General features: G+C 36.7%; 1 protein-coding gene across 2 annotated transcripts; it reads left to right on the plus strand.

The window, feature by feature from the left end:
* Positions 1-1,879: 1,879 nt before the first annotated feature.
* TDRD9 (tudor domain containing 9) lies at positions 1,880-51,360 on the plus strand. Of its 2 annotated transcripts, XM_054068854.1 has the most exons (34): positions 1,880-1,933; positions 3,015-3,112; positions 3,550-3,771; positions 4,860-4,982; positions 7,046-7,126; positions 10,747-10,911; positions 16,042-16,145; positions 17,703-17,761; positions 18,271-18,325; positions 18,479-18,563; positions 19,236-19,293; positions 19,850-19,954; positions 20,996-21,093; positions 21,834-21,965; positions 22,525-22,687; positions 22,771-22,834; positions 23,686-23,749; positions 28,104-28,148; positions 29,103-29,156; positions 31,879-31,983; positions 35,281-35,381; positions 36,073-36,246; positions 36,824-36,935; positions 38,152-38,364; positions 40,140-40,229; positions 41,547-41,807; positions 42,250-42,396; positions 43,441-43,511; positions 43,900-44,009; positions 44,166-44,268; positions 44,934-45,072; positions 46,255-46,364; positions 49,186-49,258; positions 50,556-51,360. In XM_054068854.1, exons 2-34 carry the CDS (start codon positions 3,086-3,088, stop codon positions 50,649-50,651), a joined length of 3,609 nt encoding a protein of 1,202 aa, XP_053924829.1. In that variant the 5' UTR covers positions 1,880-1,933; positions 3,015-3,085; the 3' UTR covers positions 50,652-51,360. The 2 variants fall into 2 exon arrangements, with proteins under 2 accessions (XP_053924829.1, XP_053924830.1); XM_054068855.1 differs by lacking the exons at positions 43,900-44,009; positions 44,166-44,268; positions 44,934-45,072; ... (1 more) ...; positions 49,186-49,258; positions 50,556-51,360 and adding an exon at positions 30,468-30,578 and having other exon boundaries at positions 43,441-43,847.
* Positions 51,361-51,645: the final 285 nt, after the last annotated feature.

A 51,645-nucleotide genomic window follows, 5' to 3' on the forward strand; every position in this document is an offset into this window, starting at 1 on the left:
ATAAAGTTTCTGAAATGCAAAAAACCTTAAGTTACAGAGTTCCTTGAATGTTTTGTATTCAGAACAGATGTGTGCCAGGAAAATTATTCATAGCACAGATCTGCATCTAAAAATCTTTTATATTCAAAATATGTGCAGGTTGAAAAGAATTGCGATGGGGAAGAGAAATCTCGTGAACAAAGGCTAATTATTTGTGGTATTTTGTTAGGAATTTTAATGTTTCCTGGGGTCATCCTTCAGCAAAGAGCAATTAAGACAGAAAACTATTAGCCTGTTTTCCCCACCCAGGAAAGATAATCCCCTTTGCCCAGGCTCTGGGTTTAGCTCTGCAGGGTCGGTCAGCAGTATCTCTTATGTATTTTGTGTTATAACTGAAGTAGGAAGACTTGGTGTGAAGTCCTTAAGCTTTGTGGCTTAGTGTGGGAGTCTTTCCTTTCCTGTGGCTGTTCTTTCCTGTGAGCTTGCTTGCTGAATGTAATCACTTCGTATGTTTCTAGCTCACAGGATGAATGATCAGTGACTTAGTAAGCATCTCATTTGACTCACCTATCTATTACTTTAAAGTATATATATTTTTTTATGCATCTCATTTTACTTAGTGTCAGATACCAAGATGCAGCTGTACAACTTCTTCTCCCAGAACTGGTGAATAGAAAAAATTAATATTGTGTTAAAGGATTCAGGAAACAAGTACCAGAAGAGTTCATCTGTTGTAAGGGCTACAACAACAACTGAGTTGTTGGAACATTGTTCTTTCCATGGGTAGTAGACCTGTTTAAGTCATGGCAGGCAGTCAGCGCATCTCTACAAAGCTTTCACTATAACTGAAAAGGAAGTGAACAGGCAAATTCATCTTTCCCATAACTGAGTTTTCAGTTTCCTTTTGCGCTGGCTCGAAATAGAGAAATGAATATCATTATTTATTCTGGATTGGCATTAATGCTTCTTGTACGCATAAATGGTTTGTTTGTTCTAAAACAATGTGGTAAGCAGTTGCATGCTTCTCAGTTTACTGTTCTCAGGTGGGGAGTGTCCTGCATTTCTGTATGTCAGAATCTAAGGCGTGTTTGAGCATGCTGCCTTAAAAAGGCATGCATCAGTTGGATTTGTGGTCCCAGTCTTAGTAATGTTTTCCAGAAAGTATGAACAATTGAAAAAGCGTAACTTTATGCCTTTCTTGCTGGAAAGTCTGTAGTTCTGTAGCTTCTTTAATCTTTAGATGCCTCTGTTTTTGCAGAAGCACTGTGATCTCTTTTTCTAAGGACCAGTTCTCTTTTTTGGGATTAATTACATAAATAGATGTTAAAAAAACAAAATGACAACAGTTGAAGGTGGTTACAATGTGTAATATGGAGTCTGTAGTTCAATTGCTAATTAGATGAGTAGAAAAACCTTGGAAATTCCATAGGGGTCTATATTGAAGTGTATTTATTCTGTAGTGAGTTTTCGTTGTTCAGAAAATCACCTTTCATTAAATAAATAAAAAAACAAGCATGATTTCTTAGTGCCTCCTAAGGTGATTACCCAAGTTACTAATCCCAGTTCTGTTTTTCTTCACTAATAGTCCTCTTTGGTTTGAGAAAATGGTTGTATCTTCAGTTCGTTAGAGTGAGCCTTCTGGTGGCTGCTTGGGTCATATCAGTGCTCACTTGGAGTTGCAGGTTTATTCTGCAGCCCAGGAAGGTACCATCTGTCTCAGTTGTCATGGTATTCGTTTCCCAGGCAAAGGCAGTAATGTTTCTTTCAGTTTAAGCACACAATACATGTCTTGGAAGAGAAAAAAAATCCAAACAATACAGTTTTCATTACTTGCAGCATCTACTGAATGGTTGTATGGCTTTTTGTTCTCAACTGCTTACCCATGGTGGCTGATGTTAGATGACCATTTACTGTTGGTACAGCTTTTTTTCCAGGTTTCTATGGTTAGGAGAAGGTAAGATCCTGCTGTCATAGCACTGTTATATAGAAAAAAGTGTTATAAAAAAAAAGTTAGTGAACAAAATGAGATATATAACATTCTTTAAATTGATCTGACTGTTCAGCAGGTACCTGAATACTGGTGATTGTTTATTTGTTTCTGGTTTGTTCCTTTGTATTTTTGAAATAAAACTCTTATAGTCATTAACCTAAAATTCACTTCTTATTAATACACCGAGTTTTTACTGAGTTAGAGAAGCTTATAATATGAATCCTACCATTTACACTTTTTTTTTTTTATCCCTCTCTTTTTTATGAGCACTGCTATGGAGCTGCCACTGCCCTCTTCTGTGTACGTTGAACACATTTTTCAAAATAGCAATTGTTACATGGAAAATGAGATAGAGGCGGGAAGGCCGTGTTGCTTTAGCGGGAAGGCCGTGTTGCTTTAGCAGGAATATGCTGACACTGGGATCTTTCCCCTAGCAGCTTGAGATTTCTTCTAGCATTGGTCAAATCAAGCAGAGCTACTGATGTCTTGGTAGTGACATGTTTGTGCCAGAGGGAAGCCAGTCAGCCTTCATACAGTGCTGCTGTGACAGAATGTTATATGTGACTTTTCCTGGGGAATATATTTAGAAACTTGATCACAAGTACTTTAAAGAGAACAGTTGATATTTCCCAAGGATGCTGATACTAAGTTCTGTTCTGTATGTGTAGTAGTGCTAATTAAATCACTGTGCAATGAATCACTGGTAACTACTGCATTACACAATCTAAGTTAAGAACCTTTCTGGTTGGAGTGTCGCTTCTGGAGAACTCTGGTCTTTGGTGATTCATGAAACTGTCTTAATGAACTGTCCAGCCTCTGGAGATTTGTTTTAATATGCTTGTGTTTGCTGCCAGCAGACAGTAGTTGCATAAACACAGAATCTCTTAAATCTATTAGTATTAAAAAGTATTAATTATGTTAACATTCATAAGTACGTGATTCAAATTTGGTAGAAGTTAGGTTTCCAAATACTGTGATCATATTCTCCTGCTGGTCTTTCCCTTTCCCTATGGAAATGACTTATCTTGGTTATTTTTATGGCTAGGTACTTCCTTGTCTCGCTGTGAATCGAATTATTTGACTCCTGAACCAATAACTAACCATAAATATGTTGATATGCCTGTAGCCAGACACAGGAGAGAGGTAATTTCATTGTACTTTCATATAGAATAAACGCTGAAGTTTCTATTTTGGTTTTGGTTGGTCTGTTGTGGTTTTTTGTTTTTTTTTTTTTCCTGAAGGAAGCTACTGTTGCTATTTACAGCATTGTACAAAACCTTTGTTGTACAAAACCATTGTATGAAAACCCTTAGAGGAAGAAACATTGCTGTTATACTTCTTGTTTATAGGTATTTATGTAGAATGTGTATAAGTATGTGCCCATGGGTTTTTTTTGTAATCTTCTAATGTGTTTTAGGAGTCCAGTTATCTACAGATGCCTAGGAGATGATAGAAAATATAGCACAGTGTTTTATGGAGATTTGTTATTTGCAGTGCAAGCTGTTCATATTTCATATCTTTTTTAAATCTGTTTTGAGTTGTTTTGTGGGCTTAGTAGTTTCCTTGAAAAATTGTTTCAGATAGTGCATCTGATAGAAAGCAATTCCATTGTGATTGTACAAGGAGCAACTGGCAGCGGCAAGAGTACACAAATTCCACAATACATTTTAGATGATTGCATTCAGCGATCTGTCCACTGCAACATTGCTGTTACTCATCCTCAGAGAATTGGTGCCAGCAGCCTTGCCAAGTGGATTTGCAAGGAAAGATCGTGGAAGTTAGGTGAACTTGTAGGATATCAGGTATGAGGAAATTTCAAGTTATAATTAAAAATACATCAAAAAGTACTCTATCTTCTTTATTGATTATGTTTAAGCATATCTAGTGCCCTGAAGAAATGTTAGAGAATCTGCTTTTAAAGTGGAATTGCAGATTTCTAGATGTCTCTTGTTAAACATTCAGAATTAAATGCTTAAGCTTTTAAAGTTGAATAATTGCTAGTAATTGCTAGTCAAACTCAAACAAATATTTAATTGTCTGCATTCTGATAATTGGACACATCTATACTATTAATCATTGAAGTTGTTGCAGGAGAACAGTATTCTGCCACTTTTCCTTTTCTAAACTCCATAATTAACATAATTTGCTACATTTACCTGTCGGCAATGTCAAAACTTCCATGCATTTATGGCCAGACTGTTTTGTGCATGTCCTATTGTTTCTTCTTAACATGTGAAAAACTTCAACTATTAAATTGGTGCAAAAATAATTGCCATTTTCATCATGTGGACTGTGGTGCTTATTTTGGATTAAATTTTTGCTTAACTGTGTTTATGGAGAGTTGTCTGCTTCTGGCATCCTTTGCTGGGAGGAACAAATGCATATTGGTTTCTTCTTCCACTTCATTCTTTTTCTTGTTTCTTCCTTTCTTTCTTCCACTTAGGGTCATGTTTATGTATGTTTGTTAACATGCATTTACCTCTTTCTTTGTCTTTGGTCTGCAGCTCTGGGTTGCATCCAAATGTACCGTGTATGTTAGATGCTTTCTCTTTGTTACCCATGAAATCAATTTTGTTCAGTTCAAGGCCTCAGGGGTTTTTATCTTTAACTGACTGTTACAGAATTGTTCATAGCATGGAGTCTACAGTGCCCAAGCTTCTCCCTCATCTCTTATCCCATGTCTGCTTTCCTGGGTCTGCATTTCCATTCCTTTGTTACCAGAGTTACTTTATTCTGGGTTCTAAACTCATTTTTACAGAGTCTCTTATAATTTTGAATGAATAATTCTCATGGATTTACTCTGTATTTCATTTTGGAGTTCTTTCAGATGTGTAATTCCTGTAAATACATTCAGTATCTGTTCACATTTTTGTTATTCTCATTGTGTTAGGTGAGGTTGGAGAATGTTTCCTCAAGGGCGACAAGGTTGCTGTACATAACAACTGGAGTTTTTCTTGAAAGAACAGTTCAAGCAAAAAGCCTAGCTGAATTCACGCATGTTGTGATTGATGAAGTAAGTTGGGGGAAAAAAAATTAAATTTCATATTAAGAATGCCTTCTTCTTTTGTCTCTAAGCATGCTAGAGAGAGAAAAATGCGGACATCCACTTGTAAAGATGCTTTGTATAACTTGTCCCAGCTAATACTTCTTTAAAAAGTCTTGTCTTGTTCCTTTGAGCGATGAGGTTTAGAACTGAGGCTGTGAAGGGGATGTTTGGGAGTGCTTTGCTTTTGATATGAATGCCTTAAAATGTTTACTGAAATCCACTGCCTGGATTCCAAAAACATTTGTGGCTAGGCTTGTGAGGAGGAGGTTGCTACTCTTTGCTCTTCTGGCTGTTACTGCCCTCAGAAAGAGGCTTTGCTCTTCATGGTTGTCTTGAAAAATAATATAGCCCTCTGAAAATTTTGTCTGATGGCTAGATTTACAGTCTGCTCATGTGGGTTCATTGTTACTGTCACTGCACTGAAAAGCTAAAGAAAATATACTTTAAAAATTTTTTTTGCAATTTGTATTTTTTATGTGATTTTATGCTTGTTTTCAGAGGTAAACAGTATTTGACTGTTAAATCTAGTCAGATGTGAAATTGTGCTTTCACAAACCATGACTATAAATCACATTTTAAGGTGATATTTTAAATCCTGCGATATAATGGCTCAGAAGAGGAATGTATATTTTTTAATGCTGGTTTTATTTTTATTCCGTTATGGTGTTATGTCTAAGAATGACTGTTTCTTGGATGTTTGAGGAGAAAGGAGACAGTGCTTGGTATTCCATTAGATTATTACAGTAATAATGAAAGCTGTTGTGACTGAACTTGAGATGGGACATTGCAAAACTGAAAAAGATTAAGCAAATAGCTACACTTGTATGAAGAAACTTCAGGACTTCATTCAAACAGACAAGAGAGTAAAATAAACGACCCAACAAAACCCACATCCTATAGAGAATTGGTAGCCGCGTTTTCTTCATGGGCACAAGATTGTGAGATATCACTTAATTATTCTAGAATCAGCGTGGATGTGTGGCAAAACCATAACATTGTTTAAAGTGCTTAAAAAGCTGTAGAAGCAGTTTGAATAGAAGCTGTGGTTACAATAGGAGAGGTGCTAGATTGTTCGTGTTATTAGGTTGTGGGAAAATGAATGATGTAAATTTTGTGGGCCTCTGTAGGAGAACTAGAGTTTATGTAAGAGGTTTGAAAAAGCCTTGTTTCATAAATATCAAGCAAGTATAAGTAAGGATTGGAAGGGACCTTAAAGATAATTCTAGTTCTCCAACCCCCCCTGCCCGATGGGCAGGGACATACCACTACATCAGGGTGCTGCTGTAACGACCCAAGAATAAATCCAATGGTGCGCCTTGAACATCTCCAGGGATGCGGGCAGTCCACAACCTCCCTTGGCAACCTCTTCCAGTGTCCTCACCATCTGCTTCATGGTGAAGAAATTCTTCTTAATGTACCGAGTCCTAAAATCTGCCCCTCTCCAGTTTTATAACCCATTCCCCAGGTCCTACCCCACAAGCCATTATTAATAGCCCCTCTCCAGCTTTTCTGTAGCCCCTTCAGGTACTGGAAGGTCGATGTAAGGTCTCCTCTGAGCCTTCTTTTCTCCAGGCTGAACAAGCCCAACTCTCTCAGCCTGTCCTCATAGGAGAGGTGCTCCAGCCCTCCAATCATCTTTGTAGCCCTGCTCTGGACCTATTCCAACAGCTCCATATCCTTCTGACATTGAGGATTCCAGAACTGGACACGCTTTCCCGTCTTCAGGATCACTTCAGCTGCTATGTCAGCTCCAGCAGACTAGTGGCTAGAAGCTCATGATTGGTTTTCTAGTCATTGTACAATTTTCCTGATGTATGACTTCCACAAAGGGTGCTGTAGTCATTTGAAAAGCTATGTTGGGCTTTTAAATTGTGATTAATATACATTGTCTTAAAAGATCTATTTTCTTCTATGAAAATGTATTGTTTCAAGCTACAAAACTAAAGCATGAAATTGAGTAGCAAAGGAAGAGGTTGTCAAAAAGAAGAGCATGAATTAATGAAAATGGAATTGTGGATAATGTCTTCCAGGTGCATCAGCGTACAAAAGAAATGGATTTCTTGCTTTTGATGATCCGTAAACTGTTGTGTACAAATTCACAGTTTGTAAAGGTAGGTTCAGAATCCCTTCTGCTATTTGTTTCCTGCAAGAATAAATTTTTCACATGTTCTTGATTTACAAGGGCATGTTTTAAAGAACTTACCTTAAAATATATCATTATTTTTTACTAAAATATTATTTATTTTAGGGCTTGGCATAAGCAAGCAGGCTAAAGGGCATTCTCTTCCTGGATGCTATAATGTATTCTGAGAGACTTTTTTTTCCCTCATGTTAGAATGTATTAGTTTCCAAATTTTGCTTAAGGCTAAAAAATGCAAGATGGATATTTGACTGGAATTGTGTATTTGCTGTTGAGGGCAGTGCTTATCCTTGGTTAAATGTAGTAGCATTAATTGTTGCAATTACTGAGCTTTTTTAAAGTAGGACAAGATATTTGGAAAAATAACAAAAGCCAGAAATACTGTATTGCAGTTTCTAGGCAGAACTGGTAGTAAAACATGGCTGAGCTTTTTTCTCTGACTGTTAGGTAATTGTGCTTTGTACTAAAGCAGAGTTAGCAGATATTGATCATGGTATAATCTTTGTGGCTTCAAAGTAATGAACTCTTGAGTTGCTGGAAGTTAAATACAGGTGATAGGTTTATTTCTGTGCAGCTGTTGGGGACTGCAGAAATTTTGTGAGTCTGCATGTATCCCTTAAGTGCTTCAGTTAATTCTTTAGTTATTGGAAACTGTCTCATTCAAAACGGATGGGAGATGAATTTGCATTGGCAGTTTTTTGTTGCTATTGAAAGGGAATGTTTTCTGCTGTACAATCCACTGCATACATTCAAACTCAAAACAACTTTGGTCTTCATATCTTCCAAGCATGCTCTCACTCACTGGAACTGTCCTTCCGGTTTGCATAGGGTATACCTGTGCACTTCACATCTTTTTACTTTTTATCCGTTTCCTGCCTGATAAGAAAACACAATTGCCTTTGAATTTAAAGTCACAATAGTGTGAAGCTATTCAGCCTTTATTAGCACTTGGCTCTGCCTATCGAGAATACCAAAGAGTTTGATGATACTGTTTGTGAAAGGTTTTCCCTTGATGCTGATTACCTTGTTGTTGTCAGTGGCAGAAATCCCTGCAGGTCCTTTTATCTTTTCTGTTAGAGAAGAGTTTTGTTTTGTAGGTTCCTGAAAGATTTTTTTCTCTTTGATTTTGATTATATCTATCAAAATTATCACTGGAAAACTTTTATCTTCTTTATTTCCTCAAATCTGAGACAGTCTTAGATTTGTGGGGGTGTACGTGTGTCCCTTCGAATTTTTTATGGTCGGGAGATGGGAACTCTTGATCTCAATTGCTGAGTTTTAGCAGAGTGGAACAGGTAATTATGTTGGAATTAGGAGCCCACTGCCTCCTACTATATCCCTTTCTGCCCCTTTTGAAAAACTGCAAAGGAAGGGAATGTTGATCATGTGGCAAAATAATTTAGAAAATGCAGGGTTCTCTTCCCAGCTCCCCTGGATTCACGAAGTGAAGAGGTGCAAGGAGGCCTCTGTTTAAGGGAAAAGAAATGTCTTTATGTTACACACGAGGCATTCCTCTCCTTATCTGGTCATTACAGACCACAGAAGTAGCAGATAATTCAATATTGCATCAGCTAACAGGATGGCAACAGGAGGCTTTGACGTAGAGAGGACAAGATCTGTCTGTTGTGGTCTTCCTACCAACTATGCTGAGATTTCTGGAAGGTGGCGGGTGCAGATTATTGCTTTTCTCCCACACAGCAGACATGGGTTTAACTGTTCTACGTATGATCTGGCTGGGATAGAATTGTTGCAAGAAGACCTGTGATTAGTAATGGCTCTATTGGGTGAGACCAAACAGTGCAATTTCCAGTAGTGACCAGTAACAGCTATTTGGGTAAGAAAATAAGAACAGGATAAAGATAGTGATATTTGCAGGTTCTAGTAAATTGCCATTCGGGGGAACTGAAGTGAGAGGTTGTTCTCATTATAAATATTTTTTGTATCTCGTGAGGCTCTAGACATACCTATGCTGCACGATTTGTTTTGGATAGCTTGAAGAACTGTCTACTACAATTACCCTCTGCCCCAGTGTGTTCCTCTGCCCTGCCCTCTTGGTGATACCTGCTTGTTGAATTGCTGCTTTGGGAGTAGATCAGACTCCTGGTTTAGCAATGTGATCCTTCTGGCACTCTTTTTAGAAACATATGGTTCTCCTTCTACTTTGGAAGGACTCATTGCAGATTACAGAGTGCAAATTACTAAGGTTGTCTAGAAGAAGAGGTAATTTAATATTCCTTTTCTGCAACTGCAGCTAGGATAATTTAGATTGGAATTTGTTTCGATAGCTTTCAAGCAAGCTTAGATTTAGCTTTTTTACGTCGCATAAGTGAGCCTCTGTCTATTGAGCCATAAGGCAGCTCATGCTGTAGTGGGACAGGTTTCATATGGTATTTGCAGAATTACATCCTTTCAGATTTCTCTTTGTTTCAGGATGATGTTAAATGACTTCCTGACTTAGTCTGTCTTTTGCCCTCACATATGCTTTGGAGCTCAGCACAGTGGTACAATGCCCACTTCATTATCGTGTTGCCTGTCACTTTGGTGTATGGGGATGTTGCTGTATTTAATTTGGGTTTTTTTTTTGGAGGGTCTTGATGTCTTCATTTCATTCTGTTTTTGAATTCATTCATGGTGTCAGGAAATCAAAAGAGGACTGAGTATGTTCCAGTACACAAGTACTACTTAGAATGACTCAGGAGACCCTAGGATAAAGAAGTGGAACACTACAAAGTTCATTATAACTTCTTGACTCTATGCTTTTTCAAATTGAAGCTGTCTAGTTTGTTCCAGCTGGCTGTGCTGAGCATTGGGAGCACATACCAAATAGGTGTTAAGAGGGTAAATAACTATAGCCACTGTTGTTCCTCATTCTTCTCCCTTCCGCTGCTCTGCACATATAGTGCTGTCTAAGTGGAAAGAAAAAGACAGTGTTGTAAGTTCTGAATGTCGTAGTCACTGAAAGAAAAGGCTTCACTAGGTAGCAAATGTGATTTCTGGTTTTCCAGTCAGGTGAATACTGATTAAGAATCTTGGCAGAGTCATCAAACAGAACAAGGAATTTAGTGTGATTCCTGAGAGTATTAAGTTGTGTAAATTAATTGAAACTTAGAGAAAACTACTTTGACATATTTCAGAATAATTATAGTAACATTTTTAAGCTGGGTTATAATTACAACTACTGCTCTTGTTAGAAGTAAGCCCATCTTTTGATGAGGATAGAGGCACTGGTACCTAATAGTTTAGTAAAACAGGAGCTGAAAATAGTGTACGGAAGACTATGCAGAGATCATAAGCGTGAGGAAGGGTACTGTATGTTTTCAGGTTGAACTGGTACTGCAGGAAAATGTTTTTCACGTCTGCCCTAGGCACCTGGCTTGATCTAGTCTCTTACAGGTGCTTACCTTTCTCCACATATTACCTAGGGAATCTTAGGCATTTAGCTTTAATTTAAACATGCTTAGGATACATACCTCCAGTAGCCAAAGTTAGACCATCTTCGTGTTAAGGATAGGATAAGTAGGGATTGCAATGTAGCATCGAATTTTGTGTTAAAAGTAATATTTTGCATTTACTGTGTGATTTTTTTAACAGGTAATATTAATGTCTGCTTCCATCAACTGTAAAGAATTTGCTGATTACTTTGCACTTCCAGTTCATAATGGTCTGAAACCAGCCTGTGTGTTTAAGGTGGAAGGCAGAGCTTATGCAATTGAAGATTATTATCTTGATGATTTGAAGGACACTGTTCTTTACAAGGTATTGTAAGTATAACGTTATTTCTTTAGGCAAAATGAAAAGGTTAAGGCAAAGTAGAACAAATGTACTCATGCTTTAATAGTAATGACCACGTTAACTGGGCTGTGAGAGTAATTGTTGGTCAGTTTTGATAATCCAGAACACTGTTGTCATGTTAATGCAATGAATGGAACAGGGGATGCACTTAAAAAGTAGCAGTATGCGAAGATACTGTTACTCTTTAGTTTTTATCCCTGAATTCTGCAGAAATTAAATTAGAGAAATAAAATGAACATGTAGTTATGTGAAACGTGGAAGAAAATAATTGGTGATGTTGTACACAGTACAGGTCTTGATTATGCATGAAGACAGGCAAGCTAGAATAAAAGGCTGTCAACTGTTGGAAGTTCTAATGCAAGAAAAAAACCCCAAATTAAATGCATATAGCAGTTGGTTTGTCAGTTTTCACACATTAGTATGACAGATAATATGGAAGAGATTATGTAATTCATGATTTGTGTGTGAAACTTTTGATGATGGATGACAACAAAAAGATAACCAGGAAATTCAGTAAGAAGTCTACTTCAGTCAAGCTGCGTTTGTCATGGCTCAACTTTGAGCTGAATGTCAGCTGCCACACCTTTCACCTCAGAGATCACGAACAAAAGGAAGTGCTTGCAGTGCTTATGCCTTTTTATGTTTTTTCACTGCATATATAAGCATTTGGCTTTGATTTCTGTCAAGTCTTCATCTGTTTCTCTATGTTGTGTTTTCTTAGCTGTAGCCATTTGATTGTTTAGTAGAAGAGTATGATTTGTCCAAGAAGTTATTTGTACCTTAGGGCAACAATAGAAGCACATGAGTGCTCTTGATTTTCTTTTTCCCATACATCCTTTTTTTTTTTTTCAAAAGTAGAAGAAAGCAAATTGAAAAGCACTGATGTTTGTTCTTGTGCCTTGTTCCTTATGGTGATGTGTGGAGATTTTCTCTGACTAGTAGTTTTATTTGAAAAAACCTCAAAACCTCAAAAACGTGGACTGTCCAAGATTATTTATATAATATCCTAATGAAAATGAAAGGAGAGTGTGGGTGTTAAGGCAGTTAATGAGTTAATGCTGCCATATGGAATCGGGGCCACATCTTTCATTACACTAAAATGAAAATTGGTGAGCTGCCTGAGGTACAGGCTTCAGGCTTTAGCTTTTAATGGGTTTTTTTGCCTATAAAAGCCTGTAAAATTCACATAAAAGAATACACAAGTAAAAAGAAAACAGTCTTTGCTTTTTAGATAAACCGATGTTTTCCAAGTTGCCTTTAGATTTTAAAATGAATAGCTATGAAATCAGATGACTTAAATCAGAACTCATTTCTCTTGATTTGAATCAGTTTATTCCTTTAACTGTCTCGTTTGCTCTGAGACCTGTGTCCCTTCTCAGAAAACCTAAAATCATTGAATGTTACTGTATAAATGTAGAATTCTCTTCCAAATCCTGCAGAGTTCTTGGCTTGACTATGTCACTCATTTCTGTAGGTGATAGTGTTTTAACGCTATGCTTGAAAATAAACATTTTCTTTGAGCAGTTCTGACTTGGATAACTTGGGAATTTACTGATGTCAGTTGTGATTTGGAAGATCAATAGAAATGCCAGTCATTATTTTTTCTCCTATATGCCTCTTTGCAGCAAACCGTTTGCTGTGTGACTAGATAGACATCTAGCTGAATCAAAGATAAAGCTTTCCACTTGAATCACTTCATTTGCAGGAAGGAATAAAAATGAGGGAAGGAAGGGAGAGACACTTTTCACTGTAGCCCTGGCTTACCGTTGGCCAGATATTAGATTGTTTATAGGTGGTACTGATGAATTGTTGAATATAGATTTATAAAAAGTAGTTTTTCTTTTGGCCTTTGTAAGCACATTGTTCTTGAATAATTAGTTAATCCTGTGACCCAATTTTAAAAATGTGGACAACCGTTTGTCTGGATATTAGTCTCTGGCAGATCTGTGAAATCTACTATGTCTTTACCTCTTACCCAAGGCAAAAAAGTGTGTCCCACTTTTGAGTTGCAAATGGAAAATTTTCATCATATTCTAGAACTGAAGTCGGAGTCCAGGGGAAAGGTAGTGAACTGCTGTCAAAAGCTCTTCCGATTATGTCTTATTATTTCAGTCAGCTCTGACTGGGCCTTTGGACTTACTGTGTTTGTCATATCGTTACCTTTTATTAAGAGTGATGTGGTAGACTTGTCATGTTAAAGAATACTAAAGGTACGATTGATAACAAAACTGAAAGCACAAATTTGACAGTTACTAAAGGAGGGATAATCTAGGAACATAAATCTTATTTTCAGTCAGCCCAGAAAAAATAAATTCCTTAGCTTATCACATGTGTTGGTAAAAAATTATGGCTTACCAAAACTTCTGGTTTGTTGGCTGTGTTTTCTCATGGTCTAATCAATCTTCATTGGGAAGGCTTTACTGTAGAGGATGGAAAGTGCAATTAAGAAGTTCTGGGGTTGACAGAGTTGTACACTTAAATCTTCCTGGCTGGTTGATTCACGGGGACTAGAGAAGTGGGAAGAGTATTGCCAAGTTCTTACAGATGGCTTTTTTTAATCCTCCTCTCCATCATCTACCAGAACAAAGTAGGATCGTTTTCTCAGGCTTTTCAGGAAGCAGTCTTTCTGCAGACACCAAGGCAACCCAGGTTTGATGTGGTGTTACAAGTTGGGTGTTCTGCTAAGGATACGTAAGCTGAGGACTGAGTTTGCAATAGCAAAAGCTGATTGAAATCACCTTTGCCAGATTAGTGTTAGCAGTAGTGCTTTTGTGCTTCCATCGTGGGCTGCTTCAGAAAGGGAAACTGGCGGAATAATAAATAACTTTGTTTTAATAGTTAGTTCAGATTTTTTTGTGGTTTGAGCTCTCTGAAACATCTCTACTAGGTCAGATTTGTACAGTGGCAGGCAAAGGATTTTGGATCAGGTTGTAACAGTCTTTGCACCGAACCTTGAACTTGATGTGGATATGCAGTCCCAGTGCTATAGCTGGGAAAGGAGCAACCTTCTGCTTCCAAGGACACCTTGGGAGACTGTGACGTCACTGGTAATTTTCTTTTAGCTTAAAATAACTTTTTTTTTCTTTCCCACATTCTTCTTTGTTCTTGGATAGGTTTACAAGTAGCAGTAATACCTCTTTCTGGCTTTCATTTTACTTTGTTTGATAAGAGTCTTTGCTGTTCTGCTTTTACAAGACAGTATCTGTGTTCATCTGGTCATTGAAGTAGTCATAATCTGCATCTGTTCCAAGTTTCAGCTGATCCCATTAAAGCCTTGTAAAAATTGCAGATATACTGTTGGTTCCCATCAGCTTTTGCAGCATCACATACTGAGTACCTGTTGGCTTCAAGAGTTTTTACTTCAAGGGCTGACAAGTATGCTGGCTGAAAACTTGGACAAGACTTGAGTCACTTCAAAGCGAGGGGCAGTTTTCTACAGTGTCACGAAAGCATCTCATTTTCAGAATAACCCTTCCTGGTTCATCCTAAGGTCATGTTTGACTTGCATTCAGCAGCATTACATTGGAAGATAGGTATTTTCTTTAGACCAATGTAGCTGGTCTAGGGCGCTCTTTTTTTTTTTTTCCCTTCAAAGCAATAAGCTATCTGCTTGTATCCAAAACACGTGAAGTCTTGTGCAGAGGTTTACATTGTCTTACTGAATTTTGTGTCACTTCAGACAGTTGAAGGACACATTAGATGAATTCTAGTCTTATCAGTACACGTGTGATGCATTCAAACTTCATCAGTGTATCTTTCCATTGTTTTTTTTTTGTCCATTGAAAACTTCTCCAGAATCTTCTTTTGCTTGCATGATAACTGACTTGGAATAAATGTGTAATCCTAATTCTATGCTTGATGGAAATCGAAGTCCTGTAAAATGTGGATAAAAAAAGTGGTAAAAAACTTCTGCTTCTTTTACAGGAAAACCTGGAATATCTTAGGTTTGTGTGTAGAAACTTTTAAGTATTATTCTTGGCTGTTCAGCTTCCTTTTTTAATCTCTTTCCAGGAGAGACTTTTTCCTTACCTTTTATATTCTTGTTAGGTTTCCCTGGCTACAGCTGCCTCTTATCTTTTGTTAGTATTTATCTGCATGTATTTACCAGTTCCTGCTGGCTACTGTGTTTTTATTGTTATCTTGCAGTCCAGTTCTTATGGAGTGTTATGCTTAAAGCAAAAACGCTGTTTTCACTGTCACTTCAATTACAGTACCTTAAAAGTAAAAAGGAGAAGTCCAAGCCTAAATAAAGATGTACTTGAATGCTGAAATACTACTGTAGTATATCAAACAGCAGGTGAACGCAGATGATAGGCTAGGAGAAATAACTTGGCTGAGCAAAAGTGTGGAAATTGTTAGCTAGTGAGAAAATAAGTATTTTTCTTAAAGCATGTACACACAGCCTGCAGAGCAAGAATGTACTGTATGTTTCTAGTTCATTGAGCATTTTCTTTTTAAAACTGAAGTAGTATTGTCTTTGCTCTGAAGACTTGATAGTTTGTTCTTAAAAAGTCTAGAGCTTGTGACAGAATACTTGAAAATGGTTAGACACGACTCATCATGTTTATATTGTGTATGACAGAACCACAGTTCTTTGATAGAATGTGACCTAAACCACAAAATCCATTAAATGCAAAGACAATTTAAGTGAAAGAGATACATGGTTTATTGGACAGTCAGGTAAAGACATGCATTATAGACCTGTGAGAAGGCCAGTGCATGCCATATACGAATTCCCCTCCTCCTTGTGATGCTGTTCCCATGGGTTGTACTTAGTCTTATGTGCTAAGCCCTTCTGGATAGGGAAGGACTATGTCCTCCAAATGTTAGGGGATGAAGTGTAGGCTAGCGCTTGTCTTAAGCAAGTAAATACCACAAGTATTTCTTTAGTACAGTACTAGAATGGTGGGATGCTTGAAGAAAAATAACTATTTAGAAGGTAATGACTGTTACAGATTAAGTTACTTCTTAATGCAGCTTATGAGCTGCATCAATTTTAATCAAAAAGCACTTAGCCAATTGACATGCATACATGATCTACAGTCCCTTAGCCTCTTATGTTGTATTACGCTCAGTTCTTTCTTCTTCACACAGATTCCTTCTCAAAGAATTCAGGAACCGGATATAGGAAGGGAAATGTATGAACTAGCAGTGTCTTTGATTCGGTCATTTGATGAGATGGAGATGAAGGGTAATAGGTAAGATACGTTTCAAGATCTGGGATCCGTGGTTTAGGGAAATGAGACGCTAATTGAGGAACAGCAGCAGCCCATGCATTACAGTTATTAGTGGTAATTTAATTTTCTATACATCTCTACTTGTATTTTATGTATTCATGTGATTTCAACTTGCGTTAGTTGTACTAAGACTGCTTGGAGGTCTTGCTGAATGCCCCGTATTCTTGAAATACACTTCATGCCCTGGAGCCTAAGTGACCATTTGAGCCAGCCACGCCATGGAAACTATATTCTTTGCTGCAGACCAGAACTGGACATTGTTTATATGAAGAATAAAACTAGAAAACTGTTTTGTATTGTAAACTTAAACATAATGTTAAGCCAGGAAGAAAGAATTCGAACCAGGCATTAATTTTCACTGGCTGTTTAACCAATGCCTGACTGTTTGTTGAAATAAGAAAATATTAATTTCTGTTACTGTGTTTTGTAAACTGATCTTTAATATCTGAAAATGTAGTGAGGTTGCTTCTGCATCTTTGGTCTAACACCAGCCCTATATTTACTTTAGCAATGGGGTTTGTTCTCATGTATAATAATGATTTATAAATGTCTGCTGAAGAAATAATTTTGTTTTGTAAGTTTTTCTGTTTTCAAACTTAGTGTTATATAAACACTGAAATTTTAAGAAAGCATTACTTAAGCTCACCTGAGCAGTGGTCGGGTGAACCACTGAAGTACAAGTATTGGCAGAGGTACATAAATGCAATAATTTTGACACTACCATTTTCACTATATATAGTGACTTCTAAGCTTTTGTTGTGATTATTTCTTTTGAGTTTTTCAATTAAGCTGTGTTACTATAGTTTAGCATAGCCAAATTAAACTACCTTTTACTAAGCTACCTTATATAAGCAAACATATCTTTGAAATACCAAAAAGGCTATTACAAGCATCCATTTAATTAAGCTTCCACTGAAAACTATACTTTCTATTCATTACATTGTTTGATAGTAGATACTAAGATCCATGCAAGAATATTATGTCATGAATTACTGACAAAAATGAATTCTAGGTTATAGTAAGGCGATTTTAGCTTCTTATAGCAGATAAACTTAAAGGGAGACATCTTCAATTAACGTCATGACCTGTAGTTCTTGATAATGGTTAGTTTTCTTACGCGCTAGGCTTTTGTTAAAGGTATCTAGTGCTGTTTTTACATAGGAGTAAATACAGGAGTATTACATATATTTGAATAAATTTGCATGGAGTTCTGCAGTAGTATACTACTTTTTCATTTTAAGATCTTTGGTGACCTAATATTGATTAATGTCATTGGTGAATAAGAATTTTTCTGGTTTTGACCTACTTTTGAAGACAAAGCTATGCTTCCATCATTACCAGTTCTTGTATCCCATGTCTTTCAGAATGCATAGTTGCACATAGTGTTTTGAATATGATTTCTTCAGGAGGCTTAAATAATACCAGGAAGCTTAAATAATACAAGTTACAAAAAATGTGCAGTTCTGCTTGTTGTTTCAAAATAAAGCATCTTGGAGTGATAAAGTATATTCTTACTAGGGAGAAGACACACTTGAGTGCTGCGCCTGAACGTGGAAGTGTGTTAGTGTTTTTACCAGGTGAGCATATATCTTAATTCTCTTTTTTTCGTATTTGTCATCTAACAGACTTTCTTCTAGTGCTGCTTCTAAGGACTTACTAAACATTTTTTGGTCTATTTGGGTATTTGTCTTGCAAACCTGTTTAAATAGACACTAATTGAAAGAGCATTGATTAAAAAACTGAGACTGTATATTTTGGAAATGAAGTTACAGTAATAAAAGTCTGCATTTAACTCACAGAAATTCAATTATTCAACTTTTGAAATAAGTTATTAAATACTATATAAAAGTTCCTAGGATTTTCTTATCTGCATACAGTGTAGTTTTTTCCTTGGATTTAATTTAGATTTCTCTAGTTAAAGTTAAAATTCAAATAAAAAGTTAAAATATCTTTCTTTATCATTTGGTGAAAAGGAACTGTTGCAATAATAAAAGCCAGTAAAGAATTTAAGTAGACATGAGAAATGGTTTTGGAATTGTTGCTGATTACAAAAGAACCCTCAAACTCTTGATTACTTTTTCCCTAGGTTTGAGTGAAATAAGATGCATGCACTTATATCTCTCAAGAACGTTTGGCAACAGGTATGTTAAGGCCCCATTATTTCAGTTCAATTCAACTTGAATATGAACCCTTCAGCTCTGAGTTCTAAGTACATAATATGATTTAGCACAGAGGTGTAATCAATTTTTATATTCTTGCATCACTGTAATATTTAACTAATGTATTTTCTTTAGGTGGAAAGTGTGCCTGCTTCACTCAAGCATGGTATTAGAGGAACAAAACAATGTATTTTTGTCTACACTTCCTGGCTACAGAAAAGTAAATATTGTTGAATCATTACCTTTTCATTAAGTGTGTGAAACCTTTTGCTAGAGTATTAATAGTAATTAATGTTAGCTGTGCCAACACAACCGTTGTGTGAGGGCAAAGCAGGTGGGTTTTTTTTGTGAGATGTAAACTGATGGCCTTTCTTACCAGGCTCTTGCTTTAACTGATACTTGGACCTCAAGAGAAGAGCAGTAACAGGAGGTTACCCTTAAATTATTGTGTGACACTAGTTTTACCCTTCAGAATAGTTTGTGCATGTTGATTCTTGCACCTGCATGACAGTAGTATGCTGCTTGTGGCACTTCATAGCAATGTAATCCCCCAGTATGGAAGTCTTTTGCCTGCTCTGTACCCCACTTTTCAGCTAGTGTCTTGGTTTTCTTTATCACCACTAATAGAGTGATGTTCTGTTAAGACAAAGGTGTAAGGAAATATTTTCATTTTTGTGCTATATTGCCATATACTATACTACTTTATTATGCTTTTCTGATTTTAGGAAAAGAAAATACAGGATTTCTTATGTTGCATTGCTGCAAAGTAGAAATACTATGTTGTCATTACTTTGTATTTTTTCATAGCAAGTTGGATTTTCCATATAGAAACATTGATGTGCATAAATTTCATTTTATGCATATGTTGCTAACTTTTTGCTTCAAAACTTAGGTTATCCTGTCTACAAAAATAGCTGAGAGCTCTATTACAGTTCCTGATGTTAAGTATGGTAAGTCATCTAAATATTTTCCTTACTTCTTGTAGCCTGAATCTCCATTATGTCACTTCTACAAAGCATTGCTGTTGGAGTTTAATTTCAACAGTTGTTGAACTCTTTCTTTCACAGCCGGGAAAAGTTTTGAGTCTGAATATATCTGAACGAATAGTAGAACCACTTAGTGGAGTGTTGTTTTTAATCTTTACTTGAGGGGGCAGAGAATAATTTTAAATGCAGTAACAAGCAGAATCAGACCTCATGTCACAAGTACCTTAAGCTTTCTGTTCCCACTCTGATTATATTTTGAAATAATTGCATCAGATTAATCAAATTCTTATATTAGTGCAGATGACAAGCATTCGAAGGCAATAACTTTTTGTTATATTTATGTTAAAACATTTGCAGCTGTTAATATTCAGAAATATCCTGGGTCTTGTTGTTTATAAATCTAGTATTCTCTTTATCAGTTTTCAAGTAATTGAAACTTCTCTGATAATGCAAAATCAGGGTTTTTTTACTGCCATTCATAAATTGTTCATATTAATGCTATTTTTTTTCCTAATTGCAGTGATAGATTTCTGCTTAAGTAGAACTCTGATTTGTGATGAGGAAACTAATTACCAAAGCTTGAGGCTTTGCTGGGCATCTAAAACAGACTGTGACCAAAGACGGGGTAAGATGACAATAGGTAATGGAAAGGAATTTTAGAAGCTAACCTTCCTGGAGAGTTCTGTCTCACTTGTAATTTTATTAAAAAGCACAAATTATCTTTGCCATAAATACTTTGTTCAAAAGCATAATTCCATAACTCACAATATTAAAATGTGATTGGACAACTATGCCTGAATGGTCTTTTTTTGTTCACGTGTTCTTTCAGAGCAATATTTTGTATTTTATTGAAAAATACAAAAATTCACGGATGATAAAACTTACAGGATACTTTGTTGTTTAATAGTAGTTTTTATTGTGGGCCATTTTTAAAGAGGACATAGGTGCTGCGAGGTCTTTACTAACTACTTGCAAGTTTCAGGAATGAAACAAGCTTTCCTGTCTCTGTCATGCTTAAATCAATTGAAATATCCACAGCAATATCTCTAGCGTACACCAGTGTTTGTAGCATAAGTTAAATCAACTCTCATAGCTCTTCTAGTAAATCAATACTCTTAACTAAATATCGTCACGTTTCAATCAAATATAGTACTAAATAAATTAACAGTGACACCTTCAGATATAAATATACCTTCGTTTTTAGATATTATGAGGACTTCATGATTACAGCTTTATTTCCACTGGTTCGGGGTTGTGAAGATTTGCTTATAGAAAACACACTGATTCAGAAAGCCTTAGATATAGATGTTGTGCTGTTTGTCATGATATCTGAAGTTGTTTATATAGAAGATCTTTGCTAGCGATGGAATCAAATAGGAAATGTAGGCATACTCACTGTGTAAAGAAATAAAAATACAAAGCGTGTTTAGTCTGCATATAGAATCTTCGGTTTCGGAGCATACTAAAACTTGCAATGATATATTTATCTATACTAAATTTAGATTTGGTAGCACTTGCCTTTTTCTGATTGTGAGGAAGTGTGTTTTAGCACAGAATTTATCATTTCTTTTCAACTGAGAAAGATGGATGCTAATTTGAGGGCAATTATGTGAAAGAAGTATTCGGTGGCAGTTGACAAAGTGATGATTTGTTCTTTTATGTAAAGGTCGTGCTGGACGTGTTTCCAAAGGCTATTGTTACAGGCTTGTGCACAAGGACTTCTGGATGCAATTTATTCCAGAGACATCAGTACCTCAGATAATGGTAAGACTTTTGGGGAACGTTAATTTTTTTTTTTTTTAATGTACGTGGGCGCAGCAGTGTGGAAGTGACACCAAGTATATGGAAGATTAATTGGGACTAAGGTAAAGCGTGAAGCTGGTACCAAGCATATCAGAATAAACATGATTAAAAGACCAGGTGCTCTGATCAAGAATCTTGAGTGTGTGAGAGAGCCAAGCTGGAAAAAACGGCCTGGGAATGAGAGTGTGGGTGTGAAATAGACAAAACAAAATATCTTGGTTTTCATTTTAGTTTGGGAACCAAGGAGCTGTGTAAGTCAGCTTGAAAGAGGGAAGTCTTAATTTGGCTTCTGTATGCTGTGCTGATTAAAAGAATATAGTGAGAGAAAACTCTGAAGTCTGTGTCGCCTTCATTGCCACGCAGCAGAAACAACAAAACCAAGTTTTCCTTTACTTTTTGTGAAGACAGTATATGGTTTGAATAGTTACAAATAAATATAACACTGAATAGAATTCTTGCTGATAAATAATTGGCAAAGACTGTTCCAATATTTTTCTTCATAGAAGAAAATGCGATTTAGCAGTAAAATGGATGTGGATTAGAAATAAGCAATCTTTTTTTAAAGAAAATTATCCTTAGCTATACAAAATTAGTTTCAGGGTTTACTAAACTGTAAACATAGCTTTCACTTACGTTTCATATAAAACACTTTGTCATTTTCCCTCATGGCAAGTATGACAATGTTATTGTTTTCCCTTTAGTGTTATCCATTGGGAACCATAATCTTAAAAATGAAAAGGCTTGGTATGGACGAACCAAAAGCATTGCTGGCAGCAGCTCTTTCTCCACCCAGCACAGGCAACATTGAGCGTACCATACTTCATCTGAAAGAGGTAGGTTTTCTTGCAATGTTTCTAAAATCAAGGTAATAAAAATGTAAAGTAGAAATGTTTTTCGTGGTATTAAAGGTAGTAATAGCCTTAAGTGGAACCGGAAATAGGAACTATGTCTCAAATACTTTCTCACATTTGACTGTTGTTCAGCTAACATCCTCTTCAGGGCAATTGCTGCAGTTACTACATTACAAGGGGATTATAATTTCATCAGGGGTTAGTGATGCTGTTTTTGAGCTAGCATCTGTGGTGAGAAAGAACAGGAAGAAAGTAAGATAACTTGAACTCATAAGTGATTTTCTTTTTTTCTTATTGGTAAGTGGCAAAATCACATTCTTACCCTTTATGATGTGCAGGGGTCAGTGCAAAAATTTCCTTCTGACCTGTAGAAGGCAGTTGATGATTTTGCTTTTCGATTATGAAGTTGATATGGGGTTTAATGTTCATTGCATTAATCAGTTTTCACACTAATTGCTTGTTTCTTGTCTTGTTTTCTTATGAACTGGTCTTACATTTACTTTGTGAACTTTTACAAGTGAGCAAATTTTTATTTCTCTAGCTGGGAGCACTTACAACTCATGTGCAAACAGAAGAAAATCCATACGATGGTGAGCTGACTTTCTTAGGGAAGGTATTGGCTCAGTTGCCAGTGGATCTACGTCTTGGAAAACTGATAGTCCTTGGGCATGTCTTTGGGTGCTTGGAAGAATGCCTTATTATAGGTAACTGAAAGAAGAACATGGGAGAACATTTCTGTAAAAACATATGATGTGCAGGTTTTCATTTTGATTTGTTTTTGTTGTAGCTGCAGCACTCTCTTTGCGGAATTTTTTTTCAGTACCTTTCAGAGAGTTTATTGACGGATACAGGTATTACTTTCAATGTTTTACAACGTTCTGGCTACATTTGGGGGCAGAGCACTAATTTGACTGCTAAATATAATCTTTCATGTTCAAGAGAAGGCTGCAAGGAGATCTTATAGCGACCTTGCAGTTCCTGAAGGGGGCCTACAAGAAAGCTGGGGAGGGACTGTTTACAAAGGCTTGTAGTGATAGGACAAGGGGAATGGGTATAAACTGGAGAGAGGCATATTTAGACTGGATATTAGGAATTTCTTCGCCATGAGAGTGGTGAGGCACAGGCACGGGTTGCCCAGAGAAGTTGTAGCTGCCCCATCCCTGGAGGTGTACAGGGCCAGGTTGGATGGAACCTTGGGCAGCCTGATCTAGTGGGAGGTGTCCCTGCCCATGGCAGGGGGTTGGAACTGGATGATCTTTTAAGGTCCCTTCCAACCCAAACTATTCAATGATCTTATGTTGTGAGTCTGATTTTCTGTTGAAGTGCCACACAGTGCAAAAAGAAGCTTTACCAGGGCAGCTGAGATAGTGAAATTTACATGAACTAATTAGTATCACAGAACTAACTCATCCTTTTCTGAATACAATACCTGATTGTGAGTACAATACTTACTTCTTAATCTTTGCGTTTCTAATGCGAACACCTGGCAGTATTTAATAAAATGTTTGGGTTTTTTTAATAAATAATAATAATCCTTGCTGTCCTGCTTACGCAGTTTGCTTTCAGCAAGGAGATGTGAATAAGAACAAATAATTATAATAAACGTATTGACCTTGTTTATTGATGTCCTTGAAGTGTTAGTAGTGTAGCATTCAGTATTTGAAAAAGAACGGTTGATAATTTTTTTTGTTTGTAATTCCAGGAAGAAACTGTTTTTTGCTAGCAATAGTAAGAGTGACTGTATTGCCATTGTGAATGCGTTTAAGGTAAGTCTTTTTTTTCCACCTTATCTTCCAGTGAAATCTGATAGACCAAGGCAGAGCTCCTCACCTTTGTAGGATCAGGGCAACATTTGTCCCCTGAAGTTGTTAAAAGCTGTTAAAACCTTCACATTACTCCTAGCTACTTAGTGATAGTTTTTGAAAGCTGTGTAACAATACTAGTTCTGATGAGTTGATTTTTAGCACTGTGAAGGAGCTGCACAAGTTTGCATCAAAGTAAGTTGGCCAGAAATGGGTAAAAATGTGTTACAAGACTCAGTTTCTGGGTATATTCCCTACTTTTTAGTCTCCTATGGCTTTTGACGTGTTTGTTCCGCTAAGGAGATGAAAACAGTATGAAGAGTGGAGAAAGAGTGAGAGCGTACTGGTGGAAGTAAGAGCAGATTTTGAATAAGATAGCAACTGGACGCTTGGGTTCTCTTGACCTTCTGTGATCCTTTCAGTAAAGGACCTGTTTTACATGGGGGAAGCAGCCTTTCCAGTTCAGGAGGGTTAACCTGTATCATTCCAGCTAGTATAAAATTGATGTCTTATTGCCTCCAACAGAACACGTGTTGGCAAACTGGTAAGTAAGATGTTTCTGGAACTGGAGGTGCTGAACAAGTTTCTTACATAGCATATCTGCTCTTTATGCTGCTGAGGATCCCACTGCAGCTTTTGCAAATCTTGTTATGAGATTAAAGTCTTCTGAACTGCAATACTTACTGGTACTGTGCCTTCTCTTGTTTCTGTTGAGGGTCTTCTTGCTGCTTTCTCTGTCTTAAGACTTGTCTACATTTATGTTGCTTCAACACTTCTTTCAAAATTGTCTGTGAGCCTTTTCAGAAGGGAACAATGAAGTCCTGTTATGAGCAGCAAGAAGTTTCTATTTGCTGCAGACCTACATCTTCCAAATTACTGATACCAAGAATATATAGCCTTCAGTAGGTTGAGAAAGTCTTTGATCATACTGTGTTCTGCTTCCTAATAAACTGATTTTTTTTGAAAATGTTAAAATAAAATATGATTAATTTTTTAAAAATAAATCTCTTTTATTAATTTGTCTAGACAGCTTATCTCCTGTAATTGGCACAATTAGCAGTAATCAGTATGAGATTCCAGTGAGAGTGTTTTCTAGGCTTTTCTAGAACATTCCTTATTTATTCTGCAAAAATGTCTTGTCTTTGTTGACATGACTATTATCTGATGAATGTCCCCTTTCAGCTCAATAAGAACACATTTACATTGCACCGTTTTGTTGTTGCAAATACTCATTGAGACAAATCACACTGAACTGTTGTGGTATGGACTTGCCTTGTCCTGCTAGCTATCAAGTTATGCTACAGGTGATAGCAGGTTGCCTTTCCTTCTCTACATTGTTTGGACTGGTAAATTTTAGTGCAGAATGGGTTTGATGTCCTTCCTCCGGGCTTCATATCTTTGACTTTGTAATATTTTATTATGTCCAAGGGTGATTTTTCTTACGCTTGGCTGTTAGGTGGCTCAGTACCATGGACAGAGGTCGATCCCTGCTGTTCCAAACAGAGCCTGTACGGCATGGAAAGACTTCAGCTAAAAGGATTTTACTATTCACAGAAATTTTGTTATGCATGGTCTGATATGTTCTGTAATCTTCCGGAGATTCTAAAATCTTTAGATGCAAATTTAATTTATTCCATTTTGTGTATGTTGGCTTTTTTTCACTTTGGTGAAAGGTGACTTGTTCTTCTATACTCTGGTGTCAGGATTTTATGAAGCACGCGTGGGCACAATAGGCCACACATTCCTACTGATCTTGAGACTCTAGCCTAAATTTCCTTTATCCTATTGCATACCGTATTTCCTTTGTATCTTATTGGAGGATGATGTGATTGAGAGCAGCCCTGCAGAGAAGGACTTGGAGGTACTGGTCGATGAGAAGCTCGTCATGAGCCGGCAGTGTGCGCTTGCAGCCCAGAAGGCCAAACAGTATCCTGGGGTGCATCAAAAGAAGCATGGCCAGCAGGTCAAGGGGGGTGAATCTGCCCCTTTATTCTTCTCTTGTGAGATCTCACCTGGAGTACTGTGTCCAGTTCTGGAATCCTCAACATAAGAAGGACATGGAGCTGTTGGAATAGGCCCAAAGGAGGGCTACAAGGATGATCAGAGGGCTGGAGCACTGAGAGAGTTGAGGTTGTTCATCCTGGAGAAATGAAGGCTAAGAGAAGATCTTACAGCGAACTTTCAGTATCTGAAGGGGCTATAGGAAAGCTGGGGAGGGACTGTTCACAAAGGCTTGTGGTGATAGGACAATGGGGAGTGGGTATAAACTGGAGAGGGACAGATTTAGGTTTTATATAAGGAAGAATTTCTTCACCATGGGAGTGGTGAGACACTGGCACATGTTGCCCAAGGAAGTTGTAGCTGCCCCATGAACACAAGGAAGTGTTCGAGGCCAGGTTGGATGGGGAGTTGTGCAGCCTGATGTAGTGGGATGTCCCTGCCCATGGCAGGGGTTTGGAACTAGATGATCTTTAAGGGCCCTTCAAACCCAAACTGTTCTATGATTCTATTAATCTGAAGGTGATATTTCTATAAACCAGTATATTGTCCTGGAGAATATCACAAACATTCAAGCAGCTTTTTGTATAGTATCTTTATGTGTAAATGATACGAAATCTTTGTTTTAAATGTCTGAATTTCAGAAAAGGACAGGGAAATAACTTGTTTTCAACCTCCCTGTTTCAGATTAGATTGTTCAGGATAGGCTTGAAGTTCAGTGAATCATTATCATCTATTTTTTTAGCCCTTGCTTATGAAAAGTTTTCAATAAATTAGAAAAGGACAAAACCTTTGGTAGTAGAACAAAAAGAATCCGGGGAAGGTGAAAGCTGATCAGCCTGGTTTAAGTGATATGATTTAAGAAAGAGAGAATTTTTAAAAGAAAAATCACTGTCAAATAAGTGGAGTTTTTCTTTCTGACATATTACATGGCTTGGGTATGGAAGTGGTGAATGTCAAAAGCGTTATTTAAAATCAGTACATTAGACCTTAATCAAGGTAGGGAAATGCAGTCTGGCTGTTCAACTGTTCTAGTAGCCAGGGTCCACAGTAAGCTGGAAAATTGTATTATTAGGTGGCTTGCTGTCAAACTAGAAGAAATGGATTCTGCAAACATCTGTCGTAGATTTACTGCCTTGTAATGAAATAGTTTTTATTTCTATTCCAGCGCTGTTTTCTGGGAGCTGTATCTGAATCAGCCAGTTCATTCACTTTTGTCCCAAAGCAAGGAGAAAAGAAAGGTTCTGAAATAGCCTCCTTTATTACAGTGTCAAATTAAAGCATTCGAGTTGCTATATTTACTTGAGTGTTTGCATGTGCTTTAATAGTCAGTCTGTCTCCTCTCAGAAAACCAGGAGGATCGCCCGTTGTGTGTTGCTCTGTTTGTTACCAGGTGGCTATTGTACATCTCGCAACTTAAATCAAGACTTACTCCTTTAAAATCTTGGGACATAATGTGCTCGTTCTGCTTTTGGAATGCGCCAAGACCCTGAATTTCTAAGCTGCATCCAGAAATTCAGTGACCTAAATAATATGTTTGCAATATAGTTGCAGGACCTGATGGCAAGTTTGTCATGGTATGGGCAATTGCCGTTCATCCAATAATGCTTAAAATCCTTTTCAGTCTATAGAAGTGGTATTGCATACCATAACCTCTAAGATGACTTGAATGCAGAATAGTTCTCTTCCTACAGCAATTCTTGTTCTTTAGCATCTTGTGGTACAACATTTATAACAGCGCCACACTTTAAGCCCCTCAGTGATGCATTCTTAGAATTCTGTTTTGCAACCATGCCACTTTGTGTGCTAACATCTGAGCAAAGGAGGACTTGGAATTCTTGCTCTCAACAAAATAGAGTAAGACTATTCATGAGAGTGAGAAATACTTGTATCTGGTTAGGAAGCAGTGAGGCAAGCATTGTAGTAAGCTAGAATCATTAAATACTTAAGATTGGAAAGGTCTGTAGTCTAGTCTCCTGCTCAGAGCAGGTTCAGCCGTGAGGTTAGTCAAGGTTATGCAAGGTTTTACAGCCAGGATCCTGATCTAAGGTGGCCCTGCTGTGTGGGATGTTAGAACAATTGATCTGATGCAGTCTTGTCCAACTTAAATGGCTGTGATTCAGATTTCCTTATGCTCTTTTGTGCTTAAATATTTGTAGTCTGTGTCAGTCCACGGGCACTTCAGTGTTTTAAGATTGGTGTTAAAATTTTTTTTCAGTATAGGTGTGGAAGAAACTTCATAGTTTTAAATGCCATCTTAATTGTTGTAATAATTATTAATAAAGAACTACAACTTGTACCTGAATTACTTCTTTCTTAGGCGTGGCAGGCCTGCAAACAAAACCAGAGGCAGAGAGACCCCAAGGTTAGTTAAACTTTTTCTTCTTTTCTGTTTGAGGTTAGTGATGTCATTGCTGCAGTATTTTATCTTCTTCGTAAGGAATTTGTGCTAGCAATTCTGCTTTGTCATAGTTAGTTTTTATAAGTAAATATAAGCTTAGGCTTTGAGAGAACATGAGTCTTGGAATCCAGTGCTGAGAATTTAGCAATAGGCTATGTGTAGTGCCTTTCACAGATGGGTCAACAGTAGCCAGAGGGCTTGAAATCCAAGCTGAAAAGGGAGATTGAGCTGTAGTTGAAAGAAATATTTTTCATACACGTAAGTATCTCTGTTTAATTTTTTTAAAATAGTGCACAAATCTCCCCTATCTCCAAAAAAAACCCTGAAAGATGGAAGATCTTTAAATACATCTGTGACGAAAGACAGTAGAATGCACACAATAACTGTCTCCAGTGTTTCTTTTGTATGTATAAGATAAAACCTTTTGTATTTCTCTGTTTCTTTGAGAGCATAACATACTTTATGAATAGCAGTGTGTAACATACACAGAGTTACAATGAGTAACCAAGATAACCTGAATCAGTCTGATTCATTGTGCATCTGGATAAAGGAGTTGGGTTTCTTTGGAAGGAATGTCCATCTTAGATTCTGTAAGTAGCAGTACAGAGGAGTTTGACTTGTGGATCTATTTGAAACAGTCACATGACTTGCAGCTGCTCTATTGGTAACCAGAGTATAGTTTAGTAGTCAGATGTGTGATTGTCTTACACTTTCATACATGTTGTAATACTTTTATATACTCCTGATACCATTGATATGGATGTGCAGAAAGGTGTGAAATCAGATCAAATTCTTCTATTGCTGTATATAATTATTATTTTTTGTTTACACAGAAGAATATGAGAGACAGGTTACTAGCAGTAGAAGAAACAAATTTTTAACAATTTTTACATTTACATTTTTCACTTTCTTTTCCAGGAAGAGCTTGAGTGGTGTCGAAGAAATTATATTCATAATAAGAGAATTAGAAAGGTAAGAAGAAATAGGTATTTTTTTATAAGCAGGACTTAACTTGCCTTATTTTCTACAAATGTTAAGATCCTTGGATAAGCCTACTGTATTATTATGTATCTTCCAAATTATATAGGTTTGTATTTTTTTTAAATAAACTGAATTTTTAGGTTTTTCTTTCTTTGGGGGAGGAGAGATGGTACTTCTTAAAGCTGTTGGAGAATATCAGGACTCCGTTTAAGACAGATCAGACAGAAGCTTTATTTACTATGGTCATAGAGAGCAAACATTCAGGCAGCATTTCCTCCTGTGCTCCTCCCTTTTCTGTCAAGTAGTTGCAGAAAGCTAATTTATATACAGTTTCCAAGAAAGCAAAGAGGTGGGGAAAATGGTTGTAATGTTAGCAAAGCCCATTGTGCGTTCTTGTGAGGAATGGACTGATGATAATTTATATGCTAATTTATGATAATAGGGCCAAGTACCCATGCCTGGCAGGAATGTACTCGTCTAGTAGTTAACTGCCACAATTGGCACTACAGTGAGATGGTTCTTGGTGAAGCCTGTAGGACTGGCACATTCAGTATTATCTTGGCTCACTGACTGCTAGCTTTCAGATGAAAAGAATTTTTGTTTTATTAGAATAAACTTCTTAGCCAGACTTCTCAAATATTAAATACTAATATTTTTCAACCACAAAGTGGTATTAAATGATTAACTGTTCAACATACTTCTAGCATTTTTTTTAGGAGACTTCCGGTATTTTTTCTTAATTCTGTAGGTCCCTCAGTCTGGTTATAGTGTGACTGCTGTATGTTGTTACATAATTTTTATCTTATAGTTAGAACTGTGTTTGCTTAAAATTACCCTATAATGAGGACTGGACTTGAAAGTTTAAGGGGTTTGTTGGTCTCATTACTGCAGCAGATAATAAAAACTCTGCATCAACAAAGGGTTCCAAGCTTAATGTGGTATGTTGAGAGGTGAAACTTAAGTACAACTCCTGAATAACTGTGATTGGCAGAGCAGAGCCATCTTGTAAAAGGTTATTTCACTTCTTTTTCTTATTTTCTTCTGTGCCATACATGCTTAATATGCTTTGTGACTAAAGAAATTGTACTTTATAAGATGTCAAGAAAACTGCTTCAGTTATAATACTGAAATTACTTTGTGAAGTAAACATAAAAAGTAGTATATTAGGGGAAATGCATACCAGCATCACCTAAAAAGGAAAGAGAGTTAGCCCACTTCTTTAGCCTTCTGGTAATACATTTTGTTTTAATTTGTCGATGGTTTTGATCTGTTTTAATATGTAACCTGGAGTTAAAAATTTAGGTGGAAGAGTTATTTAACAACTTGCAAATGCAAGTCAGAGAATTCAACATGTTTGTTAACCAGTCATCTGCTGTGGGTCAGGAACGTGCCTACAAATGTTTCATCTTGCAGGTAATGCTTTAATGAGTCTTCAGCGGAGAGACGTTATTTACAAAATTTGGTAACTGGATTTTTATATACTTGTACTGATGAACTACTATTACCCTTATGTTTGAAAATTCTCTGTAGAGTTTGAGATCGCAGCGGAAAAAAGTAGAATTGTTTTTGACAGCTTAGAAGGACAGTTAATATTGCTTTTACAATCGTTCAGAATTCACGCTAAATTATTCCTCTGGCTGTCCCTAGACTTCTGACATTTCATCAAAATAAAACCATATAGGTGAATTAGACTGCATTTGCAGACTAATGCTCGAAGTCATAGAAGTACTCTAAAAAAGGATTGTTTGTGTTGGAGGGCTAAGAACTAACGATTTTGGAAATGTTTTCACTTGTCTTGAGTACTCTATTTAGACCACCACTGACTTGGGTACTTATTGGGAGGAGGGGTGGAAATTAGATGTTTTTCAGTTTTTGTAACTTTGTCAAACTTCCAATTAAATTTCTTGTCTTATTTGGACTGATTCATAGTGATGTTATTTTCACAGATCTATTTATTGTTTTGGTGACAATTGATTTAACTGTGTAAGCAGTGAGCTTTTCAGAGTTGATAAATCCTGTAAGATGTAACATGAGAACAGAACAAGTTTCATGTAGCTATTTTATGTGAATTTATTTAAAATTGAGGCTCTTTTTTTTTAGTTCAGGACTCATAATTAGTTTTTGTAGAGCAAATCTGCCTACAAAATATCAAAATGTTGTAAAACTGTTCCAGAAGTTGCACTCTTTTCTTGAAAGTACGTTTTTTAATGATTTGTGTATGTTAATGTTTATTTCAAAATGACAGTAATTGCTGGAAAGACACAAAAATATCTTCATATAGCGACCTTCCAGTACTTGAAGGGGGCCTACAGGAAAGCTGGAGAGGGGTTGTTCATAAAGGCTTGTGGGGATAGGGCCAGCGGAATGGGTATAAACTGGAGAGAGGCAGATTTAGACTAGACATAAGGAAGAATTTTTTCACCATGAGAGTGGTGAGGTACTGGCCCAGGTTGCCCAGGGAAGTTGTGGCTGCCCCATCCCTGGAGGTGTTCAAGGCCAGATTGGTTGGGGCCTTGGGCAGCCTGATCTAATGGGATGTCCCTGCCCATAGTAGGAGGGTTGGAACTGGATGATCTTTAAGGTCCCTTCCAACACTAACTATTCTATGATTCATATGAAGATCTGTCAGTATCTCTTTATGTTGCTAGTGTATCTCTTGTCAAGGAAGTGAATATAATAGACTGCATTTTACAAAATACTTTATTGATTTCAGGTTGTAATAGCTGGTGCTTTCTATCCAAACTATTTTACTTTTGGAAAATGTGAGGAAGACACTGTGAGACAGTTTGCTGGCAAAGATCCGAAAACCACTGTAATGGTATGTTAAGAAGTCAGATGACAATAAAGATTGGTCAAACAAGTGATATCATGTGTATATCACTTGATCAAGTGATAATCAAGTGATAAAATCAAATGATAAAAATGTGTACTGTTTGGGCAGTATTTTCAGATTTTGTTTTGTGTTGCGCAAGGACAGAAATCATTACCTGGACTGATCATCACTTGGTAGGTTGTCTTCTTTCCCATCTCTCTCTTCTAGTAAAACAAACTTTGTGTGGGTGAGCAGTTTTAGAATTCCTACTGAGAACTGCCTCAATGCACTTGATTGTTAGACTTGCACAGGCAAACAACTTTAGTAAAACTAATAAAAAATTTGAAAAATAGAACAGGACTATCAAGGGTGCTTTTTAGTGAGTATTTATGAAATGTGGTTTTGCAACTTTAATGTTACTTTTTTGTCATCTCCTACTTGGTAATGCATAACATACATGCTTGTGGCTTTAGGGTTACTTAGGTATTGCACTCTACTTTCTTTTTATTGTCTCATTTTACTGAATACTTTTTATATGGTTGAATAAGTGCAAGTGTGAGATGACTGTTGATTTTGCAAAATGGTGCACAATCTAAACTAGGAAAATATTTGGTGTATCTGATCAAGGTATTAACACTGTAAAATAACTGTGACTTATGGTTAAAGAAAACAAACTTGGAAGCCAGCAAGCCTTAGAGAATAGACTTGTATTGACACAGGAGAAAATAGATTAAAAAGTAGGAGAGAAACTGATAAAAGCTTATTGAAGGGATTTTTTTGTGCTTTACTGCTTACCCAAGAAGAAAGGCTAGTTCTATCTTGAAGGATGGCAATGTGTGTGCACAAACGCATTTGTCTGTTTTTGAAGTTTCTAACATACAGTTTTAGGATAACTGAAACAAAAAATAAAGTCCTTTCTAACAGTCTAGACCCAATCTTCTCATAGAACAGTCTGAGTTGGAAAGAGCATTAAAGATCATCCAATTCCAACCCCTCTGCCGTAGACAAGGATGACTTCTGCTGGATCAGGTTGCTCAAACCCTTGTTCAACCAAGCCTTGAACACCTCCAGGGATAGGGCGTTCCATCTTGTGGAAGATTAAACTGTTATATTAAAAGGAAATAGCTCCTTAGATCTATGTCACTCCTGATCTGCTCATGTATCAACTGCTTGTTATATTCAAGAAGAAGTAGCTGCTGCATCTTCATCAGTGTAAATAGTCTTCCTTGTGGACAGGAGTGCTGCAAGTACCTCAAGCTCTCAGTTTCAGAAGAGAAGACTCTTCTTATAGCTGTATGACATTTCAATGATGTGGTTGCTATTCCTCCCACTCTCTGGTCTCTCTAAATTATCTTGTCTCGAGGCAGTTTCTGCAGTCTGACCTAGACGGTGTTTTTGACCAGTAGCTGATATTAGTCCTGTAATTTTCAGCATATAAAGATTTTCTAAAAATAATCTGTTCTTTTCTGCTTAAGATTGTAACAACTAAAGAGAAGACTACACAACTGTATAGCCCCTGCAAAGTAGTTCAAATTCTAGACAAACTTGCTACTTAGGAGATCTTGCTTTAATATGAAATCAAAAGAACTCTTATGATAGATGATTGACTAAGTAAAAGGTAGAGAAATAGGTATCTGGCTGCAGTGGCATATGAATAGTTGTGAAACTACAGCCTTAAACTGATGTAAATTAGTGCTGCTGAAGTCTTGCTTTGATTTTGACTCCATATGCCCTTTTCTTATGTTGGATCTTGATTGCCTCCCAAGTAAACCAGGTATTAAAAGTAGGAGAAAACTATTCTCTTGCTTTGTAGAGTTAGTTTTCAAGCTAGTTTACCTTACAGAATTTGTGAAATTCGTGACCACCTCTCTTGTTGCCTTGGTCATTCATGTGAAATTCATAATCCACTATACTTAACTATATGCAGTCTATAAAATCCACTAAACATTATGCAGTTGAATATACTAGAATGTTATTCTCAACAGAATGCCTTTGAAAAGGTATTGCAGCTCCAGTAATTTAAGCAATTTGTGGTGGTTTCAGGATTAAAACCCAAGAAGAATAATGAAATCATTTAGTAATTCAGTTTGGAAGAGACCTCATGCAGTCATCTATTCTGGTGATATAAGGTCAAAGCAGAATTAACAGTGAATTTGGACCCTGCTTGGGTTTGGAAAAGGCTCCATGGACAGAGATTTTGCAGCTTCTCATGGGATCCCACTTGCCACTTCCCTGAATAAACCAAACAGCTATCCTCTACTTCAGGATGTATATTCTGCCACTTGTCTTCTTCTTTCTCCTTAGGATCTTGAGTTCCTCTCTTTCTTGGTGCTCTGGCCTCAGCTGCTGTTGAAAATCACTTCCGTAACTAGTTCTACATTGTTTGCTAATGGCAGATACAAAAGAAAGAATCCTGTTTGGCTCATGGTTGTTGTTGAGTGGTTATTTTCAATACCCTTGAGAAATCTAGGTGCTTGTGTCCTCCTCTTCTAGCAGGTTATGAGGAAACTTACTAACTTTCCTCTAAGATGCAGAGTCTCTGATCTCAAGACCTCTGCGAGTTGCTGGAAAATTGTCTGCTTCATCCTGACTGATGTCGTGTTGATACGTGAGCAGTTGCTATGTGAGCAGATACATACAAGAGTTCCCACCTCAGTTTACCCTTACTGACCACTTCTGACCCACAAGAGCTGAGTTGTCCCATTACTTGCTCCGTGTGAAAGCACCTTATTTTTGATCTACTCCTCCACACAGGAAGGACTAGGAGGTTGTCCTTTGTCTGTTGTCCCTTAGAAGCCTGTGTCCATCCAGAAGTGCTCTCCAGTTGTGCAGGCTCTCCCACCATACCTCAGTAATTCAATACACAATATTTCTGCCAGAACATGCGAGGCTGTAGCTCCTCCTGTTTCCCAGGCTGTGTGCGCTGCCTAGGATTTCATTCCCAGTGAGAGCAAAGAAGCATAACAATCCATTACTTTTCCATTACGAGTGAAAAGAGGGACACTAGACAGCTTCTAGGAAAAATTTTCAGAGAAATATATATAATTACAAATTGAGCTGCTTCATTTATAGTTGGAAAACATCTACTGTTTTGAGGCAGGAGAGCAAATGTTAGCAACAAAACTGATTTTTATTGTCTTTCAAGATTTTTCAATGTAGTATTTAGCGCTTTTTGAATTTGTTGGAGTTTAGGTTGTGTATCACTTGCCACTCAAGTGGAAGAGGAAGCTAACTACCTAGGTGAACTTAATAATGCATTAAAGCAATTGAATATATCAAAATTTAAGTTCTTTTTCTTAACAGCTGAAGCATATTCCTCCTTATGGATTTCTATACCATAAACAGTTGCAGTCACTATTTAGACAATGTGGGCACGTAAAATCTATTGCCTATGATGGATCAAAGTAAGTATAAAATACTTCAGATATCCTACTGTTCTCATGTTCCCAGTCATGAATCTAGTAATCAGTTTCTTTTCGTCAGAGGTGTACTGACAAAATGAGTTTGTTTCTTCTCATCCTTTGGAATCAGTAATTTATTTTTAATGTGTTGGCTAGAGTAAGAAAAGTGGTTTTGAAGTTGAGTGCACATTACTTGTAATAACATTGGATAAATTAGCTTAGTTAGAGACTTTCAGTTTTGTCTCTTTTGTTGTCTGACAGTGGACCTTAAATGCAGCCGGTCTGTCTGTATTTATTTCTGACTTGTATATTGAATTTAGCTCATTTTACAGTTAAATGGCTTTGCACAAAATGTATGTGACTGGCTGTTTTAGCTAACTTTCTGGCGAACTGGACAGCTGCTGCTCAAAATTCATATAGCCCCTCTTATGCCTTTTCCAGTTTTCAATTTTTTTTTATTCATATATATTTTCACATCCCTTCTATTTGTCTTAAATAAGCTCAGTAAATTTGGTACTTCAAAATTAAAAGTTTTAAGGTGCATAAGAGCAGTAGGCAAAACTGGCGATGAACCTGCTTTTTACCGTTGGCTGGCCTGCTAAAATAGAGATAGGGAGAAGAAATGAAGGCGTTGAGTTTTGTGTTGGGTTTTGAGCCTTCATCAAAGATTTTTGAGTTTTTTTTCTTTCAACAGGGCTTTTGTGGAGTTCTGTCGTCACCCAGCAGAGGGCTTTCAGATTCTTCCTGCAGTGTACCTGTCACTCAAGATGTCACAGCTGAAAATTCCTTTTGAGCTCAATGTTCATTATTCAGATTATATTAAAAGGCAACTGCAAGATGTGAGAGTCGCACAAGTGGAATCTCTAAGGTAGTTATATTGCATACAGAAGATGGTTTTCCTTTGCACTGTAAAGTTGCTGAAATGAGATTTACAGGATTCGGTGAGAATTTTCTTGAAAGTATCACCCAAGAGGATTTGTTAGGTTCAAAAAACAGACATATAAACTTTGTATAAGTAGAATGTTTTTGCAGAACTAGAAATAACATTATTATCTTAAATATTTCTTTACATTTGAAGTGCTTTGCTGTTTAAGAGAACTCCAAGTATATACTGCCTGTTTGGTTTTTTTTTAAAGTCCTAGTCCATTTGCCTTTGGTATATGTAAATATGGATGTAAACAATTTCTATTGACACTAGAGACGATGTGGGGATTGCTAGAACCAAAATTAAAGAAGTGGCACTTGTGGACATAAAAGAAAGGAAGGGAGGAGGAGTGTAACAACAGAAATTGAAGGGAAACATAGCAGCATAAATTTGGGTAGCATAATAGAAAATACTGTCTTTAGGGTCAACCTTGGGAAGCAAATGAAAGCAAAAAAACTGAACTCTTGAGTTTTTGGTTATGAATGAAGTACTTAGAGTCTTTATTCCTTATACTTTGTAGAGTAAATGTGGACTGTGTGAAGCAGACAGTAGAGCCTGTGAAAATCTCTTCTGGTACTTCACACCAGTTAAAGATGTTCCCACGTAGTCTTCTGCCCATTTGGATAACAGAGGTAGGAATGTTCTACATATGAAGTAGGTCATATCGAATAATCAGTGTCTTTGCAGAGATCAATATATGACAAACTCAAATGGAAAGAATGGGTACTAATAATGTATTTAGCATAGAGGTATCTGCAAGAGATATGGAGAATATTCGTGGTCTGATTTTTAGTAGTTCTTCATTTGTACTCCTATGTTGCAAATAAATTTCAAACACTGAAACTCACTTGTGCTTGACAAAACTTGTGAGATTGGTTGGCAGTAAATGCTAGCTGGAAGTAGACATAAATGTAAAGAGGATTAGTGGGAGAGGTAATCTGTTATTTGTGTGTACTGTAGAATCGGTAGGTATTTGGGCCATTTACCTGGTAGTTATTAACTGGCAGTTTTCTTCAGAAACTGTAGATGTGAGAAATGAGATGAATGATTGGCACTGCATGCTCGTATATTCATAAAAACATTGCATATTCCACTGAGTTAGTGGAAGTTATAGACTGAAGTATTAAAACAGCTCTTGATGGTAGTGACCTGTTTTGCAAGTGCAGAAAAGAATATTTTCTTCACTTTACTCAGCAAACGCTCTTGGGTCAAAAACGTTCATGGATTTGATCAGACACATTGCAGTAACTTCTGTTCAGTACATTGGCTGTAATGATCACATGTGTTGTAAATAAAGATTCTTTTTTATCACAAGTATTTGATATAAAATAAGGAAAGGTGTATGAGTTCAGTAAGCCATTTGAAAAGATAACTTATTATATTCAGTTTGATTTAAATAGTGATGCGTCCTTTTCAGTTTCCTGAAGTCTGGCTAATTCTAACAGTAACAATGCCTATTTGATAGTTGAAGCTAACTGATGTTCTTTCACCAATAAGAAAAGTGCACTGTACCTGTATGTATCTGGCTGATCAACTGTGTACATTGTTTTCTGATTCTTAATTTGCTTTAGTACAACAGTCTTTTCTTAATTTTCTTTATTTTAGTGAGCTTATATCAGGTTCTATTTAGATCAAAAGCGTATTGCAGTTACACAGCAAATAAACTTATTAAAATAGAGTCTAATTTTAAGAGAGAAATGCTTCACTGCATTTCTGCAGTATGAGAACATGACTGTGTCTGTCAGGAGTAGGAGTGCTTTCATGTATTTTGCTCAGATGTGTTTTGTATCTGGTATGGAAGAATAAAAAAATACCAATTCAAATATTCTCTATTTTTTATATTTTCAGGTAGTTGAAGTTGGACACTTCTGGGGTCAAAGGACAGATGAAAAAACTGGGGCTGTCCTCCAGGCTCTAAATGATGAAATTAACAACCGGAACCTGATCAGTTTGTCAGTGACTCCACATCCAGAGTTGTTTTGTCTGGCACCGTTCACTCAACTGGGAAACAAACAATACTATAGAGCTCGTATTCTGCGTGTTTGCAGAGATGTTGCTGAGGTACAGTAACATGTTATGTCAGATTGAAGTGGTAGGATGTAATTGGGTTAACAATCTTGGAGCTCTTCTTTATTTTTTACACAACACTATGTTCATGATAATTGTAAATATTCCAGTGAAGAAGTCTGTAGAACTAGAACTAAAAACCTTAATGGGATATTGCCAGAATAGATAATTGTTTTCATTTCTGGAACACAGAAATATCTTAGTATGAAGTTGAGAGGTTCTTGCTGATACAGTAAAGTGACTGGTGTGCTGAAGCAGAGCAAAGCAAAATAAAGACTAAAACCTCCATTAACTCTGAAAATATGGCCAGGAATGCCTACATCAGAGTCCAGTGCTGCATTGCTGGCGGCAACCCTATCACTTCCTCTTCATAAATGCATTGAGATCCATCTGGAAATTAAGTTTCTTGCCCTCGCTGTATTGGCGGTTTTCAGTTATTCATGGGCCAGTTCATCTAAGCTTGTTCTTCCGATGCTGTTTTTTCCCCTGGTTTACATAAGTTTTCTTCTTTTCCTCCTCTTTCCCTTCCTCTCCAGTTTCTTGTCTATCTGTTAATTCCTGGACTGATGCTTCCTTTTGCTAATTGAAGGAAGCTACATTCTTTCTTATCTCACATACTGCACTAGCTCTGTTCACCTGGTCTCCATCTCGCTCCTCTATTTTGTTTTGACCTCAATTTTCTGAAACACAGTTATGCGTGTTCACATACCTACAGTTCTGCCTTTGCTTATTCTAGCACAATGTTTAACCTCTGCATTTAAAACTATTTCATGTGATGTATGCTGCCTTTGCATTTTCATAGCTTATTGCATGGGCTTCCTCTTGTCATCTTATATACTCAGTTCCATCTCCTTGGTAATTTCCACCTAATAAGAATTTATAACTAATAACAGAATCTCTGCAGCAGGAATTGTTAAAATTCCAAAGCATACAGTCTTTTACTTCATACCATTTGATTGTCCCTGTTCCCCTTAAGTTCTCAGGCCCAGAAAGCATGATTTTTATTTTTTTTTTGTATGTATGTTTGTTTCTGAGTTCTCTATCATCAGCCAATTCGTCAGAATGTTTTGGCTTTGTTTAACGGCATCAGTGATGGAAATTAGTGCCACAATTCGACTGGCATTTGTTTTTCAGGCCAATACTTTTCAGCTGTTAAAGGCAGGGTTTTTCTTTTAAGATAGGCCTTTGCACAGCCGATTCCTCCTTTGAATTCCTTCATTTCTTAGCATAGCTGGGTGTCACCACTACAGAGTTAATACTGGACACTGTAATCTGTTTAGAGTCATGGAAAACTAGTGAATAACAGTGCTAATGTCACTTTTTTCTGTTGTATTTATAAACAGTAACCCGATCCATGTTGGCATTTGCTTATCCAAAAGCAATTATTAGGTAGTATCACTCACTGCTAAGAAGTAAGGTTACACAGATTTAATTGTGGGGAGATAATCAGAGCCTTTCAGAGAAATTTGCCTTTTCTAGGTTTAGCACACTATTTGCATTACCAGCGGATGTTTAAGCCAAGGGATAAAATAAAAGACATGATAAAATTTGACTTACTAGTTTTATTATTATTTATTTATATTTAATTTTATATTTTAATTATTATTTTTATTATTAGTTATTATATTGGACTTCATTTGCATGTTTTCCATTTCACTTGATAAGATTGTGTGGTACTGTAATTATTAAGCTTAGGTTGTTGCTTACCACTAAAAATAGCATTTTTGATATTGTGGAATCTTTGCAGATGCTCTTGATTCTTTTTCCAGGTTTTTTTTGTGGATTATGGTAATATATCAAAAGTGCCTTTAAAGACATTGAAAGAGATGCCAAGCTGTGTTCGAGGGCTTCCTTTCCTGGTAGGCATGATGCTATTTGCTGCTGATTTAATATATATTTTCATATCTGGTCCAGCAAACAGAAGTATACTTCAAATTGTAGTGCTTTTCAGAATAATAATGAATGAACATTTATTTTGCTGATGGAATTACCTGCAAATCACCTTTACATATAGATGGATAAATGTTTTCCACAGATGTGTAGGCACAGAACAGTAATTCTGTGACTGAATTGTTTTTTGTTTAATTGTAGAGAAACGTTTTCTGGCCCTTTGTTTTTAGGGGCGCTTGCTAGAACAAAAAAAAAAAAGAAAAGAAAAAAACCTAAACTTGCTGAGTTACTGGGTGTAAAAATCATTGTATTAATTTTCTTAACCGAATAATTGAACTTTTGTGGAGACAACATAGTGGAATCTGTCTCCCACCTGTAATCACAGGAACAGCAGAAGGAGAGGAAATTGCTCTGACAGTTGTTTTGCTGCTTCTTGCTTTCAGTTTTTTTTATTCAACAGTTCTTTGAGAAGGAGAAATTTAACTTTTCAGTCCTCATTTGGGTATTTTTAAGATAGTTGAAACAGGTGTATCATACTAACTTTTTTCTCTGAAGCGTTTAATGATGAAGGTGAGAAATGAACCAGCAGAACTATGGGGGGGGTTTATCTTTTCTTAATATTAGATCTTGACAGGGTTAGTTTTGTTTGGTTTGCTTTTATAATTGATTTTAAAAATAAATTTAATTTTGGCAAGAAGAATCTTTTTTTGTGTTTTCTTCATATGTATTAAAGGGAAGTGTATTTCCACTTCAGGCCTAACCTTATTACCACTGGCTAGGAAAAAAAATAGTTTCTTTTGTAAATTCCTTTGAAAACAAAATTACGGGTAGTGATTGTGGAAATGAATTAAATGAGAACTTAACTTAGTCTCGCTTCCCAGGGACAGAATAGCGACAGTAGGCTTGCCAAGATTCTGTTACTTTAGTTGAAAAATACTATGGATTGTAAAGCTTTTTCTAGAGGAGGTACTTTTACACTCCTAAGGTTTTGATGTGGATGATGAATTAATACCAAGTTATCTTTTATTTATGATCTGTTTGCTCTCATTTATTAGCAACTATCTACAGCATTAAAGTGATATTGATATATAATGTGTTACCTGCATTGGCAATGACTGAGTAGGAATCCTGGTGTAGAGCTACAGCAGTTCTTGAGATTAACATTAGCCACTGCAGTAATTATGAAGTCGTTTATGGGTTAGTAGTTCAAGCAATCTGAGAAAATGAATTATTTTCATGCAGATTCTCTGCTCAGGCAAGCTCTGTTTTCAATGTTTGTGCTCTAGGCTTTAGAATTCAAGATGTGCAAGATGCGTCCATCTGCAAAATCTCTTGTATTTGGGGAACAGTGGAGTTACAGCGCTAATGAGAGATTTGCCTCGCTAATATATGGCCATAGTGTTCTAGTGAAGGTGTACTCATTTGTGCATAGCGTTGTGCATGTGGATGTTCTCTGTGTCTCGGCAAACAATACCCTTGTGAATGTTCGAGATGTGCTTGTTGAAGAACATTATGCTGAACTAGCAGAAGAACCATATGAATCACAAGTATGTAGTAAGCTACTTCTACTTTTCTCATTCAAATTTATTTCAGCTCGGACTGTCTGGAGTCCTGAGAAGTTGAGCTGAAATCTTGACTAGTGCCATTATATCAGGCAAGATTGAATGGAACAATATATTTGTGTGTGCATAATTCATATTGAGCTGTTGGCCAAAAGCATTGCTGCTTTGAGACAACTTTTGAAAGAGATGTTTCCTGCGAGAGAATTGCATCAATTGAACTGTTCTGCTATGTTTTGAAACCTTGACAAAACGTAAATGTTTCCTAGTTATAACTATCTTTCATTTTTGTTTTATATAATCGGAAAGATGACAAAAACATTGTACTTCGAATTCGTTTGTGAATATGCATTTTCTTTGTCTAGGATTTTTTTGTAAATTTTTTGAAAACAGCTGTTTCATGTGCTTTTTTTCCCATTATTTTCCATAGCTAAGTCATGATTTGCTTAAGGGATTATGTTTGGACCCATTAAAGACAGAGGAGAAAATGCCTGTGTCTTCAAGAAAAGAAACGAATCTCATTGAAATGTTCTTAAAATTGTTTCCTGACAATAAACCTGGTGCAGCAATCCATAAGGTAACTTGACCGGTGACTTTGGTATGAAATTACATGACTGTGCTTCTTACATTGTTAGAATGGAGATGAAGACTGAAAGCACCTTTAATAACGAAACGATACTTGATGCCTTTCATAGTGCATTCTGCTTTTGTTTGGTAGAAAGCAGTAACGTGACCACCATTTCAGACTATTCTGTTGCAACTTTTGACAAAGTTTTGAAGTATAGTCTTTAAGAGTTAAGTTAACCAACTCTCCTGACATGTTCTAAGGCAGCACTTCAAACCACTGCAGAATGAAGATAGAATTGAAAAACTGAATGCAGTGCTTCCACACGTGGTGATCTTCATTAAGTAAGCTACAGCAAAAAGATAAATCCCTATCAAATTTTCAGAAAATTTAAACGTGGTTTCCTTCTTCCTCAGCTAGCAATAGGTGATCAGCTGGGATAGGTGATTCAGCCAGCGCTCCAGTAACTGATAATAATGAAACAGTGGGTATTTCTTCCACTGCCAACTCCAAAATCGGAATTTGTTTTTACTTACATATTTTGAGATATCTAGTCACTACTAAGCTGGAATATACAACACGAGAGTGTGTGTTGTGTTCTGCCTTCTGATTATAAGTTAAACCTCATCTACATTATAGTTCTTTTCCCATTTCAGGCTTTCAAGCACCTAAGCATGTTCCGTTTACCCACAGGAGTAATCCTATTTAACTGCCCAACTTCATAAAGTGAGATATTTTGAAAATTAAAGACCTGTTCACATAATCAGAAATTACCTGATTTTGTTAGGTGTTCTCTGAAGTCTGAATTTTTGTTTTTAAGCCAGAGGAAAGTTGTGAATCCCCAGCAGCTATAAAAACATTTAATTTTTGGTTAGGTGGCTCAAGCAAAGCTTGCTTTGGATACATGAAATGAAAATGCTGTTTATCATTTTATCAGTGCAGTATTGCTGAATTCGTGCTGAAATGTGTTTTCTTTTTTGTTCATAAAGAACTTGATTTGGAGAGAGCAAGGTGCTGGCTAACTAGAATTACAATTTGTTCTCTCCCTTTTTGAAGGTAACTATTTCTACCCCATTCAGTCCTTATGAGGTCAAATGCTACGGTATGAATAGAGTATCCCAGTTCAGGTATGCAACTACTTCTACTGTGAAGTGTAGGCACATTCTTAGCTGCTATTGTCAATTAATATGCAAAAGTCATCGTTGTTACTCCTATAGATTTTTACAGAATTTTTATTCATTAAAACAACTGAAGTAGTCAGGCCTGACTGACCGTGCATTAATATGCACATTATCACCATGTAAAATTTTAAGAATCGTTTTAATGAAAGTGCTTTAATGTTTTACAGAGAGATTATTTGTTAACCATCATCTACATCTGCTAAATGATACTTAGATAAGCTTTGGCCGATAACTGCTATCATTGAGGTTCTGTTGTGAATTGAAAATAATTCTTGTTTTGTGTTTGTATGGGTGTTGGTTTTTTTAACATTGAAAATACTTATTTCTTCCCCAGAGATGTTGTCATACAAAAGGAAAGCATAAACTCTGTTGTTGTCTATCATGGTTCAGAAGGTCCCTTTCAGCAGTTGTTGGTTGCTGCTTCTTTATCAGGAAATACAACTGGTAATGCTTGATAAAAATGTTTGAACAGTTTATCTAGGCTTTTGTTTTTTATGAATGGTTCGATAAGTAAATAGGTTAATGTAGTTCTACGTTACATCTTTTTGAGATTTCTTTTTCATGAGATACTTCTTAGATTTATTTATTTTTCTTTTTTAGCAGTGGGATCTGCTGTTCATATAGGCGAAACAACTTTGATGCCTCCTATTCCTGGACTACTTGCACTCCTTAGTATGTTGTTTGCTCCTACTATAGAACTCAGGTATTCATATGTTTTTTCAAAAGTTGTTTTATTTTCTTAGGACCCTCACAAACTGGTGGCAGATTCCCCCCCCACCCCCGGTTTACTACATTTAGTATATTATCTTCCTGTTCACGTAATCTTGCATCTTTTATTTGTTTTATAGTATGTAGCTAAGATAACTTGTTTCATATATTTATTGGTGCTGCAGGCTCTACTTTCATATTAAGGCAGTCATTTCTAATGATCGTGCTGGAGGCCTAGAAAGATGAACTGTAGAATTGAGCAAGTTTTAAATGTCCATGAGGAGAGGAATTTTGTTAAAATTGGTGAAAGATGAGTTCTGGCAGTTGCATTGCTGTTCTGTTTTGTTGAAATTTTTCTATCTGTAGAATATCATTTCAACATAGTGAAGCTAGCTTTCCCTAACGGAAGTTTCAGTTTGCATATCCATAATTTTCTTTTTAAGTTTTGTGAGTATATGTTTTCATAACCAGTCTTTAGTTTTGTTTCATCAATATATTTAAAAATACAGTACGTGTGAGTGCCTCTCAGTTGTTTCAGTTTCTTGAAAACACACCTGTATCTTGCTTGGCATGGTTTAGGTAAATTCATTTAAGTCTGTCTTCTTGTGAGTCTAGTTTCTTCATCTCTAGGAGAAACTGTTTTCTTTCTTTTTCTGACAGGGTTGATGGAAGTCGAAAGCATTTTACTGGTGCTCTGTGTGGTTTGGGTTGGAGTCAGACTTGTCAGGCTCCGCTGCTTCCAGAAAATGAGATGGAGCTGACATTTGATGTACATTTTGGACTGGAAGACATAACAGAGGTAAAACATACATAAGAATGTTGAAAGTAGAATTCAATGCATCAGAGCTCGTTATCTCTTAAGACTTAATAAGAAAACTTGGTTTAAGCTCTGTTTTTTTTTTTTGTTCATGTACTGCCTCTTTATAAATTTGGTTTCTTATCAGAAAAACAGTTATCCCCTCCACACGCTTTGAACAAAATAAAATATTATAGAACAATATAGAACCCGTCCATAGCAAGGGGGTTGAAACTGGATGATCTTTATGGTGTCTTCCAACCCAAACCATTCTAAGATTCTGTGATTCTATAAACACATTGTACCCTTTTTAAAACAAAAGCATCAATTTTTGCACTAATCAGATGTCAATACTAGTTAGTTATGTTTGTAGGATCATAGTGGTTTTTACTGATCAGCCTGGCATTACTGCTTTGCAATCTTCAGTTTGATTTTTAAGTCGTCTTTATCAAGCTAATTCTCTTGGAGCAGGTCAACCAAACAAATGATAAAAATCCCTGTATTCCTTGTTACAGCTTTTTAATACTTTTAGACAGAGATCTGTCAGAGAGAAGTATGTACAAATAGTCTGTTAGACAGGACAGCGAGCTGTATCTGACCTGCACTTCAGATCTGACAGGTGCTTTAGGCAGTGAAGGACCTTAGGTGCCCTAATTAGCTCTGTACAGAGCAGGTAAATTAGGTGATAACTGGTGGTTTCTACGGACATTTTAAGGACGCAGTGGACATGATATAAGGACATTTTAAGGACACAGTGGCGTGCATATACGTGCTGTTGTTTTTTGAAAGCAGTGACTTGGTTTATGTGATGCCTGTATTCATGGCACCTTAGCCATGATGGTATCACCAAGCTGTGGTGCATTTGGGCATTACAGACAGATGGAGAAAAATCCTGAAAACTTTGACAGAAGGAATTCTGTTTTGGAAAAAAATCTAGGCAAGTGGTAGCCTGTATGGCTCACAGCATAACTGAGTTGAGTAACCTTGGATATTAACATCTTTGACCAGCAGAGGTGCATCCAGAGGAATAAGTCTTTCTAAAGCTTCAGATGTTTTTGCTTATGTTCATAATACTCCACTTGACGTTTGGTATGGGTGCTAAGACCAACTTGATGTCAGTATAATATAATGCAGAACTAGTAGTGGTTTAGAGTTCTTTATATTCTATCACTGGTATTTTTGCAGATTAATATCCTTAGGATAGCCATTAATGAGCTGCTTCATGAATGTGAAGTGTATTCTGAACGAGAGAGAATGAGACAGCTGCAGCAAAATGTTCGTCAGAAATTTCTAAGGTAATAATTTTGTAGAAATAAGATATTTTTCACTATCAGTAAAAACAAAATAAGTGATTGTTTAAAGCATAGCTCAGATTAGGCTTTGGGGGAATAATGTATTCTAATTTAATGATGCATTTCATTTACTTTAAGTATATTGCTTTATAAATAAACAACAACTTTAGACTTTTTGTGGAAGCACTGGTTCTTCAGCGAAGCCTGGTCACTTAAGAGTCATAAAACCTAGATTGTAAAACCTGTTTTACGGTATAGATGTGTATGCTCTGATGAATCTTGCTTTGTGCACTCAAAACAAAGCTAAAAAAGTCTCACAGCGTAAGAGTGCAGAAGGCTTTAGAATTCTTCCTCCCTACACATTAAATTTGGATTGTCAGTGCTGCCTTTCCTCCCCCAACAGACCTATGTAGGACAGGTGTTGGCCAAGTTAATTGCTGGAAGTCCCATGTTAATTTATGAATTGAAGTCAAGTCCACCTGCCTCCTTTTTTTTTTTTTCCAGCAAGCCTTCCTGCTTCTTGTAGCTGAAGTAGTGGTTCTGAAAAGACTACTGTGAATCTTTGCAGGCAGTCTTGATAACTTTAAAGCTTGTGGTGTTGCAGGTGTTTAGGGGAGCCAGTTCAATGAAGCTCTTACTACTATCCGCCACTGCTGAGCATGCTGTGGAAAATCTTCCCTTATTTCTAAAAGTAGTGTATATGTTTTAGTGCTGTCTGTGTCATTGATGGACTTTCTCATCCTTACCTGGCTCTGTACTGAACAGGTTTCTTTACTCTGTAGTATTGGTCTAATTGCTAGGCAACGTGACCTTTTTCACAAATAGTACTTTCCTAGAGTAACTACATAACGAAGTGAGGCAATTCCTCATGCTGATGAAGACCAAAAGCTTTTAAGCTTTAGCTGCACTTACCTTAGGTTACCAAAATTGTTACCAGAGCAGCTGTTCATGCTGCATTTTCAGGTGTTTCTTTTTTTTGACTGTACCTACTAAATTGAGTTCTTTTCGCCACAGCTGTGAAAAAAAACTGTTACAATGCCTTTAGCTGAAAGCAAGTACCCATACTTCTCATTTCCAAGACTTGAAAGAAAATTGTATGATGCATTTATATAATAAATTAAAAAGTGGGAGGAGTGGGGAGTCAGCCTTGCTATTGAAGGCACTGGAAATGAAATTAAAGAGCATAAACAGTTGCCAGATGTGCAGCTACCTATTATATGTTAGCTGACCAATAGACGTGTTGGATATGACAAGGAAGCAAGGTGATTATTTTTCTTCTGGGTGCTTCACTGTGCTCTTCTCTGTGGGACACAGCAGCTTCCAGCCCGCTGTTGCAGTGGGTTATGTTGTGCCTCTGGAAAGTGTTGGTAGAGCCTCAAAAAGGCCGTACCTCAGAGATGCATGCTGCTTGTACTTTAAAGAGCACCAGTGCAGGCTGATTGCAAGCTGTTTGTGTTTTACATCTGCAAAGCTCCTCGTGAAATACCAGCTGTCAAGCATACTGCTGGTGCAATATTTAATATTCTATGTGTGTCCACGTAGCTCAGACTGGTTGGTGTCTGCGTTGCCTTTGGACACTGCTGTGTAGTACCATATTCAGGCTTGAAAGGTGAGCGAAGATGGCTTGCACGATTCATGTGGAAGTAAGTGTAGGGAGAAGTCAAGGAAAATTGGATAGGCAGAAACATGCTGGTCACCTCTCTGGAGGTGACAGTGACAACAAAGGGGATCATGCTTGGACATCAACACTTAGATGCTAAATTAAAAGTACCGAATGTCACTGCTATTTCTTAAGACATGTGAATACTTGCTCCCATTGTAGTACCTTTTTTGGATTGGTTGTTCAGACATCTCCAGACAGCTGGGAGGGGAAGGAGCAGCCTGTGCAGCTTCTTGGCGTGGATCCTCAGCATTGACACGTTGCCCAGTTCAGTCAGTGCTGACTGCCTGACTCGGTCATACTCATCTGCTTTCTGGGCTTCTTTCCTTTAGGATTTTATACTTTTCTGTAGTAGCGTTTTCTCTCTTGGGATGTTTGTGCTTCTACTGATCCAATAATCCTATAGCTTATTTTCCTAATTTTTTTCCTTTCCCTTTTTGAAGGAAGAGATGATCTGGTTATTGCCATGATATCATCTTTTCCTTTATGTAGAATCTTTCTTCATTTTGAATCTTTTTTTCTGATTGTGCTTTGTTTTATGTCTTGGGAAAAACCCAGCCTTTCATTAACGAGAGTAAATATGTAAAAATTTAGCCTGAACAGTATTTCATAGCTTTTTTCCATTTTTCAAAAGCTAATTGTATTTACAACATGTCACTACTACTTAAGACTTAAATCAGTGTTTGAAAAACATATCTAGACAGAATTAATTAAAGTCTACTACTGTTGTACTTTGCACAGCTTGAGGAAATAACTGGAGCAGACAGACAATCTATAGTAATTGAGTTGTCATGCAGAACAAAATATCCTAAAAATAGCTGTGTTATATATTCTAGTGAATAAGCATGCATAAAACTTGGGGAATAAAGGACAACTGCAAATTCTAGTACTCTGTAAATTTGTGAAAAATCGCATTTTATTTAAAAGAAAATACTTTCTGATACACTTAACATCCCTGTGAAAATATGTATTTTGACTTCTTATACTGGAGGGGCAAAGTACAGTGAAGTGAACAAATCAGACTAGGTTAACAAGGAAATTTAAGATTTTCTTCAGCATGGGCAGCTCATAAATGCCTAATTGTATCTAACATAGCAATTCCTTTGTATTTATAATTAATCAAGTACAAGTGTATTTTTTAAGGCTATTTTTGTGTAATTTCAGTTTAATCTGCAAATCAAAACCTCAAGATACAATTGCTCCTACATGGCACGGGAAGCCATTTGCATGGAATCAGGTAGGGTTATAAATACATATTATATATATATTTGCTTTCCTTTAAAGAGAGTAGTTAGAGTACTGCAGTATAGTTAGTTAAGAGTGGTCAAAAGGAGAATTTCCTTTGGAAGGATATATTTTTTGAGTATTGAGTTTAAAGATAATGGAAGTATAGAAGAAGAAGAGTCAAATTTAGGGCCTAAGTTGTATATACATCACTCTATTAATGTCCTGTTTCTGTAGTCTGCAGTTTGAGCATGTTGTTTTCTGATTCTGTCTGTACGAATATTTAGCTTCTCCAAACAGAACACTTTGTGATTTTTAAGTTGGGAGAGACTATAAAGGCAACTTGTTGAAAGTTAAGATTTTGTGTTCTTTCTGTTAAGCAGCCATGGCCTAGAACATAAACATTGATGATTTTCCTTGTTTAGGATTTATCTGAGTGTAGTGCATTTTAGTTTTGTTTTGAGTTGCAGTGCTTTTGGGTCAGCTTTCCCTTTAGAACAGACAGAAATATGGCTTGCTTTGGAATGAATGTGGTGGGATCAGATAGAAGGGCCACTTGCTTGACACCCGGGAGGGTTTCATAAAGCTGAGAAGTCTAACCTCCTAATCTGTTAGAAATCTTTCCTTTCTTTCTTTAAAAGCCTCTGTAGGCCACTAGACTTCCTAATGAACAAATGCATTTTCTTAATTAAAAGGGGGCGAAAAATTACTGAGTGCAGCAGTAAGGTTTCTACACGCACCCTCCCTGTGCCTCTCCCACCCCGAGGCATATAAATGAGGGGCTTAGGTCTCTCTTCTTGGAAAGATTGACAGCAGTGAATGAGCACCAAGGGCATGTATTTCTAGTAGGCAGTCACTGGGGCGTTAGTGTGTGTCATAATACATTGCGTTAAGCCCTAGTATTTCTGGGTTTATATTTCAAATGTAGTTGGTATTTTGAAGGTAGTCTCCTAGTCAGTTATATTGGTGCTTGGCTTATTATAACAAGTTAGTGTATAGGCCTTGGATCAGGATTTTCCCTGCTGCATCTGAAATCTCAGATGAAGAGTCTCAGGACGTTTTCCTTACATCATCACATAAAATACTACCTGTAATGCTTTTGAATTGATTGTGAGATAGTATTCTGACTCGGGCAATCCATGAGATACAGCGTTCTATAGTACTGGCTCAAGAGTTGAAATGTGTGGTACGGAACTGAAATACTTGTATGATTTGAAACTGTCAAAACTCTTTAAAACTTTTCTTTGACTATGTTATGTGGGAAGACATTGAGAATGCAATCTGACTTTCACCTTGGTTCTTCTGATTAGGTGGATTCTCAGCGTATCATTGACCAGTCTGACGGCCAGCATGGAAGAGGAAATGGTCTTTATCAGCCACATAAGCTTATTCGGTTGAATGTTTGAATACTTCAGGAAGTCATTCAGAGGGAGGAGGTATTAAAACTAGTTTAAAAGTCTCGTCTTCTAGATATCTCTAGGATGTCTGTTTTGCATGACTGTTCCGTAAGATTAGTGTTAGTGTACAAAAATACAGTTTGAAATAGGTTCATAGTAGCTTTTCAAACAAACATTTGCAGGCCCTAGAACCTGTTGAGTTTATTCATAAAACAAGCTGACTTAAAGCAGGGTGCAGTTTTCATTCTAATAATGCTCTGAGCAAATTTATCACAAGGCATATGAAAGACAAAGCAAATCTAATTTAATCATTCATTTTCTGTCTAAAAGCTCATAAGCCATGGGGCATGACTTTTTTGTCTTTAACTGCAAGTTGCATTTTTATTTTCTTTGTTAGTTTTTCAAAAGGCCATACAACAAAGGTGTTTGGGGTTTTTCTTAACCAAAAGCTATAGTTGAAAGAAAGCTGACAATGTAGGTTCTGTTCTGATCCAAAATACAACTTCATATGTTGGATACATTTTTTCATTGATCTTTTTCATACAGAAAGATATAATATGTGATTTATTTTCCTGTATGGCAGAAGAATGGTTTTGAATTACTGATTTATGGCACTTTTGTTTTATCCTTTCCTCTTATTTTAATCTGTGAGATCTTTAGTCCTAAAAACTAAGTGACTGCAGAATAAAATGCAGAAGTTAAATAAAAGGTATTTGTCTCTTCTGTTGTGTGGCCATGCTTAATAAAAGCTAGATGTAGTGATTGCATTTGTATTTGGTATGTGATTGCATTCTTGAGATACATGAATACAAAAACACTATATGGAGAAGTATTAATCTTTACACTATTCACTGAATTATTTGAAGATCATGTAACATCCAGTCATCGTCCGAATAACAGACAGAATCAATGGGAACTAAAAAAAGGTGGCAGATGTAGAGAAAATAAGGGATGCTTAAACCAAGAAATTATTTTAAGCTCTACTTAAACAGAGAGGCAACTG

The sequence above is a fragment of the Cuculus canorus genome, chromosome 5 (genome assembly GCF_017976375.1).
Source record: "Cuculus canorus isolate bCucCan1 chromosome 5, bCucCan1.pri, whole genome shotgun sequence".
Lineage (NCBI taxonomy): Eukaryota > Metazoa > Chordata > Aves > Cuculiformes > Cuculidae > Cuculus > Cuculus canorus.

What these genes read in the sequence shown, in the direction of transcription:
- TDRD9 (XM_054068854.1), top strand. Translation starts at nt 3,086, where the DNA reads ATGCCTGTAGCCAGACACAGGAGAGAG. An exon ending in AGAGGCAGAGAGACCCCAAG is followed by an intron (nt 28,149 to 29,102) that starts GTTAGTTAAACT and finishes TTTCTTTTCCAG; the next exon opens with GAAGAGCTTGAGTGGTGTCG. An exon ending in GCACAAGTGGAATCTCTAAG is followed by an intron (nt 36,247 to 36,823) that starts GTAGTTATATTG and finishes TATACTTTGTAG; the next exon opens with AGTAAATGTGGACTGTGTGA.